General features: G+C 48.7%; 2 protein-coding genes across 4 annotated transcripts; one reads left to right on the top strand and one right to left on the bottom strand.

Annotated features, from left to right (window-relative positions):
• Window positions 1–24,280: 24,280 nt before the first annotated feature.
• RBP5 (retinol binding protein 5) lies at window positions 24,281–28,177 on the bottom strand. 3 transcript variants are annotated; one of them, XM_042993752.1, is made up of 4 exons: window positions 28,121–28,177; window positions 27,362–27,540; window positions 25,191–25,292; window positions 24,281–24,742 (listed from the first exon to the last, which is right to left on the bottom strand). In XM_042993752.1, exons 2-4 carry the CDS (start codon window positions 27,530–27,532, stop codon window positions 24,689–24,691), a joined length of 327 nt encoding a protein of 108 aa, XP_042849686.1. In that variant the 5' UTR covers window positions 27,533–27,540; window positions 28,121–28,177; the 3' UTR covers window positions 24,281–24,688. The 3 variants fall into 3 exon arrangements, with proteins under 3 accessions (XP_042849686.1, XP_007089639.1, XP_042849685.1); XM_007089577.3 differs by lacking the exon at window positions 28,121–28,177 and adding an exon at window positions 27,827–28,075; XM_042993751.1 differs by lacking the exon at window positions 28,121–28,177 and adding an exon at window positions 27,699–27,810.
• A 1,600-nt stretch (window positions 28,178–29,777) lies between these two features.
• On the top strand, window positions 29,778–57,267 carry CLSTN3 (calsyntenin 3). The gene is made up of 18 exons (XM_042991696.1): window positions 29,778–30,116; window positions 32,508–32,630; window positions 33,065–33,260; window positions 34,661–34,869; window positions 35,136–35,285; window positions 35,530–35,715; window positions 36,163–36,444; window positions 37,214–37,326; window positions 40,613–40,775; window positions 41,418–41,474; window positions 42,203–42,360; window positions 42,494–42,642; window positions 47,519–47,745; window positions 48,014–48,184; window positions 49,278–49,423; window positions 49,663–49,798; window positions 55,882–56,084; window positions 56,320–57,267. Exons 1-18 carry the CDS (start codon window positions 30,053–30,055, stop codon window positions 56,458–56,460), a joined length of 2,874 nt encoding a protein of 957 aa, XP_042847630.1. The 5' UTR covers window positions 29,778–30,052; the 3' UTR covers window positions 56,461–57,267.
• Window positions 57,268–69,851: the final 12,584 nt, after the last annotated feature.

Consider the following 69,851-nt stretch of genomic DNA (forward strand, 5'->3'; position numbering starts at 1 on the left):
TGGTCATGTGTTCTCCTTCTCGTTACTTCTTCCTTCATTTGTCCCTCGCCCCCACTGCTTTCCTCCCTTCCTCCAGGCCTTTGATCCTCCTCCCCCATCCAAGCTTTAGCTCTGATAGCTTCCTCTCCTCTGAGCCTCACACCACCCCATCTTTCTGGGGAGCCTCTGACTTGAGAAGGCAACTAACTTCCTATTGAACTTGGGAAGCTGTATTGCTCCCAAGTAATAGGGGTGCAGTGGAGATGGTGCCCCCAAATATCATGGTCAGAGCATTTGTCTTCCTTATATCACCCCCAGGGAAGGGGTGCTGTGGGCCACAAATTCCAAATCCCCTCAAGTTAATTGAACTTGGGGTTAAGCTGCTTCCCCCTGTTTCTTTTTCCAGCTCTTCCCACAAGGCTGATTCCTATCTTTACTGGGCAAGGATTCTTGTTATTTCAAGTGATCACGGACCCTTGGGGCACCTGGGTGGCTCAGTTGGTTAAGCATCCTGCTCTTGATTTCAGCTCAGGTCATGATCTCACAGTTTGTGGGATTGAGCCCCGTGTCGGGCTCCATGCTAACAGTGCAGAGCCTGCTTGGGATTCTCTATCTCCCCCTCTCTCTCTGCCCTTCCCTTGCTTGTGTTCTCTTTCAAAATAAATAAATAAACTTAAAAAAAATCATCACAGATCTTTAAAAAAAGTTTTTTTTAAGTTTATTTATTTTGAGAGACAGAGAGAACATGAGTGGAGAGGCTCAGAGAGAGAGAGAGAGGTAGAGAGAGAGAGAATCCCAAGCAGGTGTCACACTGTCAGTACAGAGCCCAACTTGGAGCTCGAACCCAAGAACTGCGACGTCATGACCTGAGCCAAAATCACGAGTCAGATGTTCAACCAGCTGAGCCACCCAGGTGCTTGTCAAATTATCACAGACTCTAAAACTCTTTGAAAAAGAAATTGAAACAGAGAAATGGGATTTTACCTTTATGCTTGAAAGGACAAGAGAGTCCCAAAGGTCTAACAAACAAACAAACAAATAAACATCAATCTCACAAGTATTTATGCCTTTGAAAACCGAAGAGGTTAATTTAAATATTGTTTTCAGAGTAATAAGTTATCAACGGCCAACCAGAGTTGCAGACTTTTAAGATTTATAGATTACATTGTATTGGTCATATAGCAATCATCACTGATGGCTGAATGTCTTAAAAGATTCCTTTGCACAAATTACACTTCCAAAGATGATATAAATATAACATAGAACAGAATTGCATGTTTTCACACCAGTGGGACTGAATGTTCTTGATTTACCACCTTATCAGAATCAACTCTATGAGGCAGAATCGTGTCTGATTTTCTGCAACTCTAGGATAAGAGGGAATATAGTCTTCTCATCTTGCCGAGATTTATTTTGTTAGTATTTGTGGGGCTTGCTTTTTAAAACCAGGCACCAGAATTTCATTTTAGGGTATTTAGAGGGTAAAAAAGGCAGGCCTGAGAAGCTTAAAATGTACAAAAGAGAAAGTTGACAAATGGAATATGAAATACTTTCTGGTTTTCATCTACAATTGGAAGACAGGTCCATCTTACTCCAGGACAAGTGAGAAGGTTTGGCCCAAGTGAGGGCTGTGGCCTGGAGAAGCAGGAGGAACAGAAGATCACTGGAAATACAGTAATTCCCAGAATGACTGTTAAAAAAATCTCTAGAGTAGACACAACTTACTACCTGGCTCAGGAATGGCTAAAATATTGGAGATAGTTTTTGCCCAAATTGAGGCTTGATATCTCTGAGATTGAGAAGACCTCTTATCCACCAACACCCAGACTTGACTTGAAGGAGAAGCTGAAGGAAAGTTCTGTGGGGATGATGTCAGGTGTTCACTTTTAAAAGCTTCTCTCTTTCAAAGACTATTTCTTTTTTTTTTTTTTTTAATTTTTTTCAACGTTTTTTATTTATTTTTGGGACAGAGAGAGACAGAGCATGAACGGGGGAGGGGCAGAGAGAGAGGGAGACACAGAATCGGAAACAGGCTCCAGGCTCCGAGCCATCAGCCCAGAGCCTGACGCGGGGCTCGAACTCACAGACCGCGAGATCGTGACCTGGCTGAAGTCGGATGCTTAACCGACTGCGCCACCCAGGCGCCCTCAAAGACTATTTCTATTTCTTTATGCTCCTGGTTCTCTGTTAATCACTCCCCAGACTGTGGTTGTCTCTCTCTGTGCCCTTTCTTTCCATACCGGGTGCTCTGGGGAGAAGAGCAATGGCCATGTGGAGGCCCCAGGATGCCACCTCACAGTGGAGAAAGGAAGACTCTGGTGGAAGTGAGTAGAATTCACCTCCATGGACTCCTCCTCAGATCCTGGCCTGTACTCTTCCTTCCACCTGGCCTTGAAGAGGAAATTTTGAGATACAGCCGCTGTCTGAGGTCCTGCCTTCTCATTGGATGTCAGAGTACGTAAGGCAGCTGACTGTGGCCTGCTTGGCCCATGGGCAGGAAGCATGATGGGCCTTGGACGTCCAGATTGGGTCACTTGGTGCCAATTGCAGCAGGAGGCAAATGGAGCCACAGAAGAGGAAGCCTTCTACTGCCCTCTGCAGGTAAAAATCTGGGACCTGCAGCAACTGCCCATGAATAAGAGGGACTATGGCATGAGCCCTAAGAGACCTCCTCTGGGGGGAAGGGGACCATGGCATGAGTCCGCAGGGATCTGCCCTGGAAGGAAGGGGTACCCAGCCAGCTGCTGGATCATAAGGCTTACGGGCTGGGTACTGTGTTCTTTGTCTCTGACATTCTTTTGGTCATGCTTCACTATACCAGTCCTTCCTCATACACCCATCTAACCACCTATCAGCTCTAACAATACTGGCCACTTTAGCACTTGTTTTCACCCGCCCTGATTCACTTTATTGCCTCTAAGAAATTCTTAGAGGCAAGAGTGTTCCTACCTCCCCATGATGGTCATCAGCAACCTGAGTGAGTCTGATAGGCCTAATAAGATTGTTAGTGCTTTACCCACCAGGGTATTAACTCTCTCTCTCTCTCTCTCTCTCTCTCTCTCTCTCTCTCTCTCTTTGTAGCTTTGGTGGACCAACTTTATCCAATATTCCAGAACACTCTTTAGGGTCACCCATTGGGAGAGCATATGTCCCCGTTTGGTTGGAACAGTCCCAGTTTACACTGGTTGTCCTGGTGTAATTATTAATAGCACCCTCCTTCTCTTTCAAAGGAGTCCTGGTTTGGACAATAAGCTATATCGTCACCCTTGTGCAATAGTGCTTTGCAGCTACTTCAGTATGCTGCATGAGACCTTCCTCTCTCCAGCCCCACTCACTGTCACTTGTCACTGTGGTCACTACCGCAGGCTGAGCTCTGGGTACCTGAAGCACTTTCTGGCAGCTCCACGCCCACTGCATCGGTCAGCATGTTTTCATGAGCAACACAATACTCTCCTGGAATAACATGTGGGAAATGTGCTCAGTAACATATCTCTGCTCTCTTCTTCTCCACCAAAATCAGAGCCTTCCTTTTTTTTTTTTTAATACTTAAAAAAATGTCATCTTAATGTACTCAGGCCTGAAAGGTGTTTGTGGATGGGTTTGTCCCAAAGTTCTGAGGTCTGTCTACTAGCCCCTAAGAACTCATCATGAGAAAGAGGCTGGGAATATCCCCCAAAGGACTCTTCTATTTCCACCCTGCCAAGGTGGCTGGAAGGAAGGGCGGGGGTGGGGGGAGTCCTCAAAACAAACAAACAAAAAAAAGATCATGGAAGAGATTTTCAATGTGTTTGGAGTGAGGTCCAATGTGGTGAAGTAGTGTTGTGCTTCATTCTGCCTGTCGGAGGCAGTATAGGCTGCCCTGTCCAACAAAACAGTCATCGGAGAGTGGGGGTTTGAGGCTGAAGCCTTCCGCCCACAGATTACTCAGTGAAATAATTCATTTGGAATTTGGGGATTGTTGTAGAAGGAATTCTTCATATGGATGGGAGAATATCAGGCCTAAGAAGAACTTACCATTCAGGGGTGCCTGGGTGGCTCAGTCGGTTAAGCATCCAACTCTTGGTTTTGGCTCAAGTCATGAGCTCATGATTTGTGAGTTCAAACCCCTTGTTGGGCTCTGAGCTGACAGCATGGAGACTGCTTGGGATTCTCTCTCTCTCCCTCCCTTTCTGTCCCTCCCCTGCTTCTGCTTAAAATAAACATTAAAAAAAAAAAAAAAAAGAACTTACCATTCAGACCCTGAGACATGCACATGTAAACACGTTCCTTTATTCAACCCATATTTCTTGACTGTCTGCTATGTGCCAGGTGTAAGTATGTGGAATGTATGGAAACTCTTACATTCCATTTGGTCCTACATTGTACACACACACACACACACACACACACACACACACACACCATTTCATAGAAGACTCCATTGTTTCTTCCATTTTGCAAGCAGTAATGTGAATCCTCACAAATGTAGTAAGTTATAGACCCAAACAGGGTATGTTCTGGATCTTTGGCTTTCCCAGGTTGGAAAGTTTCAGGAGAACTATGGTTCATGGTTCTGAAAGGGATGACAGAAGGGAGATGGCCAAGTTATACACAATTTCCCAGACACAGTCCTGGTATCAGTCTACCTGTCTTCCATACTCAACACCTACCACACCTGGGAACAATCTCCCATATCCATATTTTGAGGAGTAGGCCCCTCTGGCCAGGATTTCTCCCCATCCCTGGGAGCACTGACACTTGCCCTCTTATATAATAACCCTTAGGATCACATGGAACATCTGAGAAGCCAGAGACACATCCATAGGAGTGAACAGCGGTCCTAGTCTATGACCCATCTGGTGGGAAGAAATCAGATAAGGCTGCAGCCAGAGCTGGGAGTCCACCCTCGTTTCCCTTCAGAGCATCATTCCCTATTCTCTTTGATAGTCTGTGATGGGTAGGATTGTACTGTGCCCCTAAGCTTGTACTCCATTCTAAGAGGGGCATATACCAGAGTCCCTAGGTTAGCCCATCAGAGAAGACTTTCTTGAGATGATCTGGAGGAAAGGAAGAGAAGAGCCTTAGAAGAAAACTCCGGAGCACATCAGATGACCAACTGTTCAGACTTGCCTGGAACTGAGGGCTTTCCTGGGATGGGGGCCTTTCAGTTTTAACACTAGGCAAGTTCTGAGGGAACCAGGATAATTTCCACTAACGGACAGGGGTTCAAGTGCTGGGTGGAGGCTGGGTGGGAAAGAGGCAGGGAGCTAAGAGTGTGAGGAGGCAGTGGCCACACTGCAGCTGATGCCTGGAGTGGTCTTGAGCCCAGAAGTGGTCCCTGTTTTGAAAAATCTGACACTTTGACTATAAAGGCTTGCCTTGGTCCCATATAGGTGGTGTGGCTGCAGTGAGCATTGGGGTCAGAGGACAAAGCCTCCAGGGATGTGGGACTGGAGAAGGGGCCTGATGGTTCTCTGTGCAGCTGGTTGATGCAGGCCCATGTGGAGCTGGGATTGGGTAGCTATGCCCCCATCCTGCTTTCAGGACCATCTCTCCTGCACTGGGGCCCCCTCTCTGGCTGGAGGAGAGAGATAGAAGTGATGTTGCTCTGCAGGTTGTAGCCTGGCAGGAGGAGCAGAAGTGGCTACCAAGCAATTATGGCATTAACACAGGTACAGGGGCTCTTCAGGGCTGGTGCCATGTGGGATGCTCCCTTGTTCACATCTGGGAGTAGGGACACAGAAAGAATGCCAGGAGTTGACGACTTGGGCTCAGGAGCCTTGGGGAGGGGAACATGTCTGAGGGAAAGCTAGCACTATTTTCTTAATTTTGTCATCATGAGACACTTTTGCTTCCCTTACTCTCTCTAGGGGCACAGGTGTTGGGACTGGCTGTGGGGCTATAGCCCTGAGCCTTTGAACCACCTCCCTGAGCTTCTGGTTCGACAATGTGTTGTTCTCTCATTTTGTGATGTCTGGCTCATAATCAGGTTGTCAGCTACTTGAGTGACTCAGAGATTTCTACCTTCGTATCCCTAAACAATGAGTGCATGGGTCAGACTCCAGGCAGCTTAGCTAAGACAGAAAGAATTCAACTTAAATTTGAACTACTCCTCTGTCAAGAAAACCTGCAGTTTGAGTTAAGCCAAATTAACTGCCTACTTGAAAAAAAAAATCAATACTCTTTGGAAGAACATCACAGAATCCACAGTCTTTATAATGTATTATCGCCATGTCCAGGATACAATCCAAAATTACTCCAAATATGAAGAACCAGGAAAACACAAACCACACTCAAGAGAAAAGACAACAGAGAGCATTTCCCAGGATGACCCAGATGTTGGAATCAGTACACAGGCTTTTGGCACCCAAAGATGCAAAGAGGAATATGCTCATGGTACAGAAAAAAAAAAAAAAATAGGAAACATAAGCAAAGAAACAGAAACTTTAAAGAAGAACCAAGTGTAAATTTTAGAATTGAAAGATGCAATACTCTATGAAATTAAAGAAAAATCATTGGAGGGGCTTAACAGAAGAATGGAGATGGCAGAAGAAAGAGTCAATGACCTTGCAGATAGATACATAGAAATGATCCAATCTGAAGATCAGAAGAAAAAACTCAGAAACTCAGGGACTGGTGGGACAAAAACAAAAACAAAAACAAAAACAAAAACAAAAACAAAAAAAACCCCTCTACTATATGTGTTCTTGAGTACCAAAAGGAGAGGAAAGAACGAGGCAGAAAAAAGTATTCAAAGAAATATGCTGGAAATTCCCAACTCTGGTGAAAAAAAAAAAAACCAAACATTTTTAGATCCAAGAAGCTTGGTAAACTCAAAGCAGAATGGAAAATTAAAAACACACAAAAGGCACATCTAGGCAGGTCATAGTAAAACTGCTAAAAACCAAAGGTAAAGAGAAAATCTTGAACACACCCAGAGCAAAACAAAAACAAAAACAAAAACAAAACAAAACAAAAAAACAAAAACAAAAACAAACAAACAAAAAACTAAAAAAAAAAACAAAAAAACCCCAAAAACAAAAAACCACACTGCACACAGAGAACAACATTTTCAATGCCCCTGTTTTCCCATCAAAAACAACGCAGACTGAAAGTGAGTGGAGCAACATCTTTAAAATTCTGGAAGAGGGGCGCCTGGGTGGCTCCGTCGGTTAAGCGTCCGACTTCGGCTCAGGTCATGATCTCACAGTCCGTGAGTTCGAGCCCCGCGTCGGGCTCTGTGCTGACGGCTCAGAGCCTGGAGCCTGTTTCGGATTCTGTGTTTCCCTCTCTCTCTGCCCCTCCCCTGTTCATGCTCTGTCTCTCTCTGTCTCAAAGATAAATAAACGTTAAAAAAATTAAAAAAAAAATAAAATTCTGGAAGAAAAAAAAATCGTCAACTCAGAATTGCCTTTCCGATGAAAATCTTCCAGAATGAAGATGAAATAAAACCATTCTCAGATAAAAGAAATCTTGGAGACTTTGTCATCAGCAGACCTACAGGATGAGAAATACAAGAGACAGAGAGAGAGAGAGCGCGCAAGCGAGAGCACCTGGGGCAGAAGGGAAAGGAATCCAGGTGGAAGAGGAAGCTGCAAGTTGCGATAAAGAGAAATGGTAAGTTTGTAGCTAAATATAAAATCTATGTTTTATTCTTAAGTTAAAAATGTATATACCTGTTGAAAGCAAAAATTATAGCATTGTATCATGGGTTTTATAGCATATGTAGATGTAACATACATGAAAACCATAGCATAATGGAGAGAGTTGGACTACAGTTCTTCAGGCAGTATTAATTCTAAGGAGATGAAAAAGCTAAGGATGTGGAGAAGAAATTCTCTCTGGGGCAGTGGCTCTCTACTCTACCTGTGGTCTGGCAAGCCCTGGGGGTCCCTGAGATCCTTTCAGGGTGGTTGTGAGGTCAAAATTATTTTCATAATAATTCTAAGATATTATTTGCTTTTTTCTCATGAGAGTGCCATGGAGTTAGCAGAGGCCACGTGAGGTGTGGAGACATCATCTCCTGACAACTAAAGGAAGATGTATTTGTGTATCCTTGTGTTTTACAATGTTCTCTGTTTTGAATTGCTCAAAACAGATATAAACAATATATCTGAACAAGAATTTTGAATAACAGTTATAAGACTAATAGTTGGGCTTGAAAAAAGCATAGAAGACACCAGAGAATCTCTTGCTGCAGAAATCAAGGAACTAAGAAATAGTGACGATAAATTAAAAACTGCTATAACTGAGATGCAAAATAAACTAGATACAGTGACAGAGAGGATGGAGGAAGCAGAGGAGAGAATAAGCGAAATAGAAGAAAAAATGATGGAAAATAATGAAGCTGAAAAAAAGAGGGAAAGGAAACTACTAGATCACAAGAGGAGAATTAGAGAACTAAGTGATTCCATGAAATGAAACAACATCCATATCATAGGAATTCCAGAAGAAGAGTGATAGAAAGGGGCGGAAGGCTTATTTGAACAAATTATAGCTGAGAAATTCCTTATTCTGGGGAAGGAAACAGGCATCCAAGTCCAAGAGACACAGAGAACTCCGTTTAAAATCAACAATAACGGGTCAACACCATGACATATCATAGTGAAACTGGAAAAATACAAAGATAAAGAGAGAGTTCTGAAAGCAGCTACAGACAAATGGTCCTCAACCTACAAGGGTAGACACATAAGGTTAGTAGCAGACCTGTTTACTGAAACTTGGCAAGCCAGAGGGGGTGGCAGGAAATATTCAATATGCAGAATAGGAAAAATATGCAGCCAAGAATCCCTTATCCAGCAAGGCTGTCGTTCAGAATAGAAAGAGAGATAGACTTTCTCAGACAAACAAAAACTAAAGGAGTTTGTGACCACTAAACCAGTCCTGCAGGAGATCCCAATGGGGACTCTGAGTGGAAAGCAGCACTTTGTAGTGGAAAGACTACAAAGGACCAGAGATATCACCATAAGCACGAAACCTACAGATAACACAATGACACTAAATCCATACCTTTCAGTAATCACTCTGAATGTAAGTGGACTAAATATCCCAATCAAAAGACATAGGGTATCAGAATGGATAAAAAACCAAGAACCATCTATATTCTGCCACAAAAGACTCATTTTCGACCAGAGGACACCTGCAGATTAAAAGTGAGGGGATGGAGAACCATCTATCATGCTAATGGACATCAAAAGAAAGCCAGAGCAGCCATACTTTTATCGGAAAACTAGATTAAAAAAAAAAGACTAGGGGTACCTGGGTGGCTCAGTTGGTTAAGCATCCAACTTTGGTTCAGGTCATGAGCTCGTGGTTCATGGGTTTGAGCTCCATATCGGGCTCTGTGCTGACAGCTTGGAGCCTGGAGCCTGTTTCAGATTCTGTGTCGTCTTCTCTCACTCTGCCCCTCCCCTGTTCATGCTCTCTCTCTCTCTCTCTCTCTCAAAAAATAAATAAATAAACTAAAAAAATTAAAACTACAACCAGAGATGAAGAAGGGCATTATAAAATAATTAAGGGGTCTATCCATCAAAAAGAGCTAACAATAGTAAATATTTATGCCCCCAACGTGAAACACTCAAATATATAAATCAATTAATCACAAACATAAGCAAACTTATTGATAATAAACTGTAATTGTAGGAGACTTTAATATTCCACTTACAACAATGGACAGATTATCTAGGCAGAGAATAAGTAAGGAAATAACAGCTCTGAATGACACATTGGAGTAGATGTACTTAACAGATATATTCAGAACGTTTCATCCTAAAGCAGCAGAATACAATTCTTCTCAAGGGCACATGGAACATTGTCCAAAATAGATCACATTTTGGGTCACAAAACAGCCTTCAACAGGTACAAAAAGACTGAGATCATGCCATGCATATTCTCAGATCACAATGCTATGAACCTTGAAATCAACCACAAGAAAAAATGGAGGTTAAAGAACATCCTACTAAAGAATGAATGTGTTAACCAGGAAATTAAAGAATACATTTAAAAATACATGGAAGCAAATGAAAATGAAAACACGACAGTCAAAAGAAAAGGAGCAGCAAAATAAAGCCTAAAGCCAGTAGAAGAAGGGAAATAATAGACTAGAGCAGAAATAATACAGAATCCCCAAAAAACAGTAGAACAGATCAATGAAACTAAGAGCTTGTTTTTTGAAAGAATAAACAAAATTGATAACCCCCTAGCCAGACTTTGCAAAAAGAAGAGAGAGAACCCAAATAGATAAAATCACAAATGAAAGAGGAGAGATCATAACCAATAACACAGAAATACCAACAATTATTAGAGAATACTATGAAAAATTATATGCCAATAAACTGGACAATCTGGAAGAAATGGAAAAATTCCTAGACACTCACACACTACCAAAATTCAAATGTGAAGAAATAGAAAATTTGAACAGATCCATAATTAGCAAAGAAATTGAATCAGTTATTAAAAATATCTCAACAAATAAGAGTCCTGGGCCAGACGACTTCCTAGGGGAATTCTACCAGACATTTAAAGCATAGTGAATACTTATCCTTCTCAAATGGTTCCAAAAATAGAAATGGAAGGAAAGCTTCCAAACTCATCCTAGGAAGCCAGCATTACCTTGATTCCAAAACCAGACAGAGACCCCACTAAAAAGGAGAATTACAGGCCAATATCCCTGATGAATCTGGATGCAAAAAGTCTCAACAAGATACTAGCAAAATGAATTCAACAGTACATTAAAAGAATTATTCACCATGATCAAGTGACATTCATTCCTGGACTGTAGGGTTGGTTCGATATTCACAAATCAATCAGTGTGATACATCACATTAATAGAAGAAAGGATAAGAACCATATGATCCTGTCAATTGATGCAGAAAAAGCATTTGACAAAATACAGCATCCTTTCTTAATAAAAACCCCCAAGAAGGTTGGGATAGAAGGAACATCCCTTAACATCATAAAAGCCATATATGAAAGGCCCACAGCTAATATCATCCTCAATAGGGAAAAACTGAGAGCTTTCCCCCTAAGATCAGGAACATGACAGGGATGTCCACTCTCATCACTGCTGTTCAACATAGTGTTGGAAGTCCTAGCCTCAGCAATCAGACAACAAAATGAAATAAAAGGCACCCAAATTGGTAAAGAAGAAGTCAAACTTTCACTCTTCACAGATGATATGATACTCCACATGGAAAACCCCAAAAATTGCTAGAACAGATACATGAATTCAGCAAAGTCGCAGGATATAAAATCAATGTACAGAAATTGTTTGCATTTCTATATACCAATAATGAAGCAACAGAAAGAGATATCAAGGAATTGATCCCATGTACAATTGCACTCAAACCCATAAAATACCTAGGAATAAACCTACCAAAGAAGTAAAAGACCACCTGTATGCTGAAAACTATAGAAAGCTTATGAAAGAAATTGAAGAAGACACAAAGAAATGGAAAAACATTCCATGCTCATGGATTGGAAAAGAACAAATGTTGTTAAAATGTCGATACTACCCAAAGTAATCTACACATTTAAGACAATCCCGATCAATATAACTCCAGCATTTTTCACAGAGCTAGAACAAACAATCCTAAAATTTGTATGGAACTGCAAAAGATCCCAAATAGTTAAAGTAATGTTGAAAAAGAAAACCAAAGCTGGAGACATCACAATCTCGGACTTTAACCTGTACTGCAAAGCTGTAATCAAGACAGTATGGTATTGGCACAAAAACAGACACATAGACCAATGGAACAGAATAGAGAACCCAGAAATGGATCCACAAATATATGGCCAACTAATCTTTGACAAAGCAGGAAAAAGTATCCAATGGAAAAAAAGACAGTCTCTTTAGCAAATGGTGCTGGGAGAATGGGACAGCAACATGCAGAAGAATGAACCTGGACCACTTTCTTACACCATACACAAAATTAAACTCAAAATGGATAAAAGACCTAAATGTAAGACAGGAAACCATCAAAATCCTACAGGAGAAAACAGGCAGCAACCTCTTGACCTAGGCCACAGCAACTTCATACTTGACATGGCTCCAAAGGCAAGGGAAATAAAAGCAAAAATGAACTATTGGGATAAAAAGCATCTGCACAGTAAAGGAAACTTTGAACAAAGCTAAAAGGCAACTGATGGAATGGGAGAAGATATTTGCAAATGACATATTGGATAAAGGGTTAGTATCCAAAATCTATAAAGAACTTACCAAACTCAGCACCCACCCCCCCAAAAAACCCCAAATAATCCAGCGAAGAAATGGGCAGAAGATATGAATATATATTTTTGCAAAGAAAACATCCAGATGGCTAGCAGACACATGAAAAAATGTTCAACATCACACATCATCAGGGAAATACAAATCAAAACCACAATGAGATACCACCTCACACCAGTCAGAATGGCTAAAATTAACAACTCAGGAAACAACAGACATTGGAGAGGATGCAGAGAAAGAGGAACCCTTTTGGACTGTTGGTGGGAAGGCAAATGGTGCAGCCACTCTGGAAAACAGTATGGAGATTCCTCCAAAAGTTAAGAATAGAACTACCCTATGACCCAGCAAGTGCACTACTAGGAATTTATCCAAAGGAGACAAAAATGCCGATTCGAAGGGACACATGTACCCCCATGTTTATAGAAGCTCTATCAATAATAGCCAAGTTATGGAAAGAGCCCAAAATGTCCATCAACTGATGAATGGATTAAGAAGATGTGGTGCATATACACAATGGAATACTATTTGGCGATGATAAGTCAGTCAGAGAAAGACAGATATCATATGATTTCACATTTCATGCATATGTGGAATTTGAGAAACTCAACAGATGAACATAGGGAAAGGAGGGAAAAATAAGATAAAAAGAGACAAGACGCCTGGGTGGCTCAGTCAGTTAAGCGTCTGACTTCAGCTCAGGTCATGATCTCGCAGCCTGTGAGTTTGAGCCCCACATTGGGCACTGTGCTGACAGCTCAGAGCCTGGAACTTGCTTAGAGTTCCGTGTCTCCCTTTCTCTCTGCCCCTCCCCCGCTTGTGCTGTCTCTCTCTGTCTCTCTCTCTCTCAAAAATAAATAAGCATTAAAAGAAAACAGAGAGGGAGGCAAACCACAAGACTCTTAAATACAGAGAAAAAACAGAGTTGATTGGGGTTGGGGTGGGGGTGGGTTAAATGGATGACAAGCATTAAGGAGGGCACTTGTTGGGATGAGCACTGGGTGTCATATGTAAGAGATGAACCACTGGGTTCTATTTCTGAAGCCAAGACTACACTGTATGTTAACTAACTTGAAAATAAATTAATAAAAAAAGTTTAAATTCTTTAAAATTAAAAAAAAAATGTTTATTTTTGAGAGAGAGACAGAGACAAGCAGGGAGGGGGCAGAGAGAGAGGGAGACACAGAATCCTAAGCAGGTTCTGTGAGCTGTCAGTACAGAGCCTGACTCATAAACTGCGAGATCATGACCTGAGCCGAAATCAGACGCTTAACCGACTGAGCCACCCAGGTGCCCCTGTTTTAATTTCTAATACAGTGACTATGAATAGCTATAACCTACATAAACAAAAGTCCTTTGGGGTTCTCAATTTTTAAGGGGATAAAGTTTAAGAGGAACTTCTCTAAACCAACCCCTAAAACTGCTCTACAATAAATACAATACAACGAATACAATATATTATCACACACTATAATAGTTTTTTAAAAAGAAAGACACAGAGGTATAGCTGAAAGGTCAATCTATCAATTAAATTGAAATTGGATTCTGAACTGGCTTACTTTGCAGGACTTGTTTCTAATAGGGTGACCAATTAGAAATTGTTTTGGTTGGTCTGGGACCAAGCGGTTTCCTGGGATGCAGGACTTTCAAAGCTAAAACTGGTTCAGCCCCATGCAAATTGGGACAATTGGTTATTTCTAGCCCTTCAATCAGCTACTTTGTCCCCCTTTCCCTTGGCCAAACGTGAGTCTCTGAAGAGCAAAACCACATCTGTGCTATGTGTAGGCCCCTGACAGGTAAGAGGATAGAGGAAGGAAGGGAAGCAAGCTACAAAAGTATAAGCACACCATGTTCACAAAAGTAGGAAACACTCACAAGAACAAGCTAACATAACTGTGGCCATCTTAGAGTAGAGGGATGTGGATAGTTTAAGAAATGTTTCTCTGTGTAGTGAAATTTCTGTTACATTACTGAACCACTTTAATAATTACAGAATAAATGTATTTAGAGTTATAGCTGTAACCAGATGGCTCTTTCTAGGCCAGGCAAAATTAGAAGGGTGAGGCCATGGATCCTGAAGATGATGCTAGACCCTGGCTCTGGGGGCATCTTTAATCCATGTGATTAATGAAGAAGGACTTTCTGTCCTTGGATACAAACTCAGGCCAGGCACAGATCCTTTCAACCTTGGGGGGGCTTCTGTCTAAGCACAGGTTGATATCCTGTAGTCTCAACACCTTCCTGCATCTCTGTCTCACTTATATCTTCTGAACCTGCTTCTGGGTCCATTGAATTTTGTTTCTCCTTAACTGAGGAGGGCAAAGTGCAGAAGCAGAGTGGGGCGCAATCTGCAAAGTTGTGAAAGGATTCGAGAGAAAGCAGAGGGAATACATGGTGTGAGTGCAGGAGTACGGGAGTCCATTTTCAGTTTGGAGTTGTAGTTTTTAAGTTTTGAAATTCCTGTTCGTGATGCCACCTGCTGTCCAGCATTGGGAAGGGCCTGTGAGGAATAGTGCTGGGTTTTCCAGACCAGGGAGGATTTCCTGCAGCCTTCATTAGACCCTAGAATTTAGAGAGGAGTTCGCTCTCTCTTGGAATCCAAACAGCCATGGGAGACCCTGGGCTGAGAGAGTGGGGGAAGTTTCCTGTCTTTAGACACCTTGCCCTGGGCTAGGACACGTTGGGCCTTTTATGCCCCACATCAGGTAAGGAGAGAGATACAGGAAAGAGGTGGAGAGCAGAGGGAGTGAAAGAGGCCTGAGTCAGTTGCGCTGGGATCCTGGGCTTCTATCCTTAATGGACACTAGAGATGTGGACAGAGATTTAGGGGATGAGAGTGACTCTATCAAGAGTTGGGTCTGTCCTGCAAGCTCCACTATCCCCAAGTCATCTCAGGTATGCAAGTTAGGACATTGATATCCATAGGTTAGGGATATTTGGGCAGAGGCTAAATCAATGCCAAAGGAGTGCCAGCCACCTCTGTTGGCCCTCCAGTCTACCTTCCCTACTCTGCCAGCTATCTGTCTATGGCATCTTGCTCCTCCCCAGCTTAAAACCTTTTAACGACTGCACCCTCTAATGCACAAGATGGAGCCCAAGCTACTTGGCCATCATGGCAGATTCTTCATTGGTAATTGGGCTCTGCTTGCCTTATTCCATGCAGTTTCCTCCTCTCATATGCATTCCAGCCTCACTGGTGATCTTGCTATTTCTTAAACAACACCTTGCATTTGCACATGTGACTCTTTGGCCAATTCTGTGTTTTTCAGTCATCAGAGACCAAAAGGTAGCATAACACAGTGGCTAGAGGAGTGGGCTCCTAAACCAGACTCGCCAGGTTCAAATCCAGGCACTGCCTCTTAGAAGCTTTGTGACCACAAGCAGCTCATGCACTTTCTCCTTGCCCATAAAGATCCTCACCTATAGAAGAAAGGTGAAGACAGTGGTACCCACTTCCATAGGGGTGTTGTGAGGATTAAGTGAGCTAATCATTTAATTTCTTTGGAGAGTGCCCAGCCTTTGGTAAACCCTCAATAAATATCACTACTTGTTTAGAAAGGCAGAATAGCAAAATGGTTAGGCCAGTGGTTTTCAACCAAAAGCAATTTTGCTCCCCAGGGGATGTTTGAAAATATCTAGAAATTTTTGGTTTTCACAGCTGCAGGGATGCTACATCACCTCCCATAACAAAAAACTATCTGGTCTGAAATGTCAACAGTGCTGAGGTTGAGAAAGTCTGGGTTAGGTGGCCAGGTTATTCTGGAACCAATTTGTTTGGGTTCAAATCCTGGCTCTGCCTTTGATATGTGACCTTTGGCAAATTACTAAGGAACTCTGTGTTCGTCAGTTTTTGTGATGGTGAGCTTTATGTGTCAACTTGACCAGGCCAAGGGATGCCCAGATAGCTAGTTAAACATTATTTCTTGGTGTGTACATGAGGTGTTTCCAGAAGATATTAACGTTTCAATTGGTAGACTGACTAAAGCAGATGGGCCTCCCCACTGTGGTAGGCATCATCCAATCCATTGAGGACATGAACACAACAAAAAGCAGAGGAAGGGAGGATTAGTTGGGACACTGGTCTTCTGCCCTTGGACTGGGATTTACACCATCAGCTCCCCTACTTCTCAGGCTTTCAGACTGGGACTACAATTACACCATCATCATCCCTGGATTTCTAGCTTGCAGCTGGCAGATTGTGAGGCTTCTCAGCCTCTATAATCGCTTGAGCCAATACCTTATAATTAATCTCTGGAGAATCCTGACAATACGGTTTCCTTACCTGTAAAGTAAGGATAACAATATGTCATAGGATTCTTGGGAGGAGTAAATGAGTTGAGAGGTGAATGTCTGGCATGCAGTAATCATGCCATGGATGCCATCCATTATATGATGCCTTCTCTCTTCATGTGTCCCCTCCTCTGGGAAGCCCTCTTTGACTCGGGGTTAGATTACTTTCCTGTGCTTATCAGCACATTAGCACTTATCTTCATATATGACAATCACCTGTTCGCTTGGCTATCTTTCTTCTAAGACTGTGAGCTCCTTGAGGGAGGGCTGGTTCTATAGGTTTCAATATCCACAGAACTGAGCATGATGCCTGGTACATGTATCCATAGGATGAATTCATGGGATGAGGTAAAGAAGAAGAGTATGGATGAGGTATTGGAGTTTTCAAGGAAGGTGCCCAGGGAGGAAGAGAGCATGTGAGTAGAGAAAGCAGGCGTATGAATACAAGATGCCCTTGAGAGGGCTTGGCTGGTCCTAACCTGGGCGACCTGGCTTCTACCTGCTCTGATCTTCACTAAGTAATGGGGCTTCTGGCAGTGGTGGTAGATCTGGGCCTGGTGAGTGTCCTGCATCTGTTGGGTGAAAGCAGAAGTTATTATATGGCAGGCTCAGGGGCTGCCCATAGCCTATGATTGCTGGGGAGAGTATAGCAGAGCAGAGAGCCATTAAAACACCTTCCCTGGTGTCCCCCTCTTTCTAGCCATCAGATTTGGCTACACCTGGTGGCCTCTGCACAGAGCCTTCTGCTATCTATGTTTCTCCATTTCACTCTCTTTTTCAACAAAGAAATCTTTGGCTCTGGTATTGCTGTGCTGGCCTCGGAAGGCTGGGGAAGACCCCAAAGATTTCTTACTCTGTGAGGGATAGCTTACCACGCAGGCGTGGCTCTCCATTGCATTGTATGTCTGGACACCAACTTCCCCTCATTACTGCTGGTATTCAGGACCCTGATGCTCTGCCATCATAGAATTTGTCAATTAGCTTCCTGCCAGTAAAGATCTGATGCTATCTGAGATAATCTCCCTGCCCCTGGATATGCACTCTCTCTATTGACATGAGGTTTATTGAGTTGTATTCTGCTGCATTTGTCCTATTAAAGCCACAAGGTAAACTTATACGTCTGTGAAAGTGGGGGGGGGGTGGTATTATTTGAAGATTTGGACATTCTTTTTAACAATTACCTAGGGAAAAGGTGGGTTCTCAGAAAGTACTCCGGCAGGTGGGCCTAAGAGAAGAAGGAAAGGGGGCACCTGCCTATCTCTGAACTTCACTTTCTTTAGACTTCTAGGGGGACACTGAGATGTGGGTCCCTGGTGCTGGACACGCAGATGGTGTCTGGGCTTAGGGCTAGGATGGAAGGGCCTATAACGCCCTTAGGTGTACAGCCATATCTTTTTGTGGCTGGACAGGTTTATACTGCCCTAAGTCACTCATCTACATCCTTTTGCCAGCTTGGCAAATACTAAGGCTATGGTGCTAGGAGGAGGGTCATTTGTGTGTAAATTCAAAGCTGATAATATGTGTTGGTTACCGGTTGTATAATAAGTCACTCTTACATTTGGCTGTTTAAAACAGCGAATATGTATCACTTCACACAGTTTCTGAAGGTGAGAAGCAGCTTAGATGAGTGATTTTGGCTAAGTCTCTCACAAGGCTTCAATCAAGGTGTTGGCCATGGCTGCATTCATCTGAAGGCTTGACTGGGGCTGGAGGGTCTGCTTCCAGGATGGCTCCCTTACAGGACTATGGGCAGGAGGCCTCAGTTCCTTCCATGTGACCCTCTTCACAGGACCCTTCCCTGATACAGTGTAGGAGGAGAATGCACAAGGAAGGGAATGCCAAGAAGCGGGGATCATTGGGGGCCACCTTGGAGGTTGGTTGGGTATCACAGAAATAGACATATTATTTTAGTACAATAAATCAGAAGATCAGTTAGTAAGATGTTATTTTTGCTAGGCATGGTTGTATTTCAGATGCATTACCCTAAAGCCAGAGTGCCTTTGGGGGCTTCTGACCCTCTCCTTCACCTTAGATCTGAAGGGCTCCTTGACTTGTCCCCATCAAGTAGCAGGACCATACAGACCAAAGTAGGACCTGCAGGAGAACAAACACAGAGGAGGTGAGGCTTTGGAAGGATAGCAAAGAGTTAAAAAAGGACGAAGAAGCTGTTGAAAAGGCTAAAGGAAGAGAAGCAAGGAGAAGCCCTAAATAGAATGCTTTTTCCAACGTAAGGGAGGGTTAACCATAGCACGAGTCTTAAGAATCTAGGACAATGGTCCCACACCAGCAGCTTGTCTAACAGGACAAGTTCAGAGGCTGGAGATTCCAGTCCTGAAATCTCCCATACCCGATGGGCTTTGCGTGGACTTTCAAGCCTGAAATAAAGTCCTCTAGTAAAGAACTCTTTAAACATACCGCGTATGTGCTTTGCTTGTGAATAGGAAGGCAGTTCTGCTGTATCCTGCACCATCCCTGCCATTCACAATGAGTTTATGGGTGAGGCTGCATTTGGACCTCAGATAATTGACTCATATATTACTCTCTGTTCTATTTGGCTTTTGCTTTCTCCAAGACTTTAATAAACCCTTGTTCAAATGATGCCCCCTTGTCCCGTCTGTGCTACTCAGTAACAAATGAGTGGGGGGGGGGGGAAACAAAACAGGATGGTGAGTGGCAGTAGAGATTAGGGGAGCCACCTTAAGGAAAGAGAGAATGCTCTGTGATCTAGCCGTTCCTTCCCATGTTGGGGTTCTCTCTCCAGTGGGGACGCTGCAGGCTAGACTTCAGTTACATTAAGGATGACAATTTCTTTACTGCTGGGTCAAGGGCAGGGAGCAAAGCTTTTCTAAAAACAGTGGCGGAAAAGAAAGGAATCCAAGGGGAGGGTGTGGGTGTGCAAGGCGAGATAGATCAGTCATAGAACACTGAGGCTGAACAGGACCAGTCCTGCGGCACAGAGAAGTGACATAATTTCCCTGAGATCATGCAGCGAGGCAGCAATAATGACTCCTCAGGCAGTGCTTTTAGCTCTGCCTTGCGGTCTGATTAGGTCAATGAGTACCCACAGCTATTGTGTGCGTGAAGGAACAGAACACTGGATGAAAAGGCCACGTGGACAATACACACACCTCTCCCCACACACTGTACGTGGAAGAGAGGAGTGTGAGACAGACTCAGGAGCGACACGCACATTTCCATGGGAGGAAAACTGTAGTTGATACTTAAGTAGACCCTCCTCCTCCTCCTGGCTCATCTGTGGGGTCAGCAGGGCTGGTGAAGCCCAAACTGGGGCCTGAATGGGGGGTTGCTGAGGACAGGGGATATTCTGCAGGGGATCAGGGGCGGCAGGGTGGGGGAAGGCTTCTCAGGCATGAAGGAAGCATGAGAAAAAAAAAACTTACGAGGAAGAGAAAAGGGTGCTGGCTGGTTTTGGCATTCATGCGGAAGACGAGTGAGGACTAGGAGGGCCAAGGGTAAGTGGCCGCACCTGCAGCTGGTAACTGACGGAGCTCGTGCTGGGGGTCCAGTCCCTTAAATGGTGCGGCTTCAGTGTGTGCTGTGGGGGAGAGACCCCTGAGGAACTCGGGGGTGCTGCTGGAGCCTGATGGCTCTGTGTGAGCTATCGCTTCAGTGGCAGTGGTGCCGGGGCTGGGCGGCTGCCCGCCATCGGCTCCCTCTCCCCTGCAGAGAAGCCTTCTCTTGATGGGAAGGCAAGAGTGGCTGTTGCTCCTGCAAGTCTAGCAGGCAGGAGCAAACGTAGCTTTCCAGTTTCCAGCACAGGGGCTCTGCAGGGCAGCACTGTCTGGGACAGCACACTTGTCTTCATGGGGATGAGGGGATACAGGGAGAGGTTCTCTTTCTGGAGGCCTGGGGGAGGCAACACCCCTCCATCTCCCCACTGGCCCCGGGCAGACATTTTATCTGCCTGAGTAGCCAAGGTGAAGGCTATACTGTCTCTGAATCTCTGATCTCAGTCCCTTAACACTTGGGTATAAATATAAGGCACTGTGTGACTTCACAGGCATTGGCAGGGATGCCTTATCCTTAACGGCAGAGTACAAGGCTTTGCTTCCGGTTAAGAGAATAGCAATCATCAAATCAAGAGGTAAGAGAGAATAGAAATAATAATAGCTAATATTCACCAGTTCTTATTCTGTTCCAGGTATTATGCTGAGTGATTTCACATGGAATTGTCACAAAATTCCCTGGACAAAGGAAATACTTGGTATTGCTTGGTATGACCAGCAAATGGGTCTTATTTACTGAAGGTTAGTGGATGGATATGCTCACACAGCTGGTAAGATGTGGCAATTTGACACCAGACCCTACTCACTTGACCACTATGGAATACTCCTTCCCAATTTTGGTGCGATTTTAGGTTGATCTAGAGCCTCTGAGGCAAGTGATTTATCCGTGAACCCAATGGCTTGGCGACGCTGGTGACCCTCTGCTTGGGCACTGGCCATGGGGGACAGAAAAGAGGCTCCTAGGGATGCCCCCTCTCTCGAGGAGCCAGAACAAAAGTGAGGGCAGAAGGAAGTGAGGCGTGGGACTGGGTGGGTGGAGGAAGGCAGGAGCCCCAGCTAGACAGTGGGCCAGGAAGTCCTTGAGAGAACAGCGGTGCCCTTGTCTTGCTGGAAGGTCAGCTCCATCTCATGCCTTTGGAATCTAAATGGCCTCTGGCGAGAGCGGGTATACAGTGTGGAGCTGTCCCAGAGCCATCCTGTTGGCTGAGATCTAGGGGAGGAGGAGGCCCTGATGGATGCAGATCCTGGCCCCTGGTCAGGCAGGGCCACTGCTTGCATGCTTGGTCTCAGAGACTTTGGCTACCTTCTTTCTTTTTTCCTTCCTTCCTTCCTTCCTTCCTTCCTTCCTTCCTTTCTTTCTTTCTTTCTTTCTTTCTTTCTTTCTTTCTTTCTTTCTTTCTTTCTTTCTTTCTTTCTGGCAAACCCAGGTCGCAGAGCCCCTTTGATTTAGTCATCATCCCCTCACCTGCTATCTTTTCCCCTTCTGCTATACCTACAAGGTTTCCCCATCCTCACCTGACCATAATCATGGACACAGCCCTGGGATGGCTCCAGATCAGTCTCTGGGGACCCTGATGGCATGGGTGCTGCTGTGATTGAGGGGGTTAGAGCCAGGGGGAAGTGGGGGGAGACATGTCAGAGAGCTGGATGGAGGTACCGGAGGTGGTCCCCAGGCTGGGTAGGAGCAGCGAGTTCCAGAAGAGGAGGAAGAGCCTGTGGAAGAGCAGGGAGGGGCAGGAGGGGAGGGGCAGGTCATGGTCAGGGTCAGCCATATCAGCAACTGCTGGCCTCTTACTGGCCTTTGGGTACTGAAGTCTAGACCAGATGTAGTTTTTGCCTCTTAGGGGATAACATTTGGGTTGGGGAAAGGAGTCAATATGGCCAAGCCTCTGCTGTCTCTTGGGCTCCCAGGATTTGCAGTGCCTTTTAAGGGTTCCCTTCTGCTAGTAAGGGATCCAACCCTGTTATAGAATGGAGCTCCTGGCTGCGATGGCCTTTGTGCTTTAAGAGTTGAGGAATTTCCTGCTTTTTTCCTGAGCTTTCTTTTCAACATGCGGGTCTGGGCATGTGGAGTGGGGGGGGTCACATGGGAGGTAGTGGCTGAAGGGAGGGGGCAGTGGGGAGGAGTGTCTGGCTAGACTTTGCTGCTCCTGCCTACTCTCTGGTCCCCTACCAGAATGTAGAGCCCGAGGCCTTGGGCAACACGTGGCTCTCTGCTTCGAAGACACACACCTGCTCTTGGCGTATACGCTGTTGCTTACTTTCTTCTGAGATGAGGATCTGTATTGATATAAGGGATCAAGACTAAAGGACCATCTGAATTTCAGGCCAGAGGTTGTTTGTGACCATATGGTGCTATCTGGGCCTGAGGAAGAGGGAATGGGGTAGGGGCCCTGCATGGGGCTGGCTCAGAGGGATGCAGTTATTCCCTCTCACATGGAAATAAACATTTTGGATTCCTGATCACCTCCCTGGGGGCGAAGATTCTGGTCAAAAAAGTCAAAGTTGGTCCCCTGGATTCACAGCTTTGTGTGCTCCAAGACAGGCGGGTGGTGGGACTTTCCTTGAGGGCTATTTCCCTCTGGCCTGGTTTTTCTTCTTTCACAGTTTGGTGTCCCTCCTAAACATCTCTTCCATCTGAAGACAGAGGGAGCAGCCTGATCCGAATGCAGGGTTGGGGTTTTGTCAGGGTGAGTATGTGGGTTCAAAATTGATGGCGGTGGGGGTGTGGTGTGTATGTGCGTGCGTGCATGCGTGCGTGTGTGTGTGGTGGGGGATGGAATATTCAAGAATGTGGCAGAAGAGGGAAGATTAAACTTGGTGCTTCTTCAGCTCCTACTGCACTGAGTGGCGCCCCCTGCTTCCCACAGGGGAAACAGCAGCCCCAGCTTCCCAGTCTCAGGTACCTGCTTTCACCCACCCCCTTTCCCACCGACCCCCTTGGTGATGTTTCTGAAGCTGCTCAGTCATCCTCTGACTGCTTGTGCTCTTTTGCGGATCTCCAGGCTTCTTGTTGGACTCTGGCTCCTGAAGGGGTGAGGTCAAGTGAAGGATTTGAACTTGCAGTGTGGATGGCTGGATATTCATGTCACACGGGTTTTGAGGGGTTCAGCTTGGACCTGTCAGTTGCCATGGAGGACTCCAAGCTACTGGGTCAGGCCCTCTGGCAAGACTGCAGTGAGGGGTGGTGGACCAGCATGCAGAGCACAGGGGACTGTCCTGTGGGGAGAGGCTTGGACATGCACTGTAAACTCAGAGTGACTAGGACGTTGCATTGCCCTGGTGACTTAGGCAATGGGTGTCTACACGTGGAACATCTTCCTTTGCCTTTGCTGTTCCTTGGAAAGGGACAAGGTAGGATTCAGCAGTCCTCAGAGCTTCTGCTGGTTGGCTTTGCCCAGAGGAGGGCTTTCTACATCCTACTCTACTGGGGACATTTGCAGAGAGGCTGGCAGGGAATAAGCTATTCAGTTCCACTCAGTTCTTTCCCAAACTCATTCCAGAGTGTATAGTAGGATCAGTGTTTCAAAACTAGTGACTGTCTTGAATGTGTAGGGGCTTAGCCATTGCAGGAAGAAGGGGCAGAGGTGATCATCTAATGAGCCAGGGACTTTCCAACAAGCCCTGCCTCCCACACAGTCAGGCTCTGTCCCCACCCCATACAGCCCTCTGGCCCCATGGGACTTTTATTCTGAAAGGACCAAGGCCCCTGGAGGTTTGGGTGTGTGTGGGGGGTATCCAGAGGCTGGAGCTGGCCCTGACCCTGAACAGGCCCTGCCCTCTGGGCTGTTTTCCCGGTAGTGATTCCGGGACCCTAAAGGAGGGGACTTACTGTTCTCACTTCTCCCCCTTATCCTCTGTCCCGGCCTTGCTGGCCTTCAAGCAAAGGGTCCCGATAGCCAGGCGTGTTGGTCTTCTCCCTACTGTTGCCTTCACGCCCCTGTGTCCTCATCTTTCTAGCCCTTAGCCTTATATCTTCCATCGGTTTCTAGCCTTCTTGCTGCCTTTCCTTCCCAAAGCAGACATGGAGGCCAGGTCACTATTCTGAAGTTTTGTAGCCTCCCCCAGCACTGAACAAGGGTCTTACTCTGTCCCATCCCTCTTCCCCAAAGTGTAGGATGGAAATATAAGATAGCTAGGATTCATTCAGACATTGGTACGTGTGGTCTGTTGAACTCTGTGTGGGTGAGGCTGTGCCTTGGGATGGGTTCTGTTGAGCACATGAGGCTTTCTTGAGAATAAGGACAAGGAAACAGACAACAACAACAACAACAACTCTACCAGTAGCTCCTGTTTACATTCTTGAACCCAACTCAGTTTTCCAGAAGTTTCACCAGGAAGAGTTCTTACTAGTCCTCAAATGCTCAAAGCTTAGTTCTTTCTTAGATGGAAAAGAAGAAACCAAATGAAATGAAGAGAGTTGAGATCCACTGTTCTCAAGGGGTCTTTCCCCTTTGCCTGTTTCTTTCATCCAGGAGGCCAGACCTTGAACCAGATGTGAGGCAGTGGAGTGTGACAAAAGACTTTGGCCTGGGGGCTACAAGTTATAGATTAACATGGGGAGGAGGGAGGAGGGACCTGGAGGGAGAGTAAGCGGCCCAAAAAAAGGGACTGCTGACCTGGAACAATCTGGCTTGCAGGGGTACAAGGCCTCCTCCCCAGGAGGAGCCTGGGGACCGGTGCAGTCTGGCTATTTGACCTTCCTGAAGACCTGCTCGCACACTGCATCCCTTGCAGTCAGTTCCTGGGGACACAGTAGGAATAATGAGGAGAGAGAAAGAAGGTTCTTGCCAGCCAGAGTTCCTTTCTTGAGGTCCTGGAGCCCCATTTAATCCTTCAGGATACAGCAGTCGGAGTGCTTGATGTATGGGGAATTGTATCATTGTCCCAAACCTTCAACTTTTCACCCCAGAGGAAGGAAGGAAGCTGGGTCACAGAATGTGAAACAGCTAAGTCTCCATCTCTCCAGTCATGATTTATGGACATGCATCTGATTTGTAGCCAGGGGCCCAACTGGCCCCTCTATTTCTTCTTCTCTCTACTCTTCCCAGTGCTTTTGTTTTCCTTTCTTGCTTGCCTTCCTTGGAGGGGGGTAGGGAGTGGAGTAGGAGACTGCTTTGATTTGGGCAAGGGGATGTGTCTTAGCCCAAACAGGGGGATGAGACCCCTCTCCCAGCCCTCACCGAGCTTACCAGATACAGCTTCTCTCCCTCCAGCCAGTGTCTCCAGCCTCGGTTGGGGACCTCCCCTTTCTGCACACATACTAGCTGCTCCTCCTCCCAGGTTACTATGGTCTATAAGGAAAGCAAGAATAAGGGAAGATTTGGAGGCAGAACACCCCAAATGCATCCAACTCACTCTGGGCTGCCCCGCTTCACACTGCAGCAGATACTGTCTTGCTCCAGCCTCTTCATTCTGAGTGAGAGGGTGGTTTTGATTCAACATGACTCCCCCACCCCCACTGCCAACTCCTACAGGCTACTGAGGCCATAGTTTGTCTATGGTGACTACTAGGGTAGGGCAGGGATGGAACAGGATAAACCAGGGGTAAAATTGGGTGGTGGGTGATGAAGAACAAAGACTTGGTCCTTGGGATACTTCCAGTTGGCCTGGAAGGTCATTTGGGAAAGAAGAGAGATTGGTTGGGAGTCCCACCTGGGAATCTCTCCTCTTTCTCAGTCTCAAGGACAGCTGAAGTGTCCCTGAGAGTAAAGAATCACCCCTCCTCCCCCATTGGAGTGGGGCGGGCCTGGCATTCCAATCAGCATTTCTTAAACCCTCCTATAGAATAGGCCTTGCTAACCAAGGTGCTGAGAATCTTGATCAGATTGAGCAGGAAACAGGTGTCTATGATGCCAGACAAGCGTTGGGGAAGAGCTGAGTCTTCAAGAAAGCCAGGGGTTAGTTAGATTGGAGATACTGGGACATCTCCAGCAAGGAAAGGAACAGATAGAGGTAAGAGAGAAGGTCAAATAGTTGTAAGAGGCTCTAAACTAGGGTGTTTGTGGAAAAGACCCTTGTATACCATGGACCTCATCTGGAACATAATGGATTGTCACTGAAAGGGTTTAATTCATGGTCACTTTTACATTTTAGATGAATCCTTGTGGCTATAGCATGCAGAGTAGATTAGAGGAAGATTAAGCCTGGGGGCCAATTTTGGGCACCAGGTGAGAAGTGAGGGCTTAAATAAAGGTAGTAATCGCAAGAAAGACTAGGAAGGATCAGTGATGTTCAGTGAAGTAAAATGGGCCATGAACGTAAGTCACATATGTAACTGCAAGATTTCTAGAAGCCACATTAAAAAAGGAAGAAGAAACAGGTGAAATTAATTTTAATGACATATTTTATTTAACCTAGAATATCCCAAACACTAAAATTTCAGCACGTGATTAAAATAAAAATTACTGAGATGTTTTACATTTTTTTTGTACTGTCTTAAAAAACTCACTATGTATTTATACTTATAACACACCTCAGTTTGGACTAGTTACATCTCAAGTGTTCAATAACTGTATATGGCTAGTAGCAACTATATCAGACAGTGTAGATCTTATAAGGATTTCTTGACCAACTAGATGTGGTGTGTGTGTGTGTGTGTGTGTGTGTGTGTGTGTGTGTGTGTGAGTGTGTTGGGGCGAAGGGGTAAGGGAACAGAACATGTTGACTGTGATTCCCAGGTCTCTGGTCTGCCTGGTTATCACCATTAACAAAGGCGGTAAATATAAAAGCAGAAATAGGTTTGGGTAGGAAGATAATGAATTTGGATTCGAGCTTGGCGTGTGCAGATGGAAACATTGTCCGACAGATGAAAGCTTCACCCTGAAGTTCGGGAGACAGATCTGGCTGGAGAATACAAGTTAAGGACAGCTTACAGATGGTAGCAGAATGCATGGGTATAGATGATTTAGCTGATGGCTGTGTACAGACAAGAGAGACAAAGTCAAGAACAAAATACTGGGGGGGAATCCCAGATAAAGGGGTTAATAGGGGCACTAGGGTCTGCAAAAAAGACGAAAAAGACGGCATGAGAAACAGAAAGAAGTAGAAGAGAGTGGAGTCAGAGAGGCTAAGGGAAAGGAGACTCTGCATTGACCAACTGTGTCACAGGCTAGAGGGTGAGCAAATATTTCTTCTTTGGACTGAAGGTGACCTGCTCTTTTTGTCCTTTAGCTGGTGATAAGAGGGGGCAGGAGAGAGTGGTTTGGGGGAAGCACCCGGAGACTGTTACCTTAGGGATTCTGCAGCCTGCTGTGGTGGTCACTTTCTCTGGCTGGAAGAGGTCCCTTAGTTTTGCCTCAGACTGTTAAGAGGCACCTATCTGCTCTCCCACATGCCCTCCCCCAACCCCCGGGAAAAGTACCTGGCATTTTCGTCCATCCACGATCCTTAGATCTTCTTCAAACTCAACTCCCACATCGAATTCCAGAATGTAGTTGCGGAAGGTGCTGAGGGTCTTGACTATCACGTGGTTGCCCTGATGGTCAATCTCCTTGTCTGGCTTGAGCAGCAGTGCTATCTTCCGCAAGGCCATGCCGATGTCTGTGGGGGGCTAGCTCTTAGCAGGGGTCCCACCAGCCAGCCAGGAACTTCCCTCCTGCAGCAGTACCTTGGGGCTGTGAGCTTCCCTTTAGCTGGGTGTAAGACTAGAGATTGACTCTCCTACCAGTGCTCCTGGCTAGAAACGGATCCCAGCTCACCTGCCTCCACCTGAGCCTTTCCACAGCTTCTAACCCCAGCACTCCTCCTTCTCAGTGGGACAGAGAGGAAGGAAGGGAAAGGGAAAAAGGGGAGTGAATGGGGCCTGGGGGAGGGGTGAGGCCATTACTTAGGGCTTGCAGATAATGTTCCATGTTCTTCTGCGAGACAAAGCGGTAGTAGCCGGTGAGGTTGGGAGGCATTGTCTGGGCTGGCCAAGATGGAGATGGAAATTTCAGGAGAATATAGCAGACAGGATGAGGAGGGAGCAGATGTTGTCTGGCAGGTGAGGCTGAGAGACTCCAGACCAGCCTCTACACACACACACACACACACACACACACACACGCACGCACGCACACACATACACACACACACACAGAACACTCTCGAACACAGAGGCTGCGTAAAGGTCTGTGCTTACCAGGGCTTTTATAGGGCTGGGCCCTGGTGCAATAAGAGCTCCTACCAGACTTTCCCCCCTCCCCCCATGATGAGTTTGGGACTGGTGCCTGCAGCCTGAGGGAGGGGTAGGAACTTGGCAGCTTTGTGCCTGACCTCGGCTTTTCCTGAGGAAGGAACCTGAAGTAGTATCTGGGGCTGTCTGTCATCCAAGACTTGACCCTTTTCGAAGGTCAGTTTTGGCTTCCAGCCCATTTCTGGCAGGTTTGGGAACTGTTCCAGAGCTCTGAGGGGGGCAGTCTCCCCTGGGAGAGGTCCGGTCCTGCTGTGTGGTGGGGGCGGGGGGAGCTTCCAGACTCATCCAGGGACGAGTTCTAACAATATCCTGAGATCCTGGGATTGAGTCAGGGATCCCGAAAGGTATGAGGGGGAAGAGGTGGGGAAAGAAGGGGTGACAGTCAGCTGGCCAGGAGCCACCGTGAAGAGAATTCTCCAGTGCTGCCTCCCACAACTCCCTCAGACAGCTTCACCGAGTTGGGGCCCCAACTCTGGACTCCAAACTCTTTGTCCAATAGTGCTCTTCCCAAGCAAAGAGAGGGTTGTCAGTGCGAGGTATTGGGTTCAAAGTCCAGAGCAGAAAGTGAGGGAGGAGTTTGGTTAGCTATTTTGGAGAATTTTCTGCTCTTTAGCTTGGGACCCAGGGGTTTCCCTCTCCCTCTGAAGTCACTGATGGAACCATCACCCCCCAGTTCCCAGCCTTTGGACAGCCTATGCTTACCAGATGTAGTCCCGTTGCTGGGGCTGCCTAAATTATTGTGTACCTCGCCTCCACCCCCATCCCCTTCTCTCTCTCTCTCTCTCTCTCTCTCTCTCTCTCTCTCTCCCCCTCTTTCTCTCTCTCTCTCTCAGACCTACCAACTTCCCTGGCTTCAGAATCAGCTGGATTGGTTCATCATGGTTTAAGGTGGGAAAAGCAGGGAGAGGGAGGCAGAGAGCCTAGGCAATGGAAAAAAATCCTACCTGCTAGTGACTTGTTTCCACAGGTGTGTGTGTGTGTGTGTGTGTGTGTGTGTGTGTGTGTGTTGGGGGGTACACAAACAGCTCACTCTTCCTCCAGTCCCGGAACTCTTTCCACCTCCCTGCTGACCATCCCATGGTTTCCTCAGATACTGGGGCCAGAAACTGAAATGCTACAATCTCTCCGGTTTGGTCTGGGTTTTGCTTCACGGGCTCCCGGGAGGCACGCAGCAGGAACCTGCTGTTGGAAAGGGCTGTGAAAAGAGGTTAATGCAGAGCTGCTGCTGCTGCTGGTGGTGGTGGTGGTGGTGGTGGTGGGGTGACGTGAATAGTGCCCCTCCTCGCCTCGCTCAGGTCTTCGTTGACGTCTCCCCTTCCCTCCCCCGGGCATCTAGCTTCTCGATTCTCCCAATGTCCCTCTTATTTCCCACCCCCTCTACGGCTTTCCAGCTTCCTCCCCAGCCCCCGCAGTTCCCTTGCGCCCGCAAATTGCAGTCTAGGGAAAAAGCCCTAACACATTCTCCCGCCCCTGCTCCCCAGTCCCATTGGCTCCCTCCCCCGCCCTGCAGCACCTGGGCCCCCCCCGCCACCCGATTGGCCAGCGACCCCATCAATCCTCGCCTGGCTGTGCTGACGTCATCCTGCAGTAGCGGGGATGGGTTGGGAATGAGGGAGAGAGTGAGGACGCCCGGCTCCAGAGCAAACGAGAAGCCTCTGCAAGTCCCCCACCTCAGCCACCCGGGTTGAGGTCTGCCCAGGTCTGCTGTATGGACCAGTGTGGGCGGCAGGCTCTTTTCTGTCTGTGCCCTGCTGCCCCCTAGCTTCTCCCCCCCCACTGCTTGGAGAGCCCCTGCCTCCCTCCCCCAAGGTGGAATCAGCCGGCTAGAGGCTCTCGGGGGAGAGCGATCGCCTGGCCCTGCCCTGCCCACACCACACCATGACCCTGCTGCTGTTGCCCCTCTTGCTGGCCTCCCTGCTCCCCTCCAGCTCTTGTAACAAAGGTGAGTGAGGTGGGGGAGGGGGCCACTGAAAGAGGGGTATGGGGAGAGCAATGTGGGGGTAGGGGTGGGCAGGGGCTGTTGAAGCTATCGGGCAAATGACAGGTGTGGGTTCTTGCCACCATCCCCCTTCCCACCCGCTTTCTCGGAGCTGCCCCCTTCTCGGCCTCACATCCCCTTCCCCACACCATCCTCTCTGGTCTGTTTCTACCCATGTGCTTCTCTTGCTCCCGTTTAGTCCTCATTTCTATCCTGGGTTCTCTGCATCCTCCCCCCCCCCCCCCCCCTTCAATTTCACCTCGGGGAGCTATCTCAGGTCTCAGAAGGCCTTGCCCCTGGAGGGTAATGTACATCTCTGGGGGGTTCTCCGTTGTCACTGGGGTGTGCCCGCACTAAGGGCGTGTGGCAGATCCATCTGGTTCATTTCCATCCCATCCTGGATGGAAACAGTTGCTTGCAGCAGCTCAGCAATTCGGAGCACGTATGTTTTGGCGTGTTCCTCTGCGTCCATACCCGGCATACAGCTGGGCTGAGGGTTACCAGAGCTGCCCTCTCTGGCAGACAGCAGATAAATTCAGCTGGGTGAGGCCGTCAGAGGGACGAGGGATGAGGGGCGAGGGGTGAGGGGAGAGGGGCTAAGGCTCAGGTAGGTGGAGGAAAGCAGGCAAGGGCAAAAGTGGGTGTGTAGGGGGTGCCAGATGAGCGGTGAGAGGAAAAAGCTGAGGACGACGGACATGAGGTGTGGGAGGGGGATAAGAAGGAGATGGATGGAAGAGGGTAAAGGCGGAGGCAAAAAAAGAGAGAGGATTGAAAGGGACAGAAGAGGGGGAAGGGGAAGTCGAGGAAGGAAGGGCAGGGAGCCAGCAGCGAGTGAAGGAAAAGAACACAAGGAGAGTCTGTGGCCAAGAGGAGAGGAGCAGGGAGACTGGGGGTGAGCTGTGGAGAAGGCGCCCAGCCCTGGCCCTGCGGCACCACAACCCTTCCATCTTCAGGCTGTGGCTCCTCGCCTCAGTGTCTGACCTCAACCCAGCTTCTTAGCCTCCTGCCACTTCCTGTGCTGCCTTCTGAGCACCATCTTGTGGCTTCCTCCTCTGCCTTTCGAGAAAGGGGTTCTGGTGGTCATCTGCTAGAAAGAGGCAGGCATTCCGATACCAGAAGCCTTTTTTTTTTTTTTTTTTTTTTTTTTGTGGTGTAGTTGGAGGAAAGACTGGAAGACAGGATTTTTTGCTCACCATGACATCCTGGGGAAGTTTCCTTTTGGTGACTCAGTTTCCCTCTGATGATATGTCTTCTTCCACCCATGTTCCACTGATGGGCCATCATGAATGTGCTTTGGGAGTCTGGGGGCTGGCATGGTGGGATTAAATAAACGGTGGCAGCTGAGGTGGAGGTGATGTAGAAGGGAAGGGAGCACACTGTGCCTTCCCCAAGGCCCCTCACCGGGCTAGGGGGAGATCGGTCCCGGGGAGGAGACACAAGTGAGCTGAGTCTGGCAAGAGGTGGGGAAATCTAGAGGCTGAGTGAGTCCTGTATCCTTCCTGGCTTGGCTGGTGGTTGAAGGGAAGAAAGGGGTAAGCAAGAAGGAGGACTAACTCATGAGTCTGAATAAGAAGTGGGGGTCAGGGAGTGTGGGGTTTGGTGGCCTTGTGGGGGACGTAGCAATGTGCTGGCTGCGATTGTGCTCTCTTGGGTGTAGGGATGAGAGGCAGGCAGGAGATTTGTCGTGTTTCTAGGCCAGCTCAATAATCCCTTAGGATGTCGGCTGTGCTGGGTCCGGTCATTTGGCATTGATTCCTCACCTCCATCCTTGCCCCTTTCTGTCCCCCTCCTTCTGTCCTATATATTTTCTCTTCTCTTAGGTTGGATGGATTTAGGCTGGGGCTTAGCTTGGAGAAGGGCAGAGTGAGGGGATCAGGACTGAAATGGGGGTGGGGGTGGTGGTGGTGGTGGAGAAGATAAATACGCAGGATCTCAGGAAACGTCTAGATCTTTTTTCTCTAATCTCAACTCTGCCCTTTCCCAGGGCCTTCTGATGGCCCACCACTGCTCTCCGAATCTCCAGTCTCCACTCACTAGCACTTGAAATCCCTCAAGAAAATTCTTTACCCCCTGACCATGTTTCCCAGGGGAGATAGTGGTCCTCCTCCTCCTCCTCCCCCAGGGTAGGCTGTTGCCATGGAAACGGTCTATCCTGCCATGGGCAGAAGGCTGTGACATCCCACAGACCCTCTGACTCCTTTAATGCTGATTTCTTGACCTCAGCCCTTCCTCCTGCACGTGCTTCTGCAGAGGGTGGAAAGGGGGATAATAGTGGAGTGTAAGTGGGTCGGGGTTGTGCAGGAGTGGAGGGCTAGCTCACAGGTGCGTCCTCTCCTCTCCCTGGGCGGGGGTCAGCCAACAAGCACAAGCCATGGATCGAGGCAGAATACCAGGGCATCGTCATGGAGAATGACAACACGGTCCTGCTGAACCCACCACTCTTTGCCCTGGACAAGGATGCTCCCCTGCGCTATGCAGGTAATTGGGGTTGGGGGATGGCAAGGTGGGTGGGACGGAGAAAAGTGGTTGGGCGGGCAGAGGGTGAGGTGGGGAGAGGGGAGGTCCTGGGAGAGGAGAGCAGAGGAAGTGGGGAAGAGGCCTCAGCAAAGTGGTAGAAGTGGGCTTAAGGATGGTGGCTGAGTACAGGGAGCCAGAGAGAAGGACGCGGGCAGGCAGAGGTTAACTGCATCACGATTTGGTCAGATCTCAGACCCAGTAGCTCTGAGAGGCTGCAGCTTGGGGACGCTGGTGTTGGAGTTATATGTCTGATAATTAACACTGTCACACGTACAAGAGAAGGGACGGGGGTTTGGGAGGAGAGGCGAAGTGGAACGGAGGCAGGGAGGCTGGGCAGAAGGTGCTGGAAGTGGTGAAGGAGAAGGAGCCTCATCCCTCCTTCCCCCCCGGGTCAGGTGAGATCTGTGGCTTCCGGCTCCATGGGTCTGGGGTGCCCTTTGAGGCCGTGATTCTGGACAAAGCAACCGGAGAAGGGCTGATCCGGGCCAAGGAGCCAGTGGACTGTGAGACCCAGAAGGAGCACACCTTCACCATCCAGGCCTACGACTGTGGCGAGGGCCCCGACGGGGCCAACACCAAGAAGTCCCACAAGTGAGGAGACCCTTGTCCCCTGCTTCCCGCTGCTGAGCCCTCCCTGCCCCTCCCAAGCCCCTCACCCTCCTCTGTCCATGCTGTCATTGAATACCTACCCCCTCCCCTCTCTGTTCATCGGGGTCTTTTCTTCCAGGAGCTTTCGCTCTAGGTGACAGAAACATGTAGAAGAACTCATGGGATCTAATCCTAGTTCTGCCTCTTATGACCTTGGGCAACTTACTTAGCCTCCCTGGATCCGCTTTTACTGCTCTATAAGATGGGGCGAATGATGATCCTCCTTCCTTAGATTGCCGTGAAGAGTAAAGGTGATGGTTTATGTAAAAAGCAGGCACCACAGTGCCTGATGCACGGGAGAGGCTCAGTACATGGGTCATGAGGAGGAGGAGGGGAATGAGGAGGAGGAGGATGAGCACATCAGCACACATCTGGATTTCTTCCCCCTGCCCCACCAGTCTGCAGCGCGTCCCACACTCACATACTCATGATGTACACATGCGCGATGCTAGGTGAGGGTGTGCAGGAAATGGCTCCGGCATGGCCAAGCCTGGGGCCCGAGACTCCTATGTCTGTTCCCAGCCAGCTTCTCATCAGAGAATGGGAGAAAGGTTGGCAGTCAGGGTTCCTGGGCCGCTAAGAGGCACCGGTGGTAAACCGCACCTTGTGACTCAGTTTCCCATTTGGAGATAGGACCCTGCCTCTGGGCCCCGGGTGCCTAGATCTTGGTGGGAGGCCGCGCTCCGCATGAAAGGCATAGCCCCAGGCCTGTCCGCCCCATGGGCCCCGAGTAGGGGGGGCCACACCTGTCAAACACGTTGCACACGTGTGCACAGAAGACAGCCCTCCGCTCACGCTCGTGTCGGATGACTTAATGGCTTTTATATAAATACCACTTCCCTTCCCCTGGTTGGTTTTAAAGATTTTATTTTTAAGTAATTTCTACACCCGATGCGGGGCTCGAACTCACAACCCCGACACCAAGAGTTGAATGCTCCACTGACTGAGCCAGCCAGGCGCCCCACCCCCAGTTGCTTTTAATTTGGCTTTTATTCTGTGTCTTCCTCGGTTATCCCGTTGGATCTGATTGTTGTGGAGGAACAACCAGCTGGACGCAAAATTCTGTCTTAGCCCTTGTCTTAGCACCGAACCTATAGGACTCTGTACAGGAGTTCTCCAAGTCAGCTGAGGGTGTCCTCTGAGGTCGTCCTTTACCCCTGACATCAGTCACCCCTTCCTGTGTGGTGCCTGGTGCCCTGGAGGGTGGGATGAGCATGCCCACAGCCCTAGGCTCGGGACACACTGGCTCCTGTGTGCTCTGACTCCCTGTCTGCATTCCCCTCTTTGAGTTTTGAGGCCGGCTGACTCTTGCTTGTCCCTCCTTCTGCTTGGGTACCGTGCAGGGCGACTGTGCACGTGCGGGTCAATGACGTAAATGAGTTTGCCCCCGTGTTTGTGGAGCGGCTGTACCGCGCTGCGGTAACTGAGGGGAAGCTGTACGACCGCATTCTGCGGGTGGAAGCCATCGATGGTGACTGCTCCCCCCAGTACAGTCAGATCTGCTACTATGAGATCCTCACCCCCAACACGCCCTTCCTCATTGACAATGACGGTGAGTGCATCCCCTGCGGCCCCACCCCTGGGTGCCCACATCCCTCCGAACACCCCGGGGGCTGAACTCTCCACTTGTGTCCCTCAGATCCTCTTTCCACACCCGCCTTCCCAATGGAGAGCCTTTTTCCCCCAGATACCTCCTTCCCCGTCTTCCTGCTGCCTGATTCACCTGTTGCCCAATTGGCTCACGAGTTCTCCCCTTTCCTCCCTAGCCTTTCCCTGGTGCACCTTACCCTCTTTGTCTTCCCCCCACACCTATCCCAGGAAACATCGAGAACACGGAGAAGCTGCAGTACAGTGGTGAGAGACTCTACAAGTTCACGGTGACAGCTTACGACTGCGGGAAGAAGCGGGCAGCGGATGATGCCGAGGTGGAGATCCAGGTGAAGCCCACCTGTAAACCCAGCTGGCAAGGTGAGGAGCTCCGCACTGTGCTGTCACCCATCTTGTAAATCATCTCTCACCTGGGTCTCCCTTTTGTCCCTTCTGACAATCACAGGGCTAGGTTAAGAGCCAGGGGAGAGAGATTTGGGGGCAGGCTTGCAGCTGTCTACCTTGGCTGTCTACCCAAGGGTGTCAGCGGACACGACAATGGCAGAATGGATAAGAGGGGCTGTCTTCCTCTCTCTCTGCTACCCTCTCCCTGTCCCCCGTGCAGGCTGGAACAAAAGGATTGAATATGCACCAGGCGCAGGGAGCCTGGCTTTGTTCCCTGGTATCCGCCTGGAGACCTGTGATGAACCTCTCTGGAACATTCAGGCCACCATAGAGCTACAGACGAGCCATGTGGCCAAGGGCTGTGACCGTGACAACTACTCAGAACGGGCACTGCGGAAACTCTGTGGTGAGTGTGCCCTCCTCTCCCCAGGCTTCTGCCTGACCCTCCTCTGCCTCTTTCCGAAGAATCTGCCTCACATCTTCCCTTGCCCACCCACAGGTGTATATGTATATATATATCCACAGATGTTGTAGCACGTGGTTAACTCCTGTGGCCCCCAAAGCAAATCAATAGGTCATTGGCAATGATGCATAATCATAATCGTAGCACAAGACAGTCACCAGGTACATTGCAGAACAATGGTAGGGAGAGATGACGAGTTGAGATTGAGTTCATTGGAGAGCCATTTCTAGAAGAGAGGTCCACCCTCTGGTGTCTTTGAGGGGCTGGGAGAGGGGGTGAGACTAGCTGTGGGAAACCTCTCTCCTTCATTCGCTCTTTCCCTGGCTGCTTCCCATTTCCCCATCTGCTGTGTCTCAGCTCTGACACTTGTGCTTTCTGGGGCTTCTGCAGGTGCCGCCACCGGGGAGGTAGACCTGTTGCCCATGCCCGGCCCCAATGCCAACTGGACGGCCGGACTCTCAGTGCACTACAGCCAGGACAGCAGCCTTATCTACTGGTTCAACGGCACCCAAGCCGTGCAGGTGCCCCTAGGTGGCACAGCTGGGCTGGGCTCTGGGCCCCAGAACAGCCTCAGTGACCATTTTACTCTGTCCTTCTGGATGAAGCATGGTGTGACCCCCAACAAGGGCAAGAAGGAAGAGGAAACCATCGTGTGTAACACTGTCCAGAATGGTGAGCCTTCCCCAGGCCACTGGTCTGAGAGTGAGGAAACTGGCTTTTTATCCTGTTTCTGTCACCATCCAGTTTGTGGCTGTGGACAGGCCACTGCCTCTTTCTTCATTTGTAAGAGGTGGTGCTGGCTTTGGTGCTCCCTGAAGCTGTGTGGTTTACTGCCTGCATGAGTTGAGAGCTTGCTTACTCTCAGAGGGCAATGGGACTGCTCACTGCCCTTCTCACCTGCAGTTGCCCAATCCCCCTGCCTCCCACCATGTGGTAGGCTGCTCCCCAGTCTACTCCCATTAAAACCTGTTCACTGCAGTGGAGAAGCCTGGATAGTGGTGTGCCCCCTTCTTCCTCTCCTACCACTATCCCGTCCTCCTCTTTGAAGGGCTAGTTGGCTCCATTTCCAAGTCCCCATCTTCCTTCAACTGCATAGCACGTCCTTCCTAGGAGGGCTCAGTCTTGACCTGACCTCTCATTTCTGCCACTTCTCCCAGCTCACTTCTCTTGAGCTAAGAAGGGTTGTCACCCATGTATTAACCAAAGGAGTAGTAGAAATCTGGGTGGGAACAGGCTGCCCAGTGTTGCACCTTGGCCGATCAGAATGCTCGAGAAGCCCTAGTTATCGCTTGGACTGGACTCTGTGCATGTGTCAGAGAGAAAGAGAAGAGACACTAGGGAATACGGGAGGGAGAGCACGTAAGAGAGTAATGAGAGTAATGAGAACCTGTTCTTGCCTCAGGCCCTGTGTTTGACCCCTTTCTCTGTCCTCTCTCCTCAGAGGATGGCTTCTCTCACTACTCGCTGACCGTCCATGGCTGCAGAATTGCCTTCCTCTACTGGCCTCTGCTTGAGAGTGCCCGCCCAGTCAAGTTCCTCTGGAAGCTGGAGCAGGTGAGGCCAGTGCCAGGCTCCTGGGAGAGCTGGGTGGATGGAAGGAGGGTCCCGGGACCAGGGTTGGCATTTTCTGCATTGCCCTGTGCCCCTCTTCATGCTCCACCTTCAGTTCCTGACATTCTACTCCCAGGTTCTCTTGTTCTTTTCCAAGGCTTGTCTCCTGCAGGAAGCACTCCAAGATTAAAAGGAATTTGGGAGCACATTACTACTAACACCATATCCAACCAACTATCTTTTCTTGCTGTTTGATTTCATCTCTTTCTTACCTAGAACCTTAACAGTGCATATCCCTGACTCTCAAGCAGTTAGCATGCTGTAGTAAGCAAGAAAGTAAGTAATTCTGGGGGACGCAGCCAGGGGAACTCGCTAGCCAAGAAATCTCTATTAGTATGTCTAAATCCCAGTTTCTTGGCCTATTAAATGGGAATAATATGAACTTTATTTTTTATTTATTTTTTATTTATTTATTTTTTAAATTTTTTTAACGTTTATTTATTTTTGAGACAGAGAGAGACAGAGCATGAATGGGGGAGGGGCAGAGAGAGAGGGAGACACAGAATCGGAAGCAGGCTCCAGGCTCTGAGCCATCAGCCCAGAGCCCGACGCGGGGCTCGAACTCACGGACCGTGAGATCGTGACCTGAGCCGAAGTCGGACGCTCAACCGACTGAGCCACCCAGGCGCCCCAATATGAACTTTATTTAAAAAAAAATTTTTTTAAATGTTTTATTTATTTTTAAGACAGAGAGACAGAGCATGAGTGGGAAGGGGCAGAGAGAGAGGGAGACACAGAATCTGAAGCAGGCTCCAGGCTCTGAGCTGTCAGCACAGAGCCCGGCGCGGGGCTCGAACTCACGAACTGTGAGATCATGACCTGAGCTGAAGTTGGATGCTTAACCAACTGAGCCACCCAGGTCCCCCAATAATATGAACTTTATATCCGAGGGTTGTTGCAGGAGCGAATGATGGACTAGACCTTGTAGGCAGGAAGGATGTCAATTTTCACTATTATTAGTGCATGATTATGCACTAATTTTCACTATTATTCGCATGATTATGAAGGATAAATAAAAACGAACAAAAAATATGTAAAATCCTCTCTTGAGTCGACAGTTACAACCTCTTCTTTACTCTCTCTGTAAGCTGACCGTGAGGACAAATGGGGACTAATTTGAGTTCCCATCTCCTTCTACTTTTCTTGCAGGCCCCAGTAGAGTGGCTGAGTAAGCAAATAGCTGAAAAAAGGCAGGAAGTGGAAGAGAGAGAAAGAGAAAGGAAAGGCCTAGAAAATCCACAGACTGGATAATTGAGGGCTGTCTACAAAAGCTTTTACTTTCTCTGGTACTCTGTGAAGGAGACAGTCTGCTATTTGCTGCTTCTTGATCTTTCCCTCTTGTTGCTAATGTTAGTAACATCTGTTTTTCTTTTATTTTCCTTTATTTATTCAACACATGTTAAATATCAAGTACGTGTCTGCCATTCTGCTTGGTTCTAGGGATACAGTGGAGTATAAGGGAAAGAAAATATTTGCCTTCTTTGAGCTTACATTTTAGTTGGAGAGGTAGACTTTTAGAAAGTAGGGAGACATATGTAAATGGTAAATTGTGATGAATTCTCTGAAAGAACAAGCAGGGACTGAAGTAGAGAGTGGGGGAGGACAAAGAGGGGGAATTCACTTTAGATCTAATGCTCAGGGAAGTCCTGATGGAGGTGAAATCTAAGTTTTGTTCTAAAGGATGGGAAATAGCTGAGAAGGAAGTGTTCTAGGCAGAGGGAAGGGCTGATGCAAAGGCCCTGAGGCAGGAAAGCGCTTTGCCTGTTCCAAGCATGGGAAGAAGGTCAGTGGGCTGGAATACAATGAACAAGGGGGAAAGACTGGACATGAGGTTGGAGAGCTGGGCAGTGATCAGGTTGTGCAATGGACTTTGTCCAGCTGTAGTTTGTTTAGATTTTTTTAAGGTTAGGTTTTTTTTTTTAATGTTTTATTTATTTATTTTTGAGAGAGAGAGAGAATGTGAGCAGGGGAGGGGCAGAGAGAGAGGAGGACAGAGGATCTGAAGCAGGCTCTGTGCTGACAGCAGAGAGCTCAACGTGGGGCTTAAACTCAAGAACCATGACATCACGACCTAAGCTGAAGTTGGACGCTTAACCAACTGAGCCACCCAGGTGCCCCAGTTTGTTTAGGTTTTGTCCTGTAAGAGGTAGGGAGCCTTTTGAAGGGTTTAAAGCAGGGAGGTGATCTAATCAGATCAGATTTATATCTGCAACTCTAATCAGATGTGTATTTTAAGAAGATCCCTTTGGCAACTATGGGAGGAACTTATTGAAAAGACATAAAAAGGTAAAGACCCAGACAAGACTGTTGCCATGGTAAGGTTGAGGACTGGACTGATGCATGGCATTATAAAGAACTGCACAGAAATCCACAGCTTTTGGCTCTGTTTGGATCTGGGATCAACAACACTGCTGATGGGTCGGATGTGTAAGGTGATGGAAAGAGAAGGATCAAAGGTATCCTGTAGGTCATCCGTTTGAGCAACTGGATGGACAGTGGAGTGTTTATGCTGCCCCAGGGAAAAGTGAGGAAGTTGGGAAGGGGTGTGGGCTTCTGTCTTACACATGTTAAATTTGAGATACCTCTGAGACATCCAAGTGGAGAGCCCAGGGTTCAAAGGAGAGCTCTGGGCTGGAGATGCAGATTCTGGAATTAACAGCATAAATATGGTATCTGAACTCATGGGAACAGATGAGGTAACTCCTAGGAAGAGTGTGTAGAGAGAAAAGGGAGAAAAAGGGCCTAGGTTGAACCGTGAGGCATTCCAGCACTTGGAAGCTAATAAGGCAGAGAACTGGCTACCCCTCATTCCTCTGACCATCCCCCACACCCATCTTGATTGACCCTAGGAGAAACTGCCAAGGAGAGCGGGTTTGTTTTACTGTTGGGATACAAACGACTGTGGACCTTCCAGTGCCATGCATACATACAGTTTTGGGCAAAAAATTATTGAGAAAATAGTGTGTTACTTCTCTTAGGAATGTTTATAGTTTTAGAGATTTGCCTGAAGAACGGAATTTTAGGTACCTACTTGGTTGGTGCCTGATAGATTTTGGGCAGGGATGTTATTTCCTGAGCTGGGTAGGCAACAATTCACTAGTAAGCCCTGCTGATAGAGCTGAGAATATAAGGGACTGTACCCTGTCTCCCAGGAGAAGGGGCAGTGCCTTGTGTTAGTTCCCTGGAGATAAAGCACCTGAGGGTTCTTACCCTTACACTGCTTTGCCAGGTCTGTGATGATGAATGGCACCACTATGCTTTGAACCTGGAGTTCCCCACAGTCACGCTTTATGCCGATGGCATCTCATTTGACCCTGCCCTCATCCATGACAATGGTCTCATCCACCCGCCCCGAAGGGAACCTGCTCTCATGATTGGGGCCTGCTGGACTGGTAAGTCCCTCTGAGCTTCTCAGTGAAGACACTGAAGGTTGGAGCCTTTAGAAAGTTAGGATTAATGAAGGAGCAAGGGTAGCCTGACTTCATGCATCTCTCCTTGCAGTTGGGCATGGTGACTCAGAGAGATCTCTGTGGAGGAGACCACAGGACCCCCCCCCCCCCAGTATCTCCCACCTGTTCAACTAGTCATTACCTCAGGCATCACCAGAATCTCTCTTTCTGTAACTTTGGCCAATGCCCACATTGTTCCATCAAAGAGATGATGTCCACAGTGCATTCCCTTGCTGGAGGCCAGTAATACCAGTAATACCTCAGAGAGTTTTCAATCTTCCTTAAGCTATTTCTTTCATTTTTTTCCCTTCTGGGAACTTGGGTGCATGCCTGCATTTGTGTGTGTGTGTGTGTGTGTGTGTGTGTGTGTGTGTGTGTGTGTGTGTCTTACCAAAGCCCTTGTGTTTTCTCAGCCATGTATTTGGGGGCTGGTTTTTAACAGAAGCTGGAGAGATTGAGATGTGAAATTGGTGAACAGGTTGCAAGGCCTACATTGGCAGGGAGAGAACAGGGAAGACCCCTTCTTCCTTGCGGTCAGTCTGTCCCCACAACACTGAATTGATTGCTACTTCTTTTTTCCTCCAGAGGAGAAGAACAAAGAGAAGGAAAAGGGAGGAGACAACAGTACAGACACCACACAAGGTACTCTGTGCATAAGAACTGGAGACCAGAGAGCTCTCACCTTAACTTTCTGTCCTATGCTCCTGACTCCACCCCAACCCCAAATCCCAGCCAGCCTCATAGTTACTGCTGCACATGCCACCAGGGGGCAGAGCCTCCATGAACTACTGCAGGGCAGGGCTCCCTTGGAGAGGTAAGGCCAGATGGAGCTTGGTGGCCTCCAGAGTGTCCCTTCCTGCTCACAGAAGGAAGTGGGAGAGTTCTCTTGCTGGCTTTCCACGTAGCAGATCGTGGGAGGCAGGAGGTGGTCCCACACAGGGAGATCTGGGCATCTGTGAAGCTCCACACGTTCCCCTGGGTCCCCTTGCATGCCCTGTGACCATGTCCTCTCGCCCTCCCCTTCTTTTCCTCCATGGGCTCCTCTTTCCTCCCTTTGGTCCCACTTTCCTCCTTCCCTTTCTCCCTCTCCTGGGGGGCTTTTCTCATTTCTGTTGCTTCTGTTTTTCACCCTTCTCTTCTCCTTGGATTTATTCCCTCTTCTGTCCTCTTTTCTGCATTCTCCAGTACCCCCCCACCCCCCTCGCCCCAGCCTCACTTCCTGGTCTCTTCTTTCCTTTTCATTTCCACATTTCTCCTTCTTACACTTTTACTCCAGCCTTCTGCCCTTTCTTTCTGCCCCATTTCCTGCTCCAGCTGCCTCTCCCCTCACCTGCTCTTACCTCCCTTCCATCCCTGTGTTCCTGCCCTAGGAGACCCCTTGCCGATCCACCACTACTTCCATGGCTACCTGGCTGGTTTCAGCGTGCGCTCAGGCCGCCTGGAGAGCCGCGAAGTCATCGAGTGCCTCTATGCATGTCGGGAGGGGCTGGACTATAGGGATTTCGAGAGCCTGGGCAAAGGCATGAAGGTATCGCCCCTTCCTCTAGCCCTGTCCTTCCGGGCATGCCCCCTGCCCCCTACCTCTGCCCACCTCTCTCCCTCTGCTCCCTTCCTCTCCCACCTCCTGGTCCTGCTCTCAGCTGTCTGTGTCTGGGGCCCAGGTCCACGTGAACCCCTCGCAGTCCCTGCTCACCCTGGAGGGGGATGATGTGGAGACCTTCAACCATGCCCTGCAGCATGTGGCTTACATGAACACTCTGCGCTTTGCCACGCCTGGCGTCAGGCCCCTGCGCCTCACCACTGCTGTCAAGTGAGTGTTGGGTGGGGCGGGCAAATCACAGCGCAGAGGTAGACGGTGTCAGAACTCCTTGGTCTCAGAGGTCACCCAGGGCTAGGCACACCTCCGTCACCGTATGGATGGGGAGATTGGGCCCCAAAGACAACTGACCTGCTCAGTTGACAGCCACGTTTGTAGAAGAGCCTGGATTAGACTCGGATTTAAACAACGGACTCATGACTCTTTCCACTAACCACCCTTCCAGGACCCTGGGGTTTTAATTTTCTCTGTGCCTCTTTGCTGATACGTAAAGTGGTACAGAGAAGGTACTGGATTGGGAGCTGGGAGATCTGATGTTGCTTCTGACACTGTCTTAATCGCCTTGATGACCTTGAGCAAATAGCTCTCGTTGTTTCACCTGTTTTCATCTCGATTCAGCAAGCCCTTGCAAGATCAAATGGGATCATTGAAGTCTAGGGATTGGTAACCTGTGGCCCTGGGGCCAAATCTGGCCTGTTGCTTGCTTTTGTAAGTAAAGTTTTATTAGAACACAGCCATTCCCATTCATTTGCATATTATTTCACAGTATGATGGCAGGGCTAGCAGTTGGGACAGAGTCTGTATGGCCCCAAAAGCCAAAAATATTTATTGTCTGGCCCTTCACTGAAAGTTTTCTGACCTTTGAATGCTAAGTAAATAATTTTAATTCTTTAAAAGAAAAGTTGTACATTATTTTCAAGGTTTAAGTATGTTGCTAAACATGCAGAATAACTGAGAGGCACCTGGGTGGCTCAGTTGGGTGAGTGTCTGACTTTGGCTCAGGTCATGATCTTGTGGTTCGTGAATTCAAGCCCCACATTGGGCTCACTGCTATCAGCACAGAGCCTGCTTCAGATCCTCTGTCCCTCTCTCTCTGCCCCTCTCCTGTTTGTACTCTCTCGAAAGCAAAGAAAACATTTTTAAAAATGCAGAATAACTGAGAGGTCATGAAAGCATAATAGTTATGGACACAGAGTCTGTTATGTACTGGCTTTTTGCACTGAGCAAATGCTATAAAACAGGGATAACGATAGAATCTAACTCCTGGGATTGTTTTGAGAGCTAAATGATACAGTCCAGATTGACCACCTAGTCCGGTGCCTATTCCGCCAATGCTGGCTATTTTCATCCCCTAGAATGTTTGCGGGGCAGTATTTAGGAGATACTGCTATCTGGTGGGCGGATTACACAATGCAGGAGACTAGATTCCTGAGCAAGCATGCCTTTCTCCCCTACTGTGCCTCAGTTTCTCCATAAGCAATCTGAAGATAAATATCTCTGGCTTGTTCCTATCCTGGGAAGGGTGGCTTTAGAGAGGAGAGAGAGGAGAGGGCTCTGAGCCCTACACAGTGACTGGGCATGATTATCAGGCCTTACAATTACAGCTCTGGAAGGCAGAGGCAGCAGCTTTTGGGAATCGGGCTGCTGGCCCACGGGGGTGGTCACAGTGTGGAGCTGAAGGCCACAAGTAGCTGGGGTCATGTGGGCACAGACCAGAGCTGAGCGTGCAGCCCACCACGTTCTAGCCAGAACTCAAGTTGTTAAAAGGGCAGTCGTGCAGCTATGGAGGGTTTAACCCACTAGAAACCGAGTAATTGCCTCCTAGCCTTCACTCCGCTCAGAAGCCACATCAAGGGAGGGCACTGTCTTTTGGCTTATGGTGGAGCTTTGCAAGGGGAGGGGAGTCCCACAGTGGGAGGAGGTGACATCCTTTGTGGATGGACTCAGCTGAATTCCTCCTACCTCTTTCATGCCTGGGGAGAGGCTTATCCACCAGCTAGGAACCTGACTTTGATCCTTTAGTGGGGGGGAGGGGGCCTTGTTTTCTTTGTGAGAGCTCCCAGTTTTTCCGTTTGTAGAGCTATCATGTGGTTAGTGCTACCCTAATACTTCCTTGAGGTCATTGGAGAAAATATAGGTGCGTATGTGTGTGTGCGCGCGCGTGTGCACCTGTATGCACGTGCACACATGTGCACCTGCTTATGCCCATGAGTGAAAGAGAGAGAGACCTCCTCTTCTCTGATACACATCCTTGCCCTAGTCCACGTGGCTTCCCCAAGTTCCAGGGTTCAGTTCTTGAAGCTCTGTCCATTGAAAGCCAGATTTATCTAACTATTTGGTCAACGCAGACTTTCCCTAAGGTATTTTGTCCCCCTACCTCTTTCTTGGAAAGCCCGCCTCCTTTGTGGCATTAGCCCCTGAACGAATGGTTACCACATCTTTTTTCTCTAGCTTTGTCTTTTTACCATAGCCCTTAAATTTCTGCTTGCTATAACCTCTATCTAGAAAGTTCTGCCAGCACCTCACAGAAACGAGCTCAAGACAGAATAATGGCCTTCAATATCCAAACTTGCCCTTCCCCCTGAATTCTCCATTTCTGTAATGGTGTCTCTGCCCTTGCGGTTATCCAGGCTTGAAACCTCTGAGTCATCTTGGATTTCTCCCTGTCTATCCTCCACGCTCCGTCCTTTGCCAGGTCACCCTGATCCTGCCTGTGCTGGGTGCTGGGAATCTGTCTCCTCTTTTTCCATTTCTGCTGTTATTACTCCAGCCCCGTCTCTGATTACCTCTCGCCCAGCCTATTGCCATAATCTCCTAACAAGTTGACCTATCTCTAGTATTCTAACTTCACCAGAGGCTAGGTTAGTGGTCATAAATCAGAATTTTCATCCTCATTATTTTGTGATATAGAAGAATTTAATGACCTCCCTTTGGCCAGTGCTCAAAATTTGCACTCAAAGCCTTCAACCATCTGACCCCAGATTTCTGCCTCATGTTCCTTCGTTCCCCTTGGTGCACTCCTCACCATCCATTCTATGGTCTACCTTCTGCCTAGCGAAGTCCTACCCTCCTTCAAAGGTTATCTCAGTTTCTACTTCCCTTGATTATTCCTATCCTCCCTGGCCAAATGCCCCATTCCCATCCTAGCCAGAAATAACGTTTGCCTCTCTAAACCCTTGTGATTTTTTGTTTGTTCCACTTACACAATGGTGACCATATTTGCCCTTGTTTTAAGGTTGTGTGCCGTATATAACTAAGCTCTAGACCAGATCATCAGTGCCTTTGGGTCAGGGCCAGCCCCCTGTTCCCCTTTGGGTCCCCTTTGGATTGCTCATTGCAGTGGGGATGTCTGTTGGAGTCTGGGCTCTCAAAGTCAGCTTAGGTGGTTTTCCAGGAGGCTTTGATCTGGGCCTCTCAGAATGACCGTGCAGATTCTTGGGCCCCACCCCTTGTGGCACAGGAACTCTGCAAGCTGTGGACATTGGCAGCTTCAGGGGCTTTGAGTTCATCATATCTGCTGAGGTTACCCCTTCCCGTTTTGGCTCCTGCAGTCAAGCTGGGCATTTCAGTTAGCACAAGCATATGGACCACAGGCCCTGCTCCTGTGCTACTAACTTCCTTGTGAAGGCTGCTTGTTCAAGGGGTGCTTCTTTTTTTTTTTTTTTTTAATTCTTTTTTTAACGTTTATTTATTTTTGAGACAGAGCATGAATGGGGGAGGGTCAGAGAGAAGGAGACACAGAATCGGAAACAGGCTCCAGGCTCCGAGCTGTCAGCACAGAGCCCGACGCGGGGCTCGAACTCATGGACTGCAAGATCATGACCTGAGCCGAAGTCGGCCGCTTAACCGACTGAGCCACCCAGATGCCCCAGGGGGTGCTTCTTTATAAATAAATCAGACTGGTGCAAACCCAGGCCCCAAATAGTGGCTGTGGTTCAGCGGAAAGAGTGGGATCTTGGCATAAGAACTGTGGGTTTAAGCCTTGACTCTGATGCCTGTTTCTTTTTCTAAAAAAATTTTTTTTAATGTTTGTTTATTTTTGAGAGAGAGAGAGAGAGAGACAGAGTATGAGTGGGGGAGGGGTAGAGAGAGAGAGGGAGACACAGAATCAGAAGCAGGCTCTGGGCTCTGAGCTGTCAGCACCAAACCCGATGCGGGCTCGAGCTCATGAACCACAAGATCATGACCTGAGCCGAAGTCGGATGCTTAACCCACTGAGCCACCTAGGCGCCCCTGTTGCCTATTTCTTGTGTGGCCAAGATGCTTGATCATCTTTGGTTTCTTACCCCTTTTCCACAGGTTGAAATAAGGTTGCATGAAAGAGTATGTGTAAATGCTTCAGAAACCAGCAGGTGTGATGAGAAAGTGAGGTGTCATTCTGATCGATTGGCAAAGGATGGGGTGGGAGGTGACCCTGGGAGCGCCTTCCTGAGCAGCTGTGCTGTGCATTGGTTGGCCTGGCTGAGTGCTTGAGGGAGTCTGTCCTGGTGCCAAGGTCCACGAGGCTTCATGGGACCATGGATGCAGGTCCGAGATTGTCACATTAGCTCACCGACCAAAGGAGGTTTCTCTGATCTTGAAGGGAAGAAACAGCAAGGAGGAGGACATCCTTGGATAGGCTCCCCCACCACATCCTTCCCCTCCACTTTTGTTGTTGAATATTTTTTGGGCATGTGTCTGCCATGTGTTTTGCTGAACACACTTCTTAATTCAAATCTCCTGAGTAAGGAACTGTGTATGTGTAAACATTTTGGCAAGTTCGGTTTGTGAAATGAAATTTGATAGGTGTTCCATAGTCTTAGGTCAGGGCGTTGGTGATGTGATCACCCCTGCAGGTCTGGGTTGCCTGATCTGTCTCTGACCCTTTCCCACAGTGGCATCTTCCCAGGAAAGGGTATCTCCTCTCCAGCTTTGCCCCGGTGGGGTAGTTGTGCTGCGACAGGGACACTATCCCTCTTTCCTCCCTTCCCCTCCCTGACGTGGGGTGCTCTGTTGTAGAGATGGACGCCCGGAGGGATGAAACAGAATAGGGATCATTAGACAGGAGGTTTTGGGGTCACAAGCTGCCTCTCTCCCCTCTGCTCTGCAGGTGCTTCAGCGAAGAATCCTGTGTCTCCATCCCTGAAGTGGAGGGGTACGTGGTGGTCCTTCAGCCTGATGCCCCCCAGATCCTGCTGAGTGGCACTGCTCATTTTGCTCGCCCGGCTGTGGACTTTGAGGGACCTGAGGGGATCCCCTTGTTCCCCGATCTTCAAATCACTTGCTCCATTTCCCACCAGGTGGAGGCCAAAAAGGATGAGAATTGGCAGGGCACAGGTAAGGATGACTCCAGGGAGTGATATCATCCTGAGAAAGGGCTCATGTCCGCAACTGGAGTGACTTCATCCCACATTCGCTTGTCTGGAACCACTTACATGGGACGTAGAGCCGGGAGGAGGCCTGTAGGTGTGAGGAAAGTATTGGGTAATGACGTTCTTGAAGATGCTGCTGACTGCTCTCGGGGAATGAGCCTGGAAAGGGAGGAAGCATGGCCATGAGGTGGGCCCTGTGGCTCTGATCCCGATCCCAACTCTCTCCTGTCCAGTGACAGACACACGCATGTCAGATGAGATCGTGCACAACCTGGATGGCTGTGAGATTTCTCTGGTCGGGGATGATCTGGACCCTGAGCGGGAAAGCCTGCTCCTAGACATGGCGTCCTTGCAGCAGCGAGGGCTGGAACTCACCAACACATCTGCCTACCTCACCATTGCCGGTCAGTGGGGACTGAGTGCCTGTCCTCTTTTTCTGTGTGCGCCCCTCCCCACGATCAGGTATCTAGGAATTCCAGAGGGTCTTCCTCCCAGGTCCCCAGGGATAGAGGCAAGTGCCATCTTGCACCTTCCCAGACTGGAAGCTCCTCAGGCTTCCAGATTGCCCCTAGAGGAGGTGTGCTGGGGTTCAGGCTCCCGAGTGGTTCTTTCTCCCTGCTTCTCTCTATAGCCTGGCTCCCCTCTGCTGCTCCCTCCTCCTGTGGCTCAGCCTTCTCTGACGAGCCTTCGATCCTCTAGCTGTTTGGTCCTAGCCATCTTCTCTATACCTTCCATGTCTCTGATCTCATGTACATACCAGATCTTTATAAATTTTTTTTTAACGTTTATTTTTGAGACAGAGAGAGAGCATGAACGGAGGAGGGTCAGAGAGAGAGAGGGAGACACAGAATCTGAAACAGGCTCCAGGCTCTGAGCTGTCAGCACAGAGCCTGACGCGGGGCTTAAACTCACGGACTGCGAGATCATGACCTGAGCCGAAGTCGGACGCTTAACAGACTGAGCCACCCAGGCGCCCCCATACCAGATCTTTAACTCGCGTGCTCACATCGTAATGAATTGTGGCCGTGACTTGGTAGCTTTCAGAGGAAACCTGCTATTCTCTGAAGGAAACCTCCATAGGTGGGGATGGGAGAAGCTGGTCATAACCGGCTTCCTCCTGTTTCCATCCCCTTCCAGAACCTCACCGAGGACTTCTGTATTTTCCCCTCTCTCCATTTTCCCCCTGCTGGCCTCCTCCCTTCTGTCTTGCAGGGGGTCCTTAATGCCTTCTCTCCATCTCTACCCAGAAGCCGCAGAGTTTTTAGAGAAGAGCAGAGCAGGGGATGGACCCCAGTCACTCTCTCCCAATCAGTCAGAGCCGGGTTGGGGGCGGAGGGGTACATCACTTGGGAGAACTCAGGTCATTCTCCTGCTGAGGCGTGGGACCGACCCATTCTGTGGCTGCGTCTGCTCTCAGCTGGTGGGAGTCTGAGAGAGAGGGGCCTGCCGGGCCCTTTTGGCCGGCTCCCCGCCCTGAGCTGCTTCCTCGTCCCCCAGGGGTGGAGAGCATCACTGTGTACGAAGAGATCCTGAGGCAGGCTCATTATCGGCTGCGACACGGAGCTGCCCTCTATGCTAGGAAATTCCGGCTGTCCTGCTCAGAAATGAATGGCCGTTACTCCAGCAATGAATTCATCGTGGAGGTATTAGAGAGTCTCCTTCCCTCCCCTCCTCCCCCACTAGCGAGGAGCCCTGGAGGAGTGGACTGAGACCCATAGTTGGCGGGAATGGACATTGCAGCACGGAAGAGCCCAGAACCTGTCTGCTCAGAGGGGGAGGAGCTGTGGGGCATGGTTAGCAGATGGCCTCTAGTGAGGTGGGACAAGACTCTAGTGGATAGGAATAGGAGAGGTGGGTGCCCACTGAGCTCTCCCTCCCCCAGGTCAATGTCCTGCACAGCATGAACCGGGTCGCCCACCCCAGCCACATGCTCAGCTCCCAGCAGTTCCTGCACCGCGGCCACCAGCCCCCTCCTGAGATGGCTGGACACAGCCTGGCCAGCTCCCACCGAAACTCCAGTATGTAAGAGTGCGCGGGGCCAGGCAGGGCAGGGAGGGTGGCGGGGGGTGGGCTGGGCACGGGCATCCTCTCTCCTCTACCACTGGGAGTGGGGCAGGCCGGTGGAGCTATGGTTCTGTTCCCTGTGCTGACTTAACTGATCACTCTGTTCCAATCCCTGTAACCCCTGGACCATTAACTTTCCCTCCTGAAGAATATGAGTCAATGTCATTCATCGCTGGGGTGCTCATGTCTGGAATCATAAAGTCGGTGTGGGGTTTAGGCGCCTTTTTTGTTCCTGCTCCCTCCCCCAGGAATATCAAATTAGCCCTGGACCTAGTGAAGCCATCAAGTATTTAAGAAGCACCTACGAATTATGGGTTAGATACAGTCTCTATCCTCAAGGAGAAAGTTGGGGCTAATACGTGTGTAATTATGTGCTATCTATAATGTCATAAGTCTTTTTTTTTTTTAATGCTTATTTTTGAGAGACAGAGAGAGAGAGAGAGAGAGAGGGAGAAAGAGAAAGAGAATGAGCGGGGGAGGGGTAGAGAGTGAGGGAGACTCCAGACTCTGAGCTGTGAGCACAGAGTCAGATGAGGGGCTCAAATTCACCAACTGTGAGATCATGCCCTGAGCCAAAGACGGATGCTGAGACTGAGCCACCCAGGCGTGCCTATAATGTCATAAGTCTTTCTAACGCCAAGTGTGCAACTTGGCAAAGTATTAAATCCAGATGGAGAGCTGCCCTCATGTTCCCTGGCCGTGGCACTTTACCAGTGATGCGAGTTTTAATTTCCAATTTAAGAGTTGGTTTATTGTAGAAAAACTAGAAACTACAAGTATGAAGAACAAAAATCAGCCATAATTCCACCCCAGAGAAGAAGCCATTGTTAATGTTCCTTTTTTTTTTTCCTATGCCTTATTTTTTTTCTTTTTACAAAGTTGGGATCAAACTATTTTACTTAACCTGGTATTTACACATAATATTATGAAATGAGTTTTCTTCCACATACTAAACACTGTAAAATGATTCTGTTGATGCCAAAAATGATTTTTGGAATCCCTTTTAGAATTGCTTTCAAAGCCTATTTACATGATGCATTTATGTTTATTACTTCTTAGATATGCTTTGCTTTTGACCCGTTTCAGTTTTACCCAATTTCATGATCCACTTTTGTCAGAGTTGGCTCTGGATATCATTTTAAGTTCTTAAATATACAAACCCACAAAGGGCACAGGTTTGTCACTTTTGAAAAAAGCCAAAAGGTGTATCACAGGCTCTGAAGGCAATTCCCTAAAGAATTCTGAAAATGCTTCCTTGAAAAAGCTCATTTCAATACATACAATAATAAGAATATTGAACACATCAGTGTGTACCATGAGCTTTTCCACATATTGACTCATTTAGTCATTACAAACAGCAAATGAAATGGGTACTAGCATTATCCCTTTTAAAGGGGAGGGAATGGAAGCCCAGAGAGGTTAAGCATTTTTTTTTTTTAATGTTTATTTATTCTTCAGAAAGAGAGACAGAGCACGAGCAGGGGAGGGGCAGAGAGAGAGGGAGACACAGAATCTGAAGCAGGCTCCAGGCTCCGAGCTGTCAGCACAGAGCCCAACGTGGGGTTTGAACTCACAAACCTGTGAGATCATGACCTGAGCCGAAGTCGGATGCCTAACCGACTGAGCCACCCAGGGGCCCCATAATTTTTTTTTTTTTTTTTACATTTATTCATTTTTGAGAGACAGAGGGAGACAGAGCACAAGCGGGGAAGGGGCAGAGAAAGAGGGAGACACAGAATCTGAAGCAGGCTCCAGGCTCCGAGCTGTCAGCACAGAGCCCAACGTGGGGTTTGAACTCACAAACCTGTGAGATCATGACCTGAGCCGAAGTTGGATGCTTAACCGACTAAGCCACCCAGGTGCCCTGAGAGGTTAAGCATTTTATTCAAGATCACACAGCTAGGAAGTGGTAGGAGCCAGGATTCAAATCTAGGTGGCAGGATTCCAGAGCCTGTGCATTACTGTGCATTAACCATTGACCTCCATACCTTCTCCATTTATGCTTGATGCTTGCCCGCTCTTCCTTTTCTTCCTTCCTCTTTCTTTCTTTCTTTCTTTCTTTCTTTCTTTCTTTCTTTCTTTCTTTCTTTCTTTCTTTCTTCTTGTTAGTTTATAGTTCCATCTAATTTGGTGAGGGGGCTCCTGAGGGCTTCCTAGGGCTTTTTTGACTGAGGCTAGCTCCCTGGTATCCCCAGGGATTCCATCTGGCTTCCTCCCCTTAAGTGGTGGCCACCACTACAGAATCTCTTGTGTTCCCTTTTCCCTGGGGCTGGCTCCCTTTTTCCTTCCTCTCTCTGAAAAGAGAGGCCTTTTTAAGTATTTACTCACTAAAGGAAAGCAGATGGGGGTAGGGGTATAGGGAGTAGGGAAGTAGGGGTGAAGAGGGGAGCATAATGCGTAATCAAGTTGCAAAGGTTCATAGAAACTTCATACAATTTTTAGAGACCTGTGAGCAAACTAACCCTGTTTGTTAAATAGACCCTTGGGGCCAGCTTTTTTTTTTCCCCTCTCATAATTTCCTAGCTCTTTTTCCAGTTCTTTCCTTTTTTTTTTAATGTTTATTTATTATTGAAAGAGTGCAAATGGAGGAGGGGTAGAGAGAGAGGGGGACAAAGAATCTGAAGAGGGCTCTGTGCTAACAGCAGCCAGCCTGATGTGGGACTTGAACTCAGGCACCGTGAGATCATGACCTGAGCCGAAATTGGACGCTCAACCGACTGAGCCACCTAGGCGCTCCAGGCAGGCGTCGATGGTTTTTAAAGATCCCCAAGTGCTTCCAACGTGCAGCAAAGTTTGGGAACCGTTTCCCTACTTTGTTCCTTACAAGTACCTGAAGCTTTGCAGACAGACCTACAATGAAATAGAGTAAGCATAGAAAATGAACTCGGGAGTGGGGAGGGAAGGACGATTCTGAAAGAAGAATAAGATGTAGGAGGGGAATAAAGTCAGTTCATAAAAGACATACTCTGAGAGTTGCTAGAATGGTAGAATGGGCCAGCACGTTGGCTCTGAGCTTCCTTGCAGTTTAAGCAAAAGGAAACCTGAGCAGTTAGGAGAGTCATGTGATGAGAGCCAACCAGTATTTCAAGAGAAGCCCTGGGACTGAGAGTGGAAAGAAGTTTCTCCCCAGGGTCTTCATAAAGTGGGCACCATGCAGGACTGTGGATGGGGCTTTAACCGTGTCCTCACACCCACCTGAAACCAGAAGTTGCACAAGAGCCGTTTGATAAAACACCCCTTCATGTCGGCGGTGCCAGTCATTCAAGGCCACGGTCACCTGCTCGGGTCTCATGCACCAAGCGAGGGTGATTGCGCTTTTTGAAACTCTTGATTTTTGTCTGTGGCTAATTGAAAAATCCTGCCATCTCGCTGGCTTCCAGCCTCATTTTAATTTTTTTTTTTTTAACATTTATTTATTTTTGAGACAGAGAGAGACAGAGCATGAATGGGGAGGGTCAGAGAGAGGGAGACACAGAATCTGAAACAGGCTCCGGGCTCTGAGCTGTCAGCACAGGGGCCCGATGCGGGGCTTGAACTCACAGACCTCGAGATCGTGACCTGAGCCGAAGTCGGTGCTCAACCAACTGAGCCACCCAGGCGCCCCTTCCAGCCTCATTTTAAACTAATTACTCTACTTGTTTGCCTGCAGATAACAGTGTCTGCATTTTGTCTTTCCTGTGGTCATTTCTTATTCCTGGCAATCGACTTGCCATTTCCTTCACCAGGCTGGGGGCTCAGAAGAACAAATGCATTTGATCAAGGCACAAACCAGAAACTTTGGCCTGTCATCATCAGTGTGCTCCTAGAGTAGGTTCACCTGCTGTGGCCTCCACTTGGAGGTGTGGAGGGGCGGGTCTCCATTCCTTCTAGAGCCTGAGCTTAGCTACAGGGGCCACCTGCTGGCAGGGTCACTGTTCCTGGATCTTGCCCACTGACATGGGGACCTGGGAGGGACCATTTCCTGCAGATGGTCGGGAAAAGCACCTCTGTCCCCTTCTTCCCTCCTCCCCCATCCCCAGGCAGTTGAGAAGTGCTGATCCAGCCAGGCCCATCTCTGCCCTAGAGCCCGTGCCCAGGGAGCCTGCCTGCCCTGCCAAACAGGATTGGCTCTCCTTGGCGAGCGGCCACAGGCAAGCTATGGGTTGGGTCAGGATAGAGACCAACTTGGCAGGGAGCCATCAGGGTGGCCTCAGGGAGGTGTGAGCCTAGTGTGCCTGCTCAGGCAGGGCCTTCTGCACACACCTGGTTGGCCCTGGAGCTTGTGACAGTCTGCCTTGCCGCTTGCCGGGGAGGAGTGGTGTGTGTGGGACAGGGTATATGTGCGGCTCCCGTGCTCTTGGCTTCTTTGCGTTCCACTCTGTCTCTCAACACGTCTCAAAGGCTGTGGGTAAATCGGGGACTGGGAGGTAGATGTATGGGCTGGAACACAGTGTGATTACACGGGTAATCACCCCTTAGCAACGGGACTCTCCAGATTCGGGGCCTCACGGGGCCTCTGTGGCTGGGAGAGCCGCTGCGGGCGCAAACAGTGAGCAGGGGTGTGCACCCATGTGGGGTGCAGTGACCCAGCTGCCTACGCGGGCCCTCAGCCTGGGGACACGTGTGCGGGGTCTCTGCCTCCATTTGCTGTCCCGGGGGCTGCGGGCTCTCCTGCTCTGCGTGCCCATGCTTCCCCGAGTGCTGTGTGCGTGTGTGCGGGAGGTGGCCCGCCCTGTGCTCACGGCTGCTGGCTCCGTGGCCCTCGCGGCGCACATCTGTGGCATTTACATCTTCCTTCAGGGGGTCGCCTGGTGTGCCCAGCTGGCGGGGAGCTGGGTGACGCTGCACGTGTGGTTCTGCCGTGCCTTGCTGGAGGCCCTCGGATGCAGCCCTTTGCTCCTGCTGTGTGAGCAGGCCGCCAGGCTGCTGGTGCGGGCAGGTGTGCAGACCGGCAGAGTCCTGGCTCGGGTGAAGGGGGTAGCCGTCCTTGTTCAGCTGTGCGCCTGTGCGGTCCTCCTGGGCACGTGCTGGTGCATGCACGTCTGCTTTGCCGCGATCAGCTCCACGGTCCGCGTGAGAGTGCACGCGCCTTTCTCTGTCTCACTGCCCTTCAGGGTCCTCGCTCCCCTGAGCCTAGGCATCAAAGTGAGGCCACGGGGCCAGAGGCATGACAGGGCCGAGGGGGAGGTAGGTAATCCTCAGGGGGAGATTCGGGAGGAGCAGAAGCCCCAGGTGTCCAGGAGGCCCAGGCCCGCGAGAAGAAGGGAGGAGTCACAGAACAGGAATGAGTGCGGTTCAGGTGGGTGAGTGAAGGGGCTGCTCCCGGCCCCTTGGACGTGTCCCCCCAGCCTTGGGTGCCAGCAGCTTCTTCTGGCTGCCAGGCCAGCTTGGGGCCTGTTTCTCAAGATGCGTTGAGCCTAAGTGGCGCCTTTCACCTTCCCCCACTGGGCTCGAGCTCCAACCTGGCCCTCTGCCTGCTGAGAACAGGGCTGCTCTGATAGCGTTGGGCCAGGAGCTCTTCTCCCCCTGCCTGTGCCCCCCTTTGCATACCTCCCTCCTTCTGCCTCTCTGTCCCTTTGGCCTTAAGGGCCCTTCCCTCCCTATGTCCTGTTCTTCTCAATAGGGGTCTCTTTCTCCTCTAGCTCATACAGTGTACTCCCTGCTTCGGGACCATCCCGTCTTCTCTCTCTCTCTTTTAAAATGTTTCCTGAACATTTATTTATTTATTGTTTATAATAATGTTTATTGACCATTTAAAGAGAGAGCGCATGCTCGCAGGGGAGGGGCAGGGGCATGTGAGCAGGGAGAGAGAGAGAGAGGGAGAGAGAGAATCCCAGGCAGGATCCACGCTGTCAGTTCAGAGCCTGCCTCGGGACTCCGTCTCACAGACTGCGAGATGGTGGCCTGAGCCGAAATCAAGACTTGGATGCTTAACCGACTGAGCCACCCAGGCGCTCCCATCCTTCTTCTTACTCCAGGACTCCCTCTTCCCCCGTGTCCCTCCATCCCGGCCCCCCCCACCCCCCCGCGGTGCCAAGTCCCTTTCCTCTCCCCACAGTGGTCCCCAGTGCAGCGACTCTCATCATTGTGGTGTGTGTGGGGTTCCTGGTGCTCATGGTCATCCTGGGCCTCGTGCGTATCCACTCCCTTCACCGCCGTGTCTCAGGGGCTGGCGGGCCTCCAGAGGCCTCCAGTGACCCCAAAGACCCTGACCTCTTCTGGGATGACTCGGCACTCACCATTATCGTGAACCCCATGGAGGTGAGTGGCAGTGGGAAGGGGGGAAGCCTAGAGTCCAGATTCAGCTGGAGCACAGAGTGGCCAGGCCCTGGGGCAAAAGGCTCCGGGCAGAGCTGCCATGAGTGGGAAGGAGAAAGGTTAAAAGGGAGGTCGGGGGTGGGGTAAGGGGCCTGAGGGGAGCATGGCCCCCAAAGGAGAGGCTCTGGGGTGCGTGCAGACCATTGAGCCCTGTGCTCTCTGCTCCTGCCTCACCCAGTCCTACCAGAATCGGCAGGCCTGTGTGGCGGGGGCTGCCGGTGGCCAGCAGGAGGACGAGGACAGCAGCGACTCGGAGGCAGCCGACTCCCCCAGCAGCAACGAGAGACGCATCATCGAGACCCCTCCACACCGCTACTGATGCTGCACCCTTCCCCGAACAGAGAGAGATTTCTGCCCTGGTGAGACAGAGACACCCCCAGAAAAGAGAGAAGGACCTTCTGAGAGAAGAGACCAAGAGGGAGAGAGCTCTTTGGAACGAGTCTTCCTTTAATCCCCAAATCCCAGTGGGCCGCGCTGGGGTCTGCCTCCCCGCCCCGGCCCCCAGCCCACCTCCCTCCTGTGCCTCTGGGCTCCTGTTCCCTGGAAGACTTTGGCTGCCTTCTCTGCCCCCCACCCCCCCCGGCAGTGGCCCCTTAGCTCGCCCATGTCTCTGTCTGACCCCCACCAGGCGCGCACTGCATGGAGTGGGGGTCACTACCAGTGGCAGGGGCCCGGGTGGAATTGAAGGGGGAACCCTTCCCTACTCTCCTGTCCACGGAGGCCTGTCTTCCCCAGGGCTTCTGCAGCTGGGAGGAAGCTTCCGTCCTCTCCTCCCTCTCTTTCCACTTCATTCTGGGGATCCCTGCTTCTTCACCTTGCCCACTCTCCTTCCTTTTCTGTCCTCTTTCCCCTCTTCTCCTTGCCTGAGGGCCTGCAGCCCCTGCCCCTTCCTACATGACCTGGTTGAGGCTGGGTTGTGGGGATGGCAGGGGGAGTGGGGGCCCCAGGTGTATTATATATAATGTATATTTTTTCATGTTGCTGTGAGCGCAGCCCCCGTGTTCTGTGTGCAGCTCACGGCCTTGTGTGTGTGTGTGTGTGGCATCGTCATGTCCTGGGAGGGGGGAGAGGAGGGAGGGGGATGGGTGTGGTGAGGGAGGGGATGCACCCTAGGGTTTTCAAATAAAACGACCAGAAAAAGCTCCGTGAGCCGCCTCCTGCCTGCCTGATCCTGTGTGGGTGCTACGGAGGTGGTAGGAGCTCAGGTCTCAGGGTCCATTTGGAGTCTGAGCAGGGCTGAAGTGAGGGGGCAGGGCCATCAAAGCAACCCCCCCGCCAGATAAATCCCCAGAAGGCCAGGCCACTGGGTATGTGCGGCTATGGTGCCCACTGCCTTCTTCCTTCAGCACTGCCTAGAAAAGCACGGACAGTTCAGAGGATGCCACAGATGTCTGGGCCTTGCGGGAGACACTGTCAGTCCCTCCCCATCTCTTGGACATTCTGCCTGTAGCTTCTAGCCCCAGAGTCCAGGGCGAGAGGGCAGGAAACCCTGCTATTTGTAGCAAGAGAACGAGCTTTGGTTCATCTTCCCCACATAGTCGGGGGCAGTAATAAGACAAGCTCATTTCAGAAGAGGGAACTGTAGAGGGAGCATCCTTGTGGTGCCTTCCCGTCACAGGAAAGACCAGGGATCCACGTCTTAACCCCTTTCTGTTGAAGAGGGGGCTCCGACCATCAGTGGTTCTCCATGGTTCTCGTTAACACAGGTGGGGTGAAGGGGAAGCTCACTGGCCCTTCCCAGGCTCCATCCAGGACCCGGTGTTACTTCTGCCAGGTGCCCTATCCTGGCCCACGGCTTCGTCTAGCAGCTCTGTGCCGATGCGTCCCCATTTATGTCTCCCACCCAGACCTCTTTCCCCACCCCCGGTCACAGCTACATACTGGTGCCTCTGCCCAGGCAGCCTGTGCCTCGAAGCCAACCTTTGCCCAAATTCTGCTCTAGTACCTGTTACCTGTCCCTTTGCCCTTTCGTGAGGTTACCTAAGCCAGAATCTTGGGAGGCAGTCTTTCTCCCTCACCCTTAACCTCATGTCCAAGCGGTGAGTAGACCCTGTCCTTTTTACCCCTTAACATCTCTCAGATACGTCTTTCTTTCTCTTCCCCCTACTGCCGCTGCTGCCTCAGTTGATACTTCTTCAAGATACACCTGTTGCTGATCTGTTGCAAGACCCTTCTACCTGCCTCCTACCTGTTCTTGTCCCGGGTGTCTTGCTCTAGTCCCGCCCAACTCTGGGCCCGAGTCACCTTTCTAAAGTGGAACTCTGGTTACGCCACTCTGCTTTTTACAGCCGTCCCAACCTCCCCGTCACCGCCAGGGTTAAGTCCTGATACCTTGGGAGGCTCCCTAACCCAGTGGGTCAGGCCCCGCCTCCCTCCCTGGCCCTCTCTGCCTCCACCATCCCCATGTACCTGGGCTCCAGTTGCACAAACCACTGGGGCTGCTCCAAACTCACCCCGCTCTTCCTTTGCCTCCATGTCTTTGCACGTACTGTTCCCCCCGCGCCTGGCACACCCTTTCCCTCGGTGTGCTCGTGGTCTTCCACGTATCCTGGAAGACTCAGTTGGGATATTGCCTCTTCCGGGAAGTCTGTGCTCTGGTGCCCCTTATTCACGCCTCCATCACAGCACTTCCTCCTGGGCTGTGGCAGATATCTGTCTCCACCACTGGGTCTGCTGTGTCCCCAGCAACTCGCATAGTGCCTGGCACGTGGTAGGAGCTCCATAAATAATGCGCAAGGTGATGTGTGTGGCTCTCAGGCTGAGAGAAGACTTTATTAGCTGGGGGAGAGGGGCTCTGGGAGCCTCTGGCCTGGGGTGTCAGTGCACAGAGGACCTAGCAGGTGCCCCGCAGCAGCCTGTCTATAGCGGGGCCCTCCCAGATGCCAAGCTGATGTTTCCCTGTCTGGAGCAATACCAAGTGGGAGGCAGTGCTACCTGTTCAGCCTGCAGACCCTCAGAGGCTCAGGCGATGGCTCCAAAGGTAGAGCCTTCAGACATCTGAGAGCCTTGTTCTCAAAGGGGTGCAAGAGAGAGTGTTTAGCCTGTGGTCTTGAATTTCAGTGAATTACCTCCTTCTCCTCCCTCTTACCATCCCTTCCAGTCTTCACCCAGCCCTAGTCTCAGGGGCTACAGCTTTCCATGCAGTGGAGTGAAAGCCAAGTAGATCCCATTTTTCTTGGGTTTGCCCTTGGACCCCCTACCGTGTGGCTGAGACTGGTGATTTGGGGGTCTGTGTTGACCTCTTGTTCAGGTCCTGGCCCTAAGAGCAGGGGGAGGAGAGGGCCACCTTGTTGTGAACTCTGTCCCCCGCTTGATGTGCATACACATGTGCAGCATGGAAAGCACGTGGCAGCACGAAGTCTTGCTCCTAACACCTGCCCAAATGTATCATTCTGCACTCGTCTCCTGGAGACTCCCTCCAGAATCAGAACCACTGACCACCGTGTCCTATGGGTGTAAGCTTTCCTCTCCTTTTTACCCTCAATGTCTGATACCATAGACCTCAGCCTTTGCTGACCATTATCTCCCTGTTTGACAATTGGGCAGGTAGATGTGTCACGGCAGGCTGAGCGTATAAGTAGGAGCCTGGAGGCCTGGAGAAGACCTTGAACTCCTTATGCCATCACATGCCCCAAACTGCTGCTCTTGCTTGCTGGCCTGCCTTCCCTCTCTCAGTCTCTCTGTCTCTGTTTCTTTGTCTCTCTCCTCCTCACTCTCCATTACACACACACACACACACACACACACAGAGTAGGAATCAGGAGTGAGGCAAAATGCCACCTCCAACCCTGTAGACAAAGGGCACCAGGCAGGAGTCCACATGGGTTTTTATTTTGTTGCTCGAGTTCTCCTGGAAGGATGTTCCCTAACCTCCCTCACAGCAGCTGGCAAAGCCTCAGGATGCCAGGCCTTGGACAGGGTTTCCAATTTGCCTCTTCTCAACTTAATTAGAAACAGCAAACACATCTCCTTTGGCCTAACTCAGATCTTTCCTTCTGCATTGGAAGGCTGTTTTCCCCTTAAGTTCACTCTCCACAGTGTAAATTGATTAGCTTCCTAAGAGTCGTGCGATGAAAAGCTATGCCCTTGGGAAAAGCCACGCTGTAGAAGCAGATATGGTACCGCTAGTTCAAGAATAGGTAGTGTGTGCCCTTCTTCCTGTTACCAGACCAGACACCTGAAAACTCACCTGTGCCTTCCAGGCAGGTGGACACAGACATACTGGTGGTATTTAAACACGGCACGCTGGCCACTTCAGGCGTCGCCGCAACCTTCGGGAGGATGCACTAATCAGCACCAATTTGGAGGCCTCCGTTTCCCCACCCACCAGCCCCCACCCCCGTGGGCTTTGTTGGGGTAGGTCAAGGATGACGAGTTCGCTGCCGGTCTTCTAGGAGCTATGGAAGATCTCCTATTCCCTTCAGATTTTAATCTCTGTGCTGGGCACTCCTTAAAGCGTATCCCCCAGATCCCTCAGACTTATCACACCTCAGGGCTCCTCTGGGCTGTGTGTTGATCCACATGTCCCTCAGACCCTGGGGGTGTTTGGTGGAGGTGTCCGTGAGCCTGGACCGAGGTGAGTTTGTGTCCATTATGTTTCTCTGTGGTACTGTGGGTACCGCTTTCCTGGTCTCCACCTCCTGGGGTCCTCTCCTCACCCAGTGCCCTGCTGAGGCTCTCTCCTGGGAGAGAGTCAGAGCAGGAGGCAGGGGGCTAGGTGCGGAGGGAGATGGGCGAGTCCCTGGTGGGCAGGTTCATCTGACAGACAGAGAGGAGGAGCTGGCACGCTTATTTTCACCGTGCTGCCATCACTGCTTCTCCTGCGGCCCCACGCTGTCACTCCCTTAAAATACCCACATCCGACAGGAAGAGGACAGATGAGGGTGTAAATTTAGCAACAGTGGGTAGGAGGAGGGGATACAGGCTCTGGGACGTGGTGGAGTTGGCTGTGTCAGAACAGGAGTAGGAAGCCCATGGTGCCCAGTGGGGATTCTGACTCACGAGGATAAGGGGACCTCTGTCCCGAATATCCAGTCTCAAAGACCTGACCCCAACTCTTGAAGTTCTCACCCCAACTCTACAGCCCTCTCCCATCTCCCCCGTCATATGTGGTCTTTTCTCCTCAAGTATGTGCATGTTGGGATTATGGCGACATGGGCTTTTCCCATGGGCTGCATTTCCCATGGGCTGCAGTGTGGCTGCAGTGTGGCTGGCTCTGGGGGTGGGGTGGGGAAGAGGTTGTTAACGGGCCAAAGCAATACTTGAGAAGACCTCTGATCTTTACGTAGGCCCCTGGAGGGGGAGCAGTCTTCCTTCATTCCATGGCACCACAGAGAGGGTAGAGTCCAAAAAGCACGAAGCAATGAAGAGAGTTTAATACCACCTTCACCCAACAACTGGACAAAGCCCCGGGGTACCAGGCCTAAGGTGGACTTGGGCTATTCATGCTATCGTGTCCCCTGAAAGTTCAGCCGTCCCCTCACAGACTGCTGGGCCAACGACCTTCTACCTCAGGACTCTACTTGTGAACGGCCATCTTGTTTGAGGAAATCCCAAAGCCCAGAAGGGTGTCTCTTGCCAACCTCACCTGGCAAGATGAGGTGGTGGGGAGGAGAGCTTGAGGTGGGCTTTGCTCTCAGGCTCCTATGTTCACATCCCAGACCCATAGTGGTCTTGGTCTTTAACTTCTCTAAGCTTTGGTTTATCACCTATCAAGGGGAATTGTTGCTCAAAGGGTTGAATGAGCTTAACTAAGGTAACTTTTTCTGAAGTAACTCAGAATCAGCATGTTGCGTTAGCTATCATTATCCCTGATTATCGGGAGATGGAAAAAACCATCCCCAGCCCCGGGGGGCAGTGGGGTCTTGAGAAACACAAAGTCTTGAAGATGGAAGGATCCCCGAAGTTCCTTTCCTCCAAAGCCCAGGCTTATGGTTTTAAACACATACCTTGGAGTCAGGCACACCTGGGTTTTCTTTCACCTTAGCAGCTTGCAGAAGCTTAGTGTGGCTAATGCCCAAAGGAGAGCGACTATTTTTACAGTTGCCAGGCTGTTTTACAATAACAGGGTTATTTTTTAATAGATGGGGGCTTAAGCAACATGAGCTGCCAGGGTCTTAATAAGCAGGAGCTCACAGGCTTTCAGGTGCCGACTCCTGTGGCTGACCTTGGGCTAGATGGGCGACGATGACCTGGAACTGCGGTTAAAGCACAAACAGGGATTAGTTCACCAAAGGGAGGGTCTTTTGGTCTCACTTCAAAATGGGCAGAATTTTAGCTATGAAGTCTTTCCAGGTAAGGTGGTGGTGGATGGAATAGCTTTTTGTTATGCTGTGTTTTTTCAGCCAGGGTTTCAGGTTGGGTTGCACACCTCGAAGGAGGGAAGTGTGTGAACTTTGTGTAGGCCAGAGTAGGCCGCCACAGCCTCTTACTGTCATTGTGAGCTGTGTCATGGGACAAGGGGATGGAGTGTGGAGAGGCCTGGAGTTACCTCCTGTCATCTCAAGGGGGATCTGGAATTGTAACCTTTATACTCCTTTGGTTAATGATCCAGTCCTTGGCTGTGACTTTGAGTCTTGTAGGTAGACCCAGAGTGCAGCTTTACCTACCAAAAATATTGGCATATTTTTTCCAATAAAGAGATAAAAAGAAGTGGGGATCCTTTATTATACAGGGGCATGCCATTTTCTTAGTGAGGTAAATAACTGAACTTACAGCAAGCCCAAAGACTCAAGAAGGTGATTAAAAAGGCCTCTGTCTGGAACTTTCAGACTCTGAGAATCGCGTTTGCTCAAGTCGTCAGGAAGAACGGCTTAAAAACAACAGCTTCTTGGCCTCCTGGCTGAGATCAAGTGAGAAACGACATCAGCACCAGAACAATGTAGGATTTGCTTTTACGTAGGGTTTCGGAGAGGTAGAAAATTGAAAAATAGAAGGCTGATTAAGCTGGAGGAAGGGACAGATTTCACTGAAAGAAAGGTTTTATGGTCTTTCGAGACAGGCTAGACACATAGGAGAGGAGCAGGAGGTCTCAGAGGCCAGGCCAGGCAGGTATGAATGGGAAGAGATTTCTGTGGGACTGATGACCCTGAATTAGAGGGTTAGAAAAGAGGCCAGTGATGGGGCTCCGGAATTGGGTAAGACAAGAGAAACAGAGAAGGAGTGGAGGACCTGATAAGTAAAGGGAAGTTTGCTGAGAGCTAGGTGGGGGTACAGTCGCAGTTCATCTATCCAAGATGGGACGAGGTGCCATGCAAAAGATGCCCTGATTTGAATTGCAAATTGTGAGCCGGTCCAGCTGAAAGCCCAGCCCTGTGGTCCACACAGGTTAATGCCACCAGGAGCATGCTCAGTGAGTTCACCAGTAAAAATTACTTTGGCATCAGGTAGCGCCTTACCACCGCCCCCCAGCCCCTGCCCCGCTGTGTGTTCCTGTCCTGCTCTTCACCGATAACAGTTTTATGGCACTAATTTTTTGACCTAATGATCTCAGCCTTCCCGAGACAGTCAAATTGATCTTCTGAGAAGGTATAAAATTTAGCATAGAAACAGTGAATCATAATATTTTGATGTGAAGTTTCAGGGAAGTTTAAAAATCTGTACGCAGTTAAGGTAAGCTTTGCATTTTCAACTTGGAGTATCTGTTGATTTTAGAGTTATGACTTTTAGTTGAAAGTTGTAAGGTATTTCTCAAGCTTATAAACAGGGTTAGAACAGTTAAGACAAATCTAACATCTGAACAAGGTAAATCAAGTAATTAGATTTACAAGAATCGCTTATGTTATAAGGAAGATTTTGCATGTTAGGATTTCAACTCTACCTTGTCAGGCAAATGAAGTGAATGAGGAAAAAAAATAAAAAAAGTCAAGTATATTAAGCATATGAATGTGGTCTAAACCAGTTATGGAAATTTTAGTACATTTGTAGACGGAACTAATTGTAAGGAAATTTAAATCTGTTCAAGTTGAGTTAAACACCAATCAAAGAACAAGTAGGAGTGATTAAAATGTACCATTCAGTACATTTATATATAGCATTTCAGGATTTGTAAGTTGAATTTAAAGATTTAAGCAAAATCAGATTTTATATTTACAAGGTTGATAAATTAAATACTAAATTTAAAACCCAGAGCACCGGAAGTAGTCTCTTCCACACACATTGGACGTTGTAGCTATTCACAACGACGCCATGTGGGTGGGCCTCCTATCATTGCTGGATCATAAACAGTGATGGGGTCCAAAGAAATCTAAGATAGAGGAGTCCTGTACCACAGAAGACAGGAGATATCATGAGATGTCTCGAAATTACAAGATCGAAAGATTGAAACAGCTATACCAACCTGTTTATTGGAAAATTCTCTCAGTGGAGTTTAATTTCATAGTTCTACTGGTGAGCAAAAGGGTAGACTGTCATAGAGATTGCCAGGTGCTCACCAAACCTTGGTCCAGCTCACCATGGGATACACCAAACTACATTTCCCAGCTTCTGGGCGACTGAGCATTGGCCCAAATGGAACGTGAGCATTCCACTACATCAACCTTGCTATTGGAGAATCCTCTCACTGGTGTTTAATTTCATGGCTATGGGCATAGCCTGACATTGAAAACACTATTTTCATTACTCTTTTTCTCTAGTTACTCCTAAGTCTCTACTATGGCTTTGGCTGCATCCAATTCTGAAATCCCCAAATCTCTGAAAAGCAAAAGTGTTTTTATTTTTTATTTTATTTTTAAATTTCCAACTCTTTAAAAAAATTTTTTTTAATGTTTATTTTTGAGAGAGAGAGAGAGAGAGAGAACAGGGGAGGGGCAGAGAGAGAGGGAGACACAGAATCTGAAGCAGGCTCCAGGCTCCAAGCCGTCAGCACAGAGCCTGACGTGGGGCTCGAACTCATTAGCTATGAGATCATGACCTGAGCTGAAGTCAGATGCTTAACCTACTGAGCCACCCAGGCGCCCCCCCAAAAGTGTTTTTAATAAGGCTGATGCCAAAACTCATTTGGGAGCAAAACCCGGCCTGAACAGGTGAGGCTCTTTATAGACTTCATCTCAAAGTAAATATTCACGTATTTTTGCAGAAAGAAGTATTAATGTGTTTGATTCTAGGGTGCTGGCTGGGGAAGGTATGTAATTCACGTACTGTATTTACCTTATTAAAATCCCAAAAGTTCTGAATAGTGAGACACATCTGCCTCCAAGAGTTTAAGATGAGGGACTGTGGACCTGAGAAAATGCAGGTCTCGGTTGTAAGTGTATTGTCCCGGATTCTGGGAAATCTTGCTTAGGATAATGACTTCTGAGTTAGAGACTCAGGTGCCTCTGCCATTTCAACACATGATTTCCAAGGTCACTATGCACGGATGGCTGCACCAAGCTGGAAGGAGCAAGAGTCAGAGGATGGCCACATGGCAAGATTTCACAGGCCAGATCTCCAAGTAGTGCTTATCATTCTGCTCAGGTTCTGTGAGCTAATGTTTGGTCATCTGCCCCCCTCCCTTACAGTGGAGGAAGCTGGGAAATGTAGTTTGGTTGTGTGCCCATGATGAGGAGGAATGAGGTTTAGTAATCAGCCTGCAGTCTCTACAACAGGCCATCTTTCTGGTATTTTTGGCAAAATACCCATTTAATCCTTCTTCCCAGAAGGGTGCTCCAATTCATCGCTCCTTCCTCCCTGTCCCTGCTGGAAACCATTGATTTTTTTTTTTAATGTTTTATTTATTTTTGAGAGAGCCGGGGGGGGGGGGCGCATGAGTGGAAGAGGGGCAGAGAGAGAGAGGGACAGAGGATCTGAAGCGGGCTTTGTGCTGATGGCAGTGAGCCAGATGTCACGCTGAAACCCATGAACCGTGAGATCATGACCTGAGCTGAAGCTGGACACTCAACTGACTGAGCCACCCAGGTGCTCCAGAGACCACTGATCTTTTGTTCTTATTACTGTCTCCATAGTTTTGTCTTTTCCAGAATGCTACACAGTTGGAATCATACAGCACGCAGCCTTTTCGGATTGACTCTTTTCACTTAAGATTCCTTTATTTCTTTTTTAAGGGTTGATAGCTCATTTCTTTTTCTTTTTAAATTTTAGCCCATTTCTTTTTCTTTTTTTTATCATCAAATAATATTTTTTTAAAAAGTTTTTTTTAATGTTTATTTATTTTTGAGACAGAGGGAGACAGAGTGCCAGTGGGGGAGGGGCAGGGAGAGAGGGAGACACAGAATCTGAAACAGGCTCCAGGCTCTGAGCTGTCAGCACAGAGCCTGATGCGGGGCTCGAACCCACAAACCGGGAGATCATGATCTGAGCCGAAGTCAGACGCTTAACTGACTGAGCCACCCAGGTGCCCCTCAAATAATATTCTATTGTATGAATGTATCACAGTTTATCCATTCACCTGCTGAAGGACATCTTGGCTGTTTCCAAGTTTGGGCAATTATGTGTGAAGCTGCTATAACATTCATGTGTAGGGTTTCATGTGGACAAACGTTTTCAATTCATTGGTTAAATACCAAGGATCACTACTGCTGGATTGTTTGGTAAGAGTATGTTTAGTTTTGTAAGGAAATTCCAAACTGTTTTCCAAGTGGCTGTACCATTTTGCATTGCTACTGGCAATAAATGAGAGTTCCTGTTTCTCCACATCCTTGACCGCATTTGGTGTTTTCAGAGTTTTGGATTTTGGTTATTCTAATAGGTGTTTAGTAGTAACTTGTTCTTCTAATTTACAATTCCCTAATGACATATGATGTTGAGCATCTTTTCATATACTTATTGGCCACCTGTAAATCTTGGTTGGTAATGTGTCTATTCAGATCTTTTGTTCATTTTTAAATTGGGGCTGTTTATCTTCTTTTTAAAAAAATTTTTAAATGTTTTTATTTATTTTTGAAGGAGAGAGAGACAGAACATGAGCGGGGGAGCAGGGAGAGAGGGAGACACAGAATTTGAAGCAGGCTCCAGGCTCTGAGCTGTCAACACAGAGCCTGATGCGAGGCTCAAACTCATGAACTGTGAAACCATGACCTGAGCGGATGTCAGACGCTTAACCACTGAGTCACCCAGGGCCCCGGGGCTGTTTATCTTCTTATTGAGTTTTAAGAGTTCTTTGTAAATTTTGGCTACCACTTTTTTTTAAAGTTTATTTATTTTTTTTTATTTTGAGAGAGTGAGAAAGTGTGAGAGGGGGAGGGGCGGAGAGAGAGAGAATCCCAAGCAGGCTGCATGCTGTCAGTGCATAGCCTGACTCGGGGCTTGATCCCATGACCCTGGGATCATGACCTGAGCTGAAATCAAGAGTCAGATGCTCAACCAACTGAGCCACCCAGATGGCCCCCACAGTTTTTAATTTAGTGTTTCGCTGGAGCAGAGTGGCTGTCTAAAAAATTTTGTCTTTGCAGGCCACCCCGTTCCTGGTCTTTGGCCAGGGAGAGCAGGGCTTTTATTGGAGCTTTTTAGTTTTTTTTTTATCTGTGTATGTTGGTATTTCCAGGTTACTGACCTTTCTAGCACCCAGTCTGGCATATAAGAGGCAAAAAGGAAACCCATAGAATCCACTACTATGTTGTTTCTTGGGTACTGAGGTCCCTAGCCAGTCTGCTTTCTTTTTTCCAACTTTTGGAATCTCCTTATGTTTATTTTACATACAATGTCCAGGGTTTTTTAAGTTGTACTTAGTGGGAGGAATAGAGAAAAGTAGATCTACTCCATTCTTCCTGAAAACAAACACATTGCTTATCTATGTATGCTACAGATTTTTGGTGAAAAGTGCTGAGGAAGGAGCAAAATTCATTTGGGGAAAGACCCCCAAGTCAAAAACCTTGACTTCTTTTTTCCTTCCTTCCTTCCTTCCTTCCTTCCTTCCTTCCTTCCTTCCTTCCATTCTTTGAGGGAGAGAGGATCAAAAGGTTCCCAGTTGGATTTTGGCAAGGGTGACCTATTCTGACACTTCTCCGGATTTCCGAAGGTGGTAAAATTCTGCTATAAGCAGGGATAGAGGGAGTATGTATTACAGTCCTTGTTGTTACCTGGGGAGTTCCCTGCTGTGTGGCCAGGAGATGGAGTTGGGTACTTTGCACCTAAAGCTAGGTTGATAGCACTGGATACACCCACCTATATCTAGATCTCACTATACTGAACACTTGAAGGACACTGAGATTTTTATCCAGGTATATTTAGATGGGCCCCGCTTTGGGATTTGCTGTGTCTCACTACACATACAGCTTTCTTTCTCTGCCGAGTTATTTCTGCCAGCGATGGCTACTGAGAGGAAGGGAGGATGGGCGAATCATAGCCAACAAGCCCTTCCAAATGTACAGGTGTAAAGACTGTACCTTGATATGCAACTTCCAGAGCGTGGACAGTGGCATAGCACTACATCTTATAGCATTAAGAAAGCAAAGAATCGAACCAGAGGAGGTGGTTCCCATTTCCAACTCCTCTTCCAACCAAAAGGAATATAGAATTCAACACTTCTACAATGATTTGTTTACTCAACTTCAGTTGAGTAAAGAAATTAGTTGCACCTAAAGGAGACAACGAAAAAAACAGGTAAAACTGTAAACTGTGAGTTGGATGCTGCGTTAGTTGAAGGAAATGGCCTTAGGGACTATGACACAGCAGACAGAACTCATCTCTAAAATTGGGTTGAGAGTGTTTACTCGTGATTCAGATAGCACTGTCTTGGGAATATGGAGCTCCTAAGGTTTGTGTCTTGGTCTCAAATATGACTTTTAAAGACCTTTACTGTGATTCCAAATTTAGCCTAGTAATCTTGACCTACCTGAGCCAGTAAGTTTGCTTTCCAGAGGTATAGGTAAGTGACTTTACGAATTAAAATATTTGATGTTGAAGAGAATCTGATGTATTAGCCTGCAATTTGGGAAGTAAAATTTTGGACTTGAGATTTTAGGAGGATTAAAAGAATTGGATAAATGTTTATAAGTTTAATGTATTAGATGCACAGGGTTGAATAAGTTTAGAAAAGTTTTGCCTGAAAAGGTTGTTTGCCCTGTTAGGCATTTAAAATGCTTAGGGGCCCCTGGGTGGCTCAGTCGGCTGGGGGTCCTGACTTTGGCTCAGGTCATGATCTCACGCACTGGTGAGTTTGAGCCCCGTGTCAAGCTTTGTGCTGACAGCTTGGAGCCTGGAGCCTGTTTTGGATTCTGTGTCTCCCTCTCTCTCTGCCCCCCCCCCCCACCCCGGCTCATGCTCTGTCTCTCTCTCTCTCAAAAACACAAGCATTAAAAAAAATAAAATGTCTAAAAATATATGTATATTAAATGCCAGGTAGTTAAAAATGTTCAAGGAAATCTAATTTATATTTTTAAAAAGGTAAAGTGTAGCATAATGTTTCAGAACATGGACTCTGGAACTAGATTATGTAGAGAGGTCAGCAAACTAGGGCCTGCTGACTGTTTTTATGCAGTCTGCAATCTAAGAATGGTTTTGACATTTTTAAATGGTTAAAAAAAGATCAAAAGGATTCTTTTGTGACATATGAAAATTATATAAAATTTGAATTTCAGTGTCCATAAAATTTTTTATTGGAACATAAACATGCTCATTCACTTGTATATTATCTTTGGCTGGGTATGTGCTATGAGAGCAGAGCTGAGTGGTTGTGACAGAGACTGTATGAGCTGAAAAGACAAAAATATTTACTGTTTGGCTCTTTACAGATAAAGTTTGATGATCCTGGTGTAGGTTCAAATTATAGCT

The sequence above is a fragment of the Panthera tigris genome, chromosome B4, assembly GCF_018350195.1.
Source record: "Panthera tigris isolate Pti1 chromosome B4, P.tigris_Pti1_mat1.1, whole genome shotgun sequence".
Lineage (NCBI taxonomy): Eukaryota > Metazoa > Chordata > Mammalia > Carnivora > Felidae > Panthera > Panthera tigris.

What these genes read in the sequence shown, in the direction of transcription:
- RBP5 (XM_007089577.3), bottom strand. Translation starts at nt 27,899, where the DNA reads ATGCCTCCCAACCTCACCGGCTACTACCGCTTTGTCTCGCAGAAGAAC. An exon ending in TGGATGGACGAAAATGCCAG is followed by an intron (nt 25,293 to 27,361) that starts GTACTTTTCCCG and finishes CTTTCCTTATAG; the next exon opens with ACCATAGTAACCTGGGAGGA. An exon ending in AGGGAGAGAAGCTGTATCTG is followed by an intron (nt 24,743 to 25,190) that starts GTAAGCTCGGTG and finishes CTGTGTCCCCAG; the next exon opens with GAACTGACTGCAAGGGATGC.
- CLSTN3 (XM_042991696.1), top strand. Translation starts at nt 30,053, where the DNA reads ATGACCCTGCTGCTGTTGCCCCTCTTGCTGGCCTCCCTGCTCCCCTCC. An exon ending in CTGTAAACCCAGCTGGCAAG is followed by an intron (nt 35,286 to 35,529) that starts GTGAGGAGCTCC and finishes TCCCCCGTGCAG; the next exon opens with GCTGGAACAAAAGGATTGAA. An exon ending in GATTGGGGCCTGCTGGACTG is followed by an intron (nt 40,776 to 41,417) that starts GTAAGTCCCTCT and finishes TTTTTCCTCCAG; the next exon opens with AGGAGAAGAACAAAGAGAAG.